Source organism: Leopardus geoffroyi, chromosome C1 (assembly GCF_018350155.1).
Source record: "Leopardus geoffroyi isolate Oge1 chromosome C1, O.geoffroyi_Oge1_pat1.0, whole genome shotgun sequence".
Classification (NCBI taxonomy): Eukaryota; Metazoa; Chordata; class Mammalia; order Carnivora; family Felidae; genus Leopardus; species Leopardus geoffroyi.
The window spans coordinates 194,333,776-194,405,864 of record NC_059328.1 but is presented as its reverse complement, the minus strand read 5'-3'; the positions used below and the strand labels follow the sequence as shown (position 1 = coordinate 194,405,864).

Sequence of the window (72,089 nt, the reverse complement as noted above, 5' to 3'; positions counted from 1 at the left end):
ACATGGGTGGAGCTAGAGTGCCTTATGCTAAGTGAAACCAGTCAGAGAAAGACAAATACCATATGCTTTCACTTATATGTGGAATTTAAGAAGCAAAACATAAATATATGGGAAGGAAAAAAAGAGAGAGGGAAGCAAACCATAAGAAACACTTAACTATAGAGAACAAACTGAGGGTTGCTGGAGGGGCGGTGGGTGGGGGATGGGCTAAATGGGTGATGGGTATTAGGGAAGGCACATGTGATGAGCACTGCATGTTGTATGTAGATGATGAATCACTAAATTCTACTCCTAAAACCAATATTACACTACATGTTAACTAACCAGAATTTAAATAAAAACTTGAAACAAAAAAAGATCACAATAAAAAATAAAATTATTTTAGACATTCATAAAAATGCTCCTTCATAGTCTAAGTATAAATGTACATTCATATAACAAATTTTTCTGCTTAAGACCAGGACCACAAAATCTCGGGGAAGAAGTTTGTAAATTAATAAATTTTTGTTTCCATTTGATGTCATTACTTTAAATCCTGCAACTAATTGTCTTCCAACTGAACTACATGTTGTGTCTATTTCTAAAGTTTGTTTTCGATTCCATTTTTCAGACATAAAAATTCTTCCTTTAAATTAAAAAAAAATGTAAAACATAAATTTTTAAAAAGTATTATATGATCGTATATGCCATATAATCTATTTTTCTCTCTCCTATTTGTTCAGTTTTTCTTAAGTTTTTTGGTCTATTTCTCTTGCTGCCTTTTCCCCTCATTTTTACTTCAAAGATATTTTTATGATTTTTTTTGAAGCTACAATGTCAGAAATGCTTTTTGTGACATTTACCTGTCAAGGATTTTGTATGTAGCAATTTCTTCAAGAAAGTTCTAATACCATTTCTAAAAAAAAAAAAAAAAGAGCATAAGAACACTTAAGGGGTTTAATTCACATTTCAAGTGCAGAATTATCAGTTTAAAATATAAAAATATAACTGAAAAATGGAAGAAATCACATGTTCTATTAACAATCATGAAGAGAGTTGTCAGTTTATTTATAATAATTAATAGAGAGGGTTCTGTCTAGGAGCAATAAAATGCTAATACCCCTGAGTTGGGTTAATAATTAAATTCAACTAATCTAAAACAGTGACGTAGGATATCTTATGTTAGACCTCTAGTCAAACTTTAACACCACAAATGGGTATCACCTGTACGAAATCAAATGTCTCTGAGTAATTGAGTGACTTTTTTCCATTTTACTTTGAATTCCTGATCTTACTGTGCAAATAACGATTGTCTCAATCACTGGGACACCATTAGGTGTCAAAAGCAAAAAATCAGAAACCAATGTGAGCTTTACCAAATTGAAAAATGCATTTTTTTCATTAAAGGATATTAACAGGCTGATGGTGGGCATAGGAGCACATCATATGGGGAAGTAAAAACCAATCCAAAATAATTCAAAGAATAGAGCCCATAAGTCTACATTCTTAAGACATTAATATGATTGAGATGCTGTGCTAGATAACATGAGATACCAAAATTGTATGCTCTGCTACCAAGTGAAACATCAATTTAAAGAGATGCTTCAGGGACGCCTGGGTGGCTCAGTCGGTTACACATCTGACTTCAGTTCAGCCTACTATTTAGGCTTACATTATAAGGGCTCTGTGCTGACAGCTCAGAGCCTGGAGTCTGCTTTGGATTCTGTTTCTGTCTCTCCCATACTCACGTTCTGTCTCTCTCTCTCAAATATAAAAAAACATTAAAAAAACATTTTTAAAGAAATGATTCAGATAAAGGTTTCCCCTTTATAATCATACTATTTAAATTTTTTTAACGTTTATTCATTTTTGAGAGACGAGAAAGAGCATGAGCGGGGGAAGGGCAGAGAGAGAGGGAGCCACAGAATACAAAGCAGGCTCCAGGCTCTGAGCTGTCAGCACAGAGTCGGGGCTCAAACTCACAGATCACAAGTTCATGACCTGAGCCAGAGTAAGATGCCTAACCAACTGAGCCACCCAGGCGCCCCTACAGTCATACTATTTAATTACCTCTGTGGGTTGGGGAACAAGTGCAAAAACAACAGCTAAAACCTCAAAAATTCCCCCCAAATAAATTTGCATAATGTAAATTTGCTTCTGGTGATTCATGTGATAACATAAAATTTCAAATGCACACAACCAAGTTTTACAAAAATATCCAATCTCCAATAATTTAGACCTCATCTAGCAAAAATCATGTTTGTTTCTATAATTTTATTGGAATTTATAAAAAATACAATAAAAGAAGATGTTTTCATTTAAACTCTAACTTTTCTAAGAGCATCTGTATTATAAAAGGCCTTCTAATTGGTTAGGCTTCTTTGTAATGCATTTTTACATTATCAGCTTACATAAAGAAGCACAGAATTTCAACCAATAGCACATAATGCTTTGCATATTATTTGGCAAAAGTATAATCATTGCTGATGGGAAAGTACTAGAAGAAGCATAAAGCTATATGTTAATAATATGGTGTAAGGTTGGCCTGTTGTTCCAATGCGTGAGACAACAGTTGAGTGTCCATTCAATTCTAAATAGTGCATAAATATTGCATTAGGCATTTTCAAGTTGTAAGGAACAGGACGTGGCCAGGTAAACTGTTTGGCACTTATTATCCGAACACAACGAACTAAGAAAATCCAAACATCTTTTGATGCCTTGGAGAACTGAAACAACAATTGAAACCATTCCAGTTACTATGACTACCCTTGTGACCCAAAAGAAACCCTGGACACCTGCCTGCCATCTTTTTAGAAACCAGTTTTTGATTCCTCCCACTCTATTGATTTCCCAGTAATTATGACCAAGTTTCTTTCCTGTTTTTGACTCTACCATTATCCTTGATTCTGTAATACCGTTCCTTATTCTACTCCTCTCTCCTGAAATCAAAAGGGAGGTATGAATGAGTATCCTTATAGTCTCCATTCCATACGAGCAGAGTTCTCAAACTCAGTCACCTCACCGTCTATGGGCTCTGGATATCTAGCCTATATAGACAATGTCTGTTGGCTAAAGAGTTTGGTCAATCAGCTGTGCCCATGGAAGCCAAAACACATGACAAACTTTTGGTGAATTGTAAAGAAACTGCTTGGGGCCACATTATTCAGATGGGAGCACAACCCCAGCAGGCACTTAGTGTTTTGTGAGTTTGTTTCCCGCACAGTTATGCAAGGTTCTGTATTACACAGATTATAAAAATGATCAAGGAAAATTCCTGTTTTTCAAGGAGATTTTGGTCTTGACCCATTATTCAGAGTCTTCAGTGTAGGATCTTACTTACACTGTCTTCATAAGAGCTGTAGGTTATCCTTCCTCTGTAGGTTTATAAAATTTCCCTTCCTGAAATAATCGGAGTTTGATTTATCATAGGGCATACAATTTTTTTAAAATGGGTAACCACCTGACTTCTTAAAATGACATGTATCACTTTACCTAGGAAACTGTGTGTTATCTATTTATTTATCTGTATCTCTATACAAATACAAACACACTAAATATTACAGAATTCTCGACCATGTGTCATATGGATTTAAGCAGTTGAAAGATAATAATCAGGTTTTAACAAACTATGAGAGAATTCTAGAAGGTATAACACGTGCATTTCCATGGCATAGAAAAACAGTTATTTGGAGAATTAAACAACTTGCCTTAATTTTTTAAAAGTGTGATGCTGTTATTTGCTTATGTTAAACAGTTACTGAATTGAAAATACATGGTTTATATCTAAGAAATCAAAGTTTTTGTAAATAATATCATTTTCCAGGTTTAACATATCTCTTAAGTTCCAATAAATTATGGAATTCTTTACATTAGAAAATATTCATGTTCCTATATAAGTAAACATTCTTGATTAGCATATAACGAGTATCATGCCTCTGTCAAGAAAATAAACTTTTATGAGTTGTTACCTTACATTTCATGCTTGTTTCATGTCCATTGTCCTCACTGAACTCTAAGTTCCTTGAGTCAATGAGCAGTATCTTTATAACACCAGTGCTCAGAGTACTTAAGACATGCTACTTTCTAAATTTAGTTGCTTTTGGGCATCAGGGTGGCTCAGTTAAGCATCTGACTTCGGCTCAGGTCATGATCTCACAGTTTGTGCGTTCGAGTCCCGCATCAGGCTCCATGCTGACAGCTCAGAGCCTGGAGCCTGCTTCAGATTCTGTGTCTCCCTCTCTCTCTCTGCCCCTCCCCAGCTTGCACCCTGTCCCTCTCTTTCTCAAAAATAAATAAACATTAAAATTTTTTTTAATTTAGTTGCTTTGAAAAATAAATGACTTCAGTAATAAGCAGAGTTAATATGCATTTGAGATTGTTGGATTTCACAGTTGTGTTAAGTCAAAGGTTATAGGTAATCTTTGAAAAGTCAGTGGAGTCTGATGGGGCCAGGAAGCAGTGGGTGAAAAAACACTTAGTCAAAGTAGTAAAGACCTTCTCAAAGTTCTATAATGAAAAGAAGAGAGAGCGAGCTGATTTAGTGTAAGATTGAAGAAGACTTTAATTGTTTGAGGAAAAGGTAACTGAAATCTGTGTATATAGAGAGGAATGAGCAGATAAAGCAGGAGAATTGGAAGGTATGAAAAAAATAAGACCTATTACTTTGGGGAAAAAATAAAATCCAGCAGGAGATGAGACAGAAAAGGATCAAGAGCAAAAGAAAACACAGGAGAGACTCTTCCTCCTTTAGAACGTGACTAAAGATAATAAGAATATATTATGAATGAGTGTATCCACTTCATATGTTGAATAAAATATTATATAAATATAATTTCTGAATTATATTTTGTCTTGTTTCAGTGGCTAATCTGAAAAGTAGAAATGAAAATACAATTCTGAAATCTTTTCTCCCTGACAACCAACAAATTCTTAATTCTTACATATAAATTATATATATATATATATATATATATATATAATAAACATGTTATATATATTCGTGTATATATAAACCTTTTTTCTGGAAAAATATTATGTAAATGTGTTAGTATGCAACTTTAAAAATCTGTGAACATGACAGCTAATACGATTAAAATTAAAATGTGTAAACCTTTCTATAAGATCATTTAAGCATGAAATCTTCTGAGTCAGCAGCTTACTCACACTGTTACATAAATGAATAAGCTCAGAAACAGAAATAGCTTCTTTACACACAATTTTAGCTTTCCTTTTTGATCTTGGTTAAGAAAAGACAAACAAATTAAAAACCATTTCAGCGTGAATCACCCAGAAATATATCGATGAATATATACGTGTGTACTCACATACACACACACGGCCATCACAGATAATTTTGAGGACTCATTTAAAAAAATGAGAAAAGCCTTTGACATTAAGCAAATAAACCGTGGTTGATTCGTTCCAGAGTAACTCTATATTCGCTCAGTGGTTTTCAGTGGCAAGCTAGTGCAGAAAGCTGTTGTGGAAATACTGTAGTGAAAGGCACACACCGTGCTGAAGAGAAGCAGCCGACAAAACCCTGCTCCCGTGGGGGAATGAGGCATGCCACCAGAAGCAACACTCAGCCCTAGACTAACCCGGAAGGCTCTGAGCATGTCCACCATGGCTGGAGAGCTCATATTTCTCAAGGATATTTCACCCGCTTTCTTTGTGCCACTTACGCTTGCATTCAACTTCAAATGCACAAAGAGATTTTTTCTCTCTCTTTTTGCTCTTTTTCTTGTGTCTTTCTGAGATGATGGATGCTAACTGAATCTACTGCAGTGACTGCTTCACAATACATGTAAGTCAAACCATTATGCTGTATACCTTAAATTTATGCAAAGATGTGTGTCAATTGTATCATACTAAAACTAGGGGGAAAAGAATAAAACTAATTATCCCTCAACAGCAGTAATAATAAATGCACAAAGAGACACAGTGACCATGAGATCCTGCCACGTAGTCAGTCCATTAGCATTAGAACGAGGCTTGATATGCCTGCTGCCTACGGAGCTTAGGCAGAAGCACAGGAAATGTCCAGCAAAGCCCCGACACAACAGTGGCAGGGCCAGCCAAAGTGGGATGTGAATAAACAGGGTTACCAAGACACTAACAAGGCGTCCCCTTCTTTCAACTGCATGTCCTGGAGACTCCTGAGGAGACCTTTGTGCAGCACCCTGCTGTTGTCCTTTGGCACTTGGAGTGATACTGCTGGAGTTGATCATGACTGTCAGATTGTGTGGGACAGAGGCCAATGTCAGCAAAAAAAGGAGCTAAGAATGGCCTCCCTCTAAGCAAGCTCTGTGCTGACAGCTCAGACCCTAGAGCCTGTTTCAAATCTTGTGTCTCCTTCTCTTTCTGCCCCTCCCCTGCTCACAGGGGAAAGCTCTCACTTTCAAAAACAAACATTAAAAAGAATTAAAATTGGAGTGTTTTCTTGTATGAAAACCATACTTCTATAAATTTCACTTAAAAACACTCTAATCCTTTTATTTTCTTTTTTTTTAATTTTTTTTTCATGTTTATTTATTTTTGAGAGAAAGAGGGAGACACACAGAGAGCACAAGCAGCAGAAGGACAGAGAGAGAGGGAGACACAGAATCCAAAGCAGGCTCCAGGCTCCGAGCTGTCAGCACAGAGCCAGATGTGAGGCTGGAACCCACGAACCGCGAGATCATGACCTGAGCTGAAGTCTGACACTTAACCAATTGAGCCACTCAGGTGCCTCCCCCCAAAATGCCCTTACCCTTTTAAACATTACTGTGTGATTTCAAGGGGAGCTGGAAAGAAGTAGCTTAATAGGAAAAATAGAATTATTCAATTAGAAAATGTTCAGTTTAATGAACAATGCCACTCAAATAACTTTGGTTCTAAGTTTTTCCTATCATAATTTTCCAAAATATGGAAAGTTCTGCCTCCTGGAGAGGTAAAACAGATGGCTAGTGCAAATATGAAAAATGTGTAACTCTGTACTAGGTTGAATCGTATCTTTCATGGAACAAAACATGCTTTTAAGACGTGCATTTCTTAAATGGTTTTATATGAAAAATCATTACCTATGGGAAGATTTTTGTTACAAAGCACTTTATTATCATGAAGTTCTGCATTTTACTTAAACCAATAGTATTTATTTCTTCTGAACAAATCATGACTTTAACTGAAGGATGAAGAAAGTCACAGTATTCCAAAGCCTGGGAAGAACTGGCTTCTTTAAAAATCAACTTATTTCCAGAACAGTAGCTGAAGAAGTAACTGTAAATGATCCACTGAATTCCTTTCACTCAGCATGTCTGTACCTTCAAAAAGTTATTTATAATTTCTATGATGTTCATAATCCAGACACATAAAAGACATTATCATCTTTAAATATCATCAGCTTTAAAGATGACTAAATCAGAGGAAATATATATTTAAGGACAAATATAAATAAAAATCATTAGTGTAGATTGCCATATGATCCCATAATTCCACTACTGGGTATTTACCCAAAGAAAATGAAAACACTAATTTAAAAAGATATATGTATCCCTATGTTTATCACAGCATTATCTACAACAGCCAAATTATGGAAACAACTGCGGTGTCCATCAACAGATGAATGGATAAGGAAGATGTGGTAGATAGATAGATAGATGATAGATAGATAGATAGATAGATAGATAGATAGATAGGTAGATAGATAGATAGATAGATAGATAGATATGGTATACATACGGTGTAGATAGGTAGATGTAGTATATATATGATGTGGAATATTACTCCCCCATAAAAAAGAATGAGATCTTGCCATTTGTGGCAATATGGACAGACCTAGAGGATATTATGCAAAGTGAAATAAGTCATACAAAGACAGACAAATACCATGATTTCACTGATATGTGGAATTTAAAAAAGAAAACAAACAAGCAAACAGAATGCAGAACCAACCCTATAACACAGAGAATAAACCGAAGGTTGCTGGAGGGGTAGGGGGGGTGGGAGGATAGGCAAAATGGGTGAAAGAGAGGGAGATACAGACTTCCAGTTAAGGACTGAATCCATCATGGGAATACAAGGTAGAGCACTGGGAATATAGTCAATGGTATTGTAATAGTGTCGGATGGCGGCAGATGGTAGTTACAGTTGTGGTGAGCAGGGAATAATGTATAGACTTGCAGAATCACTGTTATATGCCTGAAGCGATTGTAACATTGTGTCATTATACTCAAATCAAGAAAAAATAGCATATAAATACAGAAGCTACAACTTACAACACCTAAAATGATATTTCCTACCCCTCTGGATTTCAGCCCATCCCAAACTGTTTCCAGGGTGTATTATGATCAAGAAGAGGAATTATAAACTGTTACTCTGATTACTATTTAGATTCATACATAAAAATTCTTTTTATAAGATGTACCTTAGGATGGAGAATGAAAGGAGCACATATTTGAAAAGCACAGAACAGTGTTTTAGCGTGTATTGCCAACTGAAAAATGATAGATAACTAGTAAATAATAAATAGTAAGTAATAACTACTAGTAATAACAAATAACGAATAAATATTGGCATATCTCAAATTAAAAAACAATCTTTATTCAAAGGAATAAGTAGAAAAGATTGTGTGGTTCTTTACTATCTGGTAACTGTAGATGACAACAGAATTCAGCTGAAATTGTCTCCCATTTATAAAAATAGGCATTGATATAGATGACATAGATTAGCTCTAGATGATGATAGATACAGCTAAGATATAAGTGTAAGCTTCAAATGAAAAGTTTTTTCCTGAAAAAAAGTCAAACTGATTTTAAACATTTTAAATCTGGAACCCATATGTAAGTGAAATTTGTAGAAACTCTCCCAAAAGAAATACAATGTTAGAATAAAGGAATCTCAAAATAAGTTTAGAGGAAATTGTATTATTTGGAAAGAGAAAATACAGCAGAAGTAATGCCCATAAATACCTACAAGGGCCAAGTGATTTAAAGGAGTAAAGTGAACAAGGTACAAAAAAACGACCATAAAAAAATTTTTGGAAGCAGAGCCAACAGAAGCAAGAATGTATCCCAAGAGGGCGGTCATCATTGAATTTTGCAACACTAGCCAGTGTTTTCTTTGGTAATACAGTCCTTTGCTCCCAGAGTTGCTGAGTTTTCATTAGAAATCCAAAATCTGGGTTTGTTGTGTGAAATTGCCTCACTTTTTAAAATGGTAGCAGTTGTTGCCTACTCAGAATCCACTTCACTCTGTCCTTCTATGCAAAACTGAGACATAAGCCCAGATAGTACATAGGATCCTTCAGCTTACAATTGTTGGTCTATGCATAGTCACATAACTTAAGGACATTAAATACCTAAAGAAATCAGTGACAGGAAGGATAAAAATAGACGACTAAGAAAAGGGTAAAAAAATAAAAATCCCTACAGAAAGATAAGCAATAAGGAGAATATTTAAACAGATATTTTGGAAAGAAAAAGAAAGAGAATGAGTAGACTGACAGATTTCAAATAATTACCAGAGTTAAAGCAAGACCTGTGCCTTCAAATTGAGTTGATTCATAGGGTTAAACATGGGAAAAAATGATGAAATAAACCCGTACCTAGACAAAAGTTTTGGCAATATATTTGCACTATAAAGATTAAAAGGATAAAAAAAACAACAAAAGTACAAATAAACAAACAAAATCGGTATTCTAAAATGAATTACAAAATGTAAATATCATGATGTTCTAAGATATTTTTTCTGCAGTATTAGACGCCAAAATACAATGGGAAAATTATTACAAAACTTTTCATTTAAAAGTTGCCACTAGGGGCGCCTGGGCAGCTCAGTCGGTTTGAGCGTCTGACTGACAGACTCAGATCATGATCTCATGGTTCATGAGTTCGAGCCCCACGTTGGGCTCTATGCTGATGGCTCGGAGTCTGAAGCCTGCTTCAGATTCTGTTCTCCCTCTCTCTCTGCCCTTCCTCCGCTCATGCTCTGTCTCTCTCTCTCTCAAAAATAAGTAAACATTAAAATAAATAAATAAAAATTTTTAAAAAGTTGCAACTAAAGAATTTTATAAACAAATTCCAACAGTAACATATTATACTATTAACAGATTAACACAAGATAATGCTTATTTAAAAAAAAATACTTGAAGATGTTCAAAGGTACAGAGTTTCTTAGCAGTATAATAACTATCATAAGATAAAAAACAAGATGGAGACAACAAGCAACCATTGGATGAGTGGAAAATATAAACAAGTATGTGGTTACATGAAGGTAGAAGAGATAAAATGTGATTGAGGAGAAATGATGTATATCAGGGAACCCTACTAGTTCAAATATTTGGAACTGATAACACAGGTCAAGCAAAGACTAGGGAATAATGTCTCAGTAAAACAAAATGTGGAATGACCCTTGCTAAGTTATGTAACTCTTTAATAGGCATTTATAGTAAAATGAATGAATTATATCTACAAGATCCATGAAGCTCTTCTTAACTAAATACCATATATATATGACATAGTATAGAAGTGGCTCAAAAGCACAGACTGAGTATGCATGCATATCTCCCTTCTATCTCTACTTCCCAGCTGACTTAAATTTGCTGTTGATTGTTTCTATGGTGAATAGTATTTTAAATGTTCTAACTGACCACTGCTGAAACACAGAAAGGTTATTGACTTTTGCTATTGATTTTTAATCTAGCCAAGTTACTGAATTCTTTTATTAGTTATATACACGTATAGTAGATTCTACTGGCTGTCCTATGTCACAATCATATTACCTGTAAATAGTATTTTCCTTTAAGTTATTAAATTTACATTACCTATGAATTATTATTGTCAAATAACATTTTTTTCAGGAACATATTTACAGTTTTCAAGGCCTAAATTTATACACTCAATTGATTTCACTGTTGAACCCATCATTCTTGAGAATTAGATTTTTTTTTAAACTTTGGTTTTGATTCAAAAGTCAGTCAGCTGAGGTGAATATTTCTGTTTGCTTTGTTTTAAAGAGAGATAAATTTGGAGGTCTACATGTCTGAGGCTGCCTTCTTATTGTTATTTGCTCTCATACATGAACGGCAATTAGGCTAATTATAGAATTTTTATAGTGAATAATTCTACATCTGAAATGAAGGGTTATCAAATAAATACAAAGTGAGTAAAAATGATGGTATTTTGCATAGGTATTTTCTCTGTACTGTGTAAGGGAGTTAAAACTTAGATCATAGTTTTCCAGAAATAAGTCTCAAGGAAATCATTTTGAATCTTTGAAGATAGTTTTGAAAACTATGAGCCCAAAATGGTGACTCTCATTTTCATAAATGACCTCTAGAGAATTGAAAGAAAGTTCATTTATATTAGCAAACTCTGCCCAATCTTTGTCAAATCTAACATTTTCAGAACATATATATAAATATACATATTTGTAGTTATATAAACGAGAACAATAGTTTGGTTCAATAAAGGACCAGTATTCTTGGTGAATACCAAATGGCATTATTTCATGGGAAATGCCCTTTTTAATACACTTATGTGGGTCATCATACTATATTGGAAGTCAGATTTTGAATGTGTGTAATACACGTTGGCCCATATTTTATCTAATGGTCATAGTTTATTTGTAGTATTTGTAGTATTTTCAGAAAGGGAAGGTTTACCGTCACTGAAAATGCATGCAGTTTCCTCTTTGAAGGAATTTAATTATTATTTCTAAGTTTCTTACTTGTTTCTATGAATTTCCTAGGAAAATGCTTATATAGAATTTAAATTATGGCATTTTTCTTTTTATTTTTAATTGTTTTTTTAATGTTTATTTATTTTTGAGAGCAAGAGAGAGAGACAAAGTGTGAGTGGGGGAGGGGCAGAAAGAAAGGGAGACATAGAATCCAAAGTAGGTTCTAGGCTCCAAACTGTCAGCACAGAGTTTGAGGCGGGGCTCCAGCTCATGAACTGTGAGATAATGACCTGAGCCACAGTCGGATGCTTACCCGACTGAGACACTCAGGAGCCCCAATCTTTTTCTTTTTAATATTGACGCCTCTTATTCACTATCCTTGGCTTATTACGTTGGCTAGAGCGTCAAGCTAAATAGAAGTGGAGATTACAGGAATTGCTAATTTATTCCTGAATTTGATGACTTACTTCACATGGTTCACATTTATCTGGTTTGTCAGATTTCTGTTACATACAATTTACAAGGTGATAGAAGTGTTCTTCTATTTTTGGTCTGCTTAGAGTTTTAATAATTTCTTTGGCATTATATTTAGTCATCCAATAATAGATTTTCTCACATTGAATTTCTCTTTTTTCATTTTTGGAATGAATCTAATTTGTTCAAAATGAATTAATATTTTAATACAGTATTTAATTTTTTAATATTTTATATTTAGTTTTTACATCGATATTCATAATTGGTATAGTTGTTTAATTTTTGCATATGAGTGTTCTAGTTTCCTGTAATGAATTGAGAGGTTTTCATCTTCCTATTTCTCTTTTTGTTGTTTTTCTTGTTTTTCTCCTAGTCACACTATTGATCAAAGTTCTTTTCAGGGGATCTAATTTTTCTGTCTCTGGATGGGAAGTTTGTCATTTCTTTCTTGTTTGTTTTTTATTTTTTCACTTAAAATTTGTAAGATAACATACACACAAGTGTGTACATATTTAAAAATCATTTTAAAGCAAATAGTCATGGAAACAACCAGATCAAGGAAAAGAACATTTACATATTCCTAAGACCCTACTAATCAATATTCATTTTTTCCTTCTCTTGTCTTTCTTCTCAAGGTAACCACCATCCTGACTTTGTGACTATTAATTTTATTGATTTTCCTTTAGAGTTCTGTCAATTATAGATGCTTATCTAAAAAATACATTATGCCTGTCTTTGAAATTAATATAAATGAAATATCCTGTAGAAATACACTTTGTGTCATGCCCTTTAAGTCAGCATTTTGAGGAGCACCATTCATATATATAACTGTACTTCATTCATTTTCATCACTATATAAAATTGATTGTATGAATGTACAACAGTTCATAGGTCCATTCTCCTCTTGATAGATATTTAGGATAATTTCAGTTTGGGGCTACAATAGTTGTGAGCTATTTTTAGTTATGTGCTCTTGAAAACAATACTTTCAGGGCTTTTTTTTTTTTTTTTTTGCATGTATCTTGGTATAATTATGAAAGTGTTCCTTTAATATACACACACATGTCCTACAAGTGAAATAGCTGGTTTATAAAAAATGCAAATCTTCAAACTTACTAAATAATGCCAAACTGTTTTCTAAAACCTGTTATATCAATTTATTGAATTGAAGAGCCCAACCCAGGACTCGATGCCATGACCCTGGAATCATGATCTGAGCCATAATCAAGAGCTGGATGTTCAACTGACTGAGACACCCAGGCACCCCATTAGTCATATCTGATTTTAATTCTCTGTACGTGATCATCAATGTTATTGAAGGCCTTTTTCATATGTTTTGTTTTTCATATCTCCTAAAGAAATCAAAGATATATCACACATTAGCTTTCTGTCCCTGTAGTAAAAAAAATAAAAAAACAGCATGGACTTTGAAATTTGACAAGTTTTGTTTCACATGCTGGCATTGATTTTTATTAAATGGAACTACATTTTTGTTTTCAATGAGGTTTTAGGGCTAAAATTATGCTGAGGGAAAAAAAGGACACAAAAGAGTGCATTCTGTATGGTTCTATTTTTATGATGCTCTGGAAAAACTGAATGCATCAAATATATGACCTTGAACTAGTCATGTTAATTCACTGAGCCTAATTACTTTCATTTAAAATGGGACTAATAACCACTTCAAGGGTTATTTTGGGAATTAAGATGTATAATGTATATAATAGCATCAAACACAAAACCTAATCCATATTAGAAGATGAATCAATGCCCCTCTATGTCTTTTGCTTTCTTTTATTTTTCTGTTGCTTTACATGACAAATATCAGACATCAGTGCAGTTAATGTCTCTTATTACTTGTTATCTGGATGACTCAGATATGAAAGAAGACTTCATTTAAATGTGTTATTATTTTATATGGATTTTTTAAACTGTAGGTTGGTTTTGTACAAGAAAACATCTTTGAAAACAGCATGTCTCTTGGTACTATTTACATACCTGAAGAAATATGATTTTATGGTGAAAATATAAATTTTTACATTTTTTAATAATATGTTTACATTGTAGTTTCTCAGGATTATGCAAAACTGGGCCAAACCAGCCATTCAACTGTCTTCTAGTTCTAATTATACATGAATTCCCATCAAATTTCCAATTTTCCTGGATTTTAGGGACAGCTGCTGTGATGTATAGAATATCCCTAGGTTACTGCTTATGCCAATCAAACACACATGCACTCATATGATCAAGAGAGCTTAGAGAAAAAAAAAAAACAGTAACTCTGAAAGCTGGAGATACCCTCTTGCCTTTCTCCATTTCATATGCATGAGTTACAAACAGAACCTGGCTAGATGCTTTAGAACTTTGTACTACTACAAATACTGGAAATATTGTTTCCAGTGGAAATATTGTTGGAAATATTGTTAGGGAATAAGAAACATCAAATCATGTAAAGGTGCTTCTGAAAACCTGCACTCATTCTGCGATTTAGATAACAATTTTTAAAGCTAAATAACACATAGTTGTTAAGCATTGTTTGGTTGAATATATAAATCTTATCATTTTTTTTAAATTATAAATTATATAATGGAAATACAGAGCACTTATTTTGAATTTCTACCTTCAGAAAATCATTTTCACTATGTTGTAAATAAGAACTCAGAAATACATCTGGTGGCTGTGTCCACACAAATGGAAAACTGAAACTACATTCCCTACCTGTGAAGAAAAAATGTTCTGATAAATAAAAATAGTCCATGTCACTAAAACTATTTCAAAATAACTCAAGTTCTTTATTATTATTGTCTTCCAGGAAACATAGACATGGCTACAGTAATACTAATTCATTCACCCTTTCCTTTCTCTCCTGCCAATATCCATCTTTATCTTCTCTACTCTAGCTCCCATCTCCAACTCCAGAAAGTCCTCAGTCCTCATGCCTTTGACTCCTTTTTTAATGTGTTTCCCCCACATGTTTCCCCCACTGTGGAAGACCTACGGACATGTTCTGTGTCATGTCATCCTCATGACAACCTTATGTCATGACATCTCAGGACATCTCTACTTTACAGATAAGGAAATTGAGGCTTTCTGAATTGCCCAAGTGGAGAGTAAAAACTAAAATTCAATTTATTGACTCCCAAGCCTATATTCAGTACCATTCTGCTCTTTTCCTTTTCTAATGAAATGTACCTATGGGCCCTTACACTTTCAAGGCATTCACATTAGTATAAATAATTATAATAGAGACAGATGTGAAGGCGAATCTGGTTCTGGAAAAGAGTCAAATCTTGTTGGAGCCATGGTTATAAAATTAAGTAAATCAGAACACTGAATGCTATGCTATTGGGTAAGAACTCCCTTTTATGTACCCAAAATAATGAGGCAGAATTTCCATGTGATTCATAAAATGGTTCTAAAGATATCTCAAGGTCATGATGTATTTATATTCATGTTTGGAGGCATTAAAACACTAGTTCAAATCTAGATTCTACAGTATACATATCAGGGTGCTGGGTGGCTCAGTCAGTTGAGCATTCAACTCTTGGTCTTGGCTCAGGTCATGATATCAACATTCATGAGTTCAAGCTCCACATTGGGCTCTGCACTGATGGTGCAGAGACTGCTTGGGATTCTCTCTCTCTCTCTCTCTCTCTCTCTCTCTCTCTGTCTTGCTGCCCCTCCTGTATCTCTCTCTTTCTCTCAAAATAAATAAGTAAACTTAAAAAATTCATTCACTCTTTGCATATAAAATATACAAATCAATAGTGTGTGCATTTGGTTTTTGTAGGTTAATAATTGTGACATTAAAAGTGATCATCGAGGGGAGGGGACCAAGATGGTGCAGCAGCATGGAAATTGTCTGCTCCTCTCATCCCTTAAATGCAGCTAGATCAGCACCAAACCATTTCTCACACCTTGAAGATTGATCTGAGGACTAACACAACAATCTGCATCATTTGAGGCACAGAACTCAGCAGGTACATGGTGCCAAGAGGTGAACTGGGGAAGAGAGAAGCCACGGAGGGTAGGGAGCTGGAAGGAGGTGTTGCTTGGCAGACTGACAGCATGGTCACAGACAGTGTAGAAGCCGGGAGTGGATGGAAGCTGGAGACAAAGGAGGGGTGCTTGATTACAGGTTGGCAAGAGCACAGAGTTCTGATTGAGAAGCTGGATGATGCCATTTTCACCTCTCCCAGACATGCACATACAGGCCTACACACACCACAACAATCTACCCCAGTAAGCTAAGCAGTGCCGCCTAGTGGAGAACAGAGCCGTTATACCAAGACCAATCCAACTACGCCAACCAAGCCCTAGAGGACCACCATAAGTCTCTCCACCTGCTTAGTTTACAGACTATAAAGTGCTTCATAATTTGACCTCTAGGGGAAACTACATGTAATTTCATTTAGATTTCATTCTATTTGCTGGTCCATCTATTATTTTTTTTTCTTTTCTTATTCTTTGATACAGAAAGAGAAAAAAAATATTTTTATTTTCCATATTTATGAAAAAGATTTTTCTTTAATTTCTTTTCTACTGTTTTTAAATTATTTTTATAATTTTTTAGTCTATTTTACTTTCTTCATTTCATTTTATTCTATTTTATTGTATATATTTTTAAAAATTTTTAACTTTTTCTTACATTTTTCCCCTTTTTTTCTTCTTTCCTTTCCCTTTTTTCTCCATTCTATTAAGCTTCTTTCAACAAACACACAAAAACACATCTAGGATCTAGCTTCCTTTATTTGATTTTTTGGGGGTATTGTTTTTAATATTTTTTATTTTATTTTTTATTTTGTTAATTCTATTTCTTCCTCCAAAATGACAAAGGAATTCACCCCAAAAGAAAGAACAGGAAGAAATGATAGGAACTCAATCAACACTGATACAAGCAAGATGTCTGACCAGAATTTAGAATCACGATAATAAGAATACCAGAAGGGGTTGAAAAAAAGCATAGAATCCCTTTCTGTGGAGATAAAAGAAGTAAAATCTAGTCAGGACAAAATTAAAAATTCATAACAGAGATGCAATCTTGAAAGGATGCCACGGTGGCAAGGATGGATGAAGCACAGCAACAATCAGCTATATAAAAGACAAACTTACATAGGATAATGAAGCAGGGAAAAAAAGGAAAACAAAGGCAAAAAATCATGATACAAGAATTAGAGAACTCAGTGACTCATTAAAAAGGAATAACATCCAAATCATAGGGGTCCCAGAAGATGAAGAGAGAGAAATAGGGGTAGAGGTTTATGTGAGCAAATCATAGCAGAAAACTTTCTTAACCTGTGGAAAGACACAGACATCAAAATCCAGGAATCACAGAAAACTCCAATTAGATTCAACAAAAACCGACCATCAACAAGGTGTATTATCATCAAATTCACAAAATACACAAACAAGGAAAGAATTATGAAAGCAGCAAGGGAAAAAAGGCCTTTACCCATAAGGGAAGACAGATCAGGTTTGCAGCAGACCTATCCACAGAAACTTGGCCGGCCAGAAAGGAGTGGCAGGATACAGTCAATGTGATGAATCAGAAAAATATGCAGCCAAGAATTCTTTATCCAGCAAGGCTGTCATTCAAAAATAGAAGGAGGGATAGTTTCCCAGAAAAACAAAAACTAAAGGACTTCATGACCACTAAACCTACCCTGCAAGAAATTTTAAGGGGGACTCTCTGAGGGGAGAAAAGATGTAACAAAACAAATAGACCAAAAGAAACAAAGACTATAAGGGGCCAGAAACACCACTAGAAATTCCAACTCTACAAGAAACATAATGGCAATAAACTCATATCTTTCAGTACTCACTCTAAATGTCAATGGATTAAATGCTCCAATCAAAAGACATAGGGTACCAGAATGGATAAGAAAACAAGATCCATCTAAATTCTGTTTGCAACAGACCCATTTTAGACCTAAATTCACTTTCATATTGAAATTAAGGGGATGAAGAACCATCTATCATGCTAATGGTCACAAAAAGAAAGCTGTAATAGCCATATTTATATCAGACACACTAGATTTTATTTTTTTTATTTTTTTAATGTTTATTTATTTTTGAGAGAGAGAGACAGAACACAAGCAGGGGAGGGGCAGAAAGAGAGGGAGACACAGAATCTGAAGCAGTCGCCAGGCTCTGAGCTGTCAGCACAAAGCGTGATGCAGGTGTTGAATCCATAAGCCATGAGATCATGACCTGAGCAGAAACCCAAGAGTCAGACACTTAATTGACTGAGCCACCCAAGCACCCCGAGACAAACTAGATTTTAAAACAAAGACTGCAACAAGAGATGAAGAAGGGCAATTATTTCATCATTAGGGGTCTATCCACCAGGAAGATCTAACAATTGTAAACATTTATGTCCCCAAAATAAAAAAAAAACAGATATATAAATCAATTAGTTACAAACATAAAAAACTCATTGACAATAATATCATAATAGTAGAGGACTTCAATACCCCACTTACAACAATGGATGGATCATCTAAGCAGAAAATCCATAAGGAAACAATGACTTTGAATGACACACTGGACCAGATGGACTTAACAGATATTATCAGAACATTTCATCCTAAAGCAGCAGAATACACATTCTTCTCTAGTGCACATGGAACATACTTTAAAATAGATCACATGCTAGGACACAAATCATACCTCAAAAAGTAAAAAACGATAAAGATCATACTGTGCATATTTTCATACCACAATACTATGAAACTCAAAGTCAACCACAAGAAAAAATTTGGAAAGACAAAAATACTTAGAGACTAAAGAACATCCTACTAAAGAATGAATGGATTAACCAAGAAGTTAAGGAGGAAATTTAAAAGTACATGAAAGCCAATGAAAATGATAACACCACATCCAAAACCTCTCAGATGCAGCAAAGGTCAACTTAAGAGGGAAGTATATAGTAATCTAGGCCTTCCTAATGAAAGAAGAAAGGTCTCAGATACACAACCTAACCTTACAGCCTAAAGAGCTGGAAAAATAACAGCAAACAAAACCCCCAAACAGCAGAAGATAGGAAATAAAAAAGATTAGAGCAGAAATCAATACTATCGAAATCAAAAAAACAGTAGAACAGATCAATGAAACCAGGAGCTGGTTCTTTGAAAGAATTAACAAAATTGATAAACTCCTAGCCAGTTTGATCAAAAAAAAAAAAAAAAAAAAAAAGGAAAGGACCCAAAGAAATAAAATCAAGAATGAAAGAGGAGAGATTACAACCAACACAACAGAAATAAAAACAATAAGAGAATATTATGAGCAATTATATGCCAATAAACTGGGCAATCTGGAAGAAATGGACAAATTCCTAGAAACATATACACTACCAAAACTGAAACAGGAAGAAATAGAAAATTTGAGCAGACCCAAAACCAGTAAGGAAATTGAATTAGTAATAAAAAATCTCCCAAAAATCAAGAGTCCAGGGCCAGATGGCTTTCCAGGGGAATTCTACCAAACATTTAAGGAAGAGTTAATACCTATTCTCTTGAAACTGTTCCAAAAAGTAGAAATGGAAGGAAAACTCCCAAACTCTTTCTATGAAGCCAGCATTACCTTGATTCCAAAACCAGACAGAGACCACACTAAAAAGGAGAACTATAGCCCAATTTCCCTGATGAACATGGATGCAAAAATCCTCAACAAGATATTAGCCAACTGGTTCCAACAATACATTAAAAAAATTATTCACCACGACAAGCGGGATTTATACCTGGGATGCAGGGCTGGTTCAATATACGCAAATCAATCAATGTGATACATCATATTAATAAAAGAAAGGACAAGAACCACATGATTTTCTCAACTGGTGCAGAGAAAGCATTTGACAAAATACAGCATTTCTTAATAATAATAATAATAATAATAATAATAACCTCAAGAAAGCAGGGATAGAAGCATCATACCTTGAGATCATAAATGCCATATATTAGAGACTCACCACTAATATTATTCTCTATGGGGAAAAACTGAGAGCTTTCCCCCTAAGATCAGGAATACGACAAGGATGTCCGCTCTCACCACTGTTATTCAACATAATATTGGAAGTCCTAGCCTTAGCAATTAGATAACACAAAGGAATAAAAGGCATCCAAATCAGCAAGGAGGAAGTCAAACTGTCACTCTTCACAGATGACACGATATTCTATATGGAAAACCCAACAGATTTCCACCAAAAAACTGCTACAACTAGTTCATGAATTCAGCAAAGTCACAGGATATAAAATCAATGCACAGAAAACAGTTGCATTTCGACACACCAATACTGAAGCAACAGAAAGAGAAATCAAGGAATCAATCCCACTGACAATTGCACCAAAACCCATAAAATACTAGGAATAAACCTAACCAAAGAGGTGAAAAAATTATACACTGAAAACTATAGAAAGCTTATGAAAGAAATTGAAGACACAAAAAAATGGAAAAATATTCCATGTTCCTGGATAGGAAGAACAAATATTGTTAAAGTGTCGGTATTACCCAAAGCAATCTGCCTGTTTAATGCAATCCCTATCCAATTAACACCAGCATTCTTCATAGAGCTAAAACAAACAATCTTAAAATTTGTATGGAACCAGAAAAGACCCCAAATAGCAAAAGGAATCCTGAAAAAGAAAACCAAAGCAGGAGGAATCACAATCCCAGATTTCAAGCTGTATTACAAAGCTGTAATCATCAAGACAATATGGTATTGGCACAAAAACAGCCACTCAGGTCAATGAAACAGAATAGAGAACTCAGAAATGGACCCACAAATGTATGGCCAACTAATCTTTGACAAAGCAGGAAAGAATATCCAATGGAATAAAGACTGTCTTTTCAGCAAATGATTTTGGGAAAACTGGACAGCAACATGCAGAAGAATGAACCTGGACCACTTTCTTACACCATACACAAAAATATACTCAAAGTGGATGAAAGACCTAAATGTAAGACAGGAAGCCTTCAAAGTCCTTGAGGGGAGAACAGGAAAAAACCTCTGACGGCCGCCGCAACTTCCTACTCAGCACGTCTCCAGAGGCAATGGAAACAAAAGCAAAAATGAACTACTAGGACCTCATCAAGATAAAAAGCTTCTGTACAGTGAAGGAAACAGTCAGCAAAACTAAAAGACAACTGAAGGAATGGGAGAAGATATTTGCAAATGACATATCAGATAAAGGATTAGTATCCAAAATCTATAAAGAATTTATTGAACTCAATACCCAAAAAACAAATAATCCAGTGAAGAAATGGGCAAAAGATGTGATTAGACACTTTTCCAAAGAAGACATCCAGATGGCTAAGAGACTCATGAAAAAATGCTCAACATCACTCATCATCTGGGAAATACAAATCAAAATCATAATGAGATACCACCTCACACCAGTCAGAATGGCTAAAATTAACAACTCAGGCAACAACGACAAATGATGTAGAAAAAGGGATACTCTTTTGCACTGCAAAAGGGAATGCAAACTGGTGCAGCCACTCTGGAAAACAGTACAGAAGTTCCTCAAAAAATTAAAAATAAAAATACCCTATGGCCTAGCAGTTGCACTACTAGATATTTATCCAAATAATACAGGTGTGCTCTTTCAAAGGGGCACATTCGCCTCAATGTTTATAGCAGTTATATTGACAATAGCCAAAGTATGGAAAGAGCCCAAATGTCCATCAACAGATGAACGGATAAAGATGATGTGGTATATATATACAGTGGAGTATTACTCAGTAATCCAAAGAAATGAAATCTTGCCATTTCCAACTATGTGGATGGAACTAGAGGGTATTATGCTAAGAGAAATTAGTCAAAGACAAATATCATATGACTTCACTCACATGTGGAATTTAGGATACAAAACAGATGAACATAGGGGAAGGAAAGCAAAAATAATATAAAAACAGAGAGGCTCTTAAGTATAGAGAACAAACTGAGGGTTGCTGGAGGGGTTGTGGGTGAGGGCATGGTTAAATGGGTAGATGGCATTAAGGAAGACACTTGTTGGGATGGGCATTATATATAGGGAATGAATCACTGAACTCTACTCCTGAAATCATTATTGCACTGTATGCTAACTTGGATGTAAATTAAAAAAAAAGGAAAGTATTATTTTTAAAACAGCGTCAACTTTACATCGATATAGTGGCACTAATATGTACTCAATTGTGATACTTATTAGAAAATCTAAGACCCTCTTTAAAAAATGTGATCATCCTTTGGGGCGCCTGGGTGGCACAGTCGGTTAAGCGTCTGACTTCAGCCAGGTCACGATCTCGCGGTCCGTGAGTTCGAGCCCCGCATCAGGCTCTGGGCTGATGGCTCAGAGCCTGGAGCCTGTTTCCGATTCTGTGTCTCTCTCTCTCTCTGCCCCTCCCCCGTTCATGCTCTGTCTCTCTCTGTCCCAAAAGTAAATAAACGTTGAAAAAAAAATTAATTAAAAAAAAATAATAAAAAAAATAAAAAATGTGATCATCCATACAATGTGCTTAGCAGAATATTAAAGTACTATGAATATAGTAAATACTCCATACATGCTTCCATTGGCATTAATAATAATTACAACCAATTAATTACTTTGAAATCATGAATTATATATCTGTATCTGTAGCTAAATAAGAATTAAGAAAGTAAAATCCAACTACCTTAACAAGAAATAAATAAAATAACATAAATAACATAGATGGATAATATTAAACCAGAAACCAATGGTTTTCTTAGAGAATAATTATAGAAGAAAGCAACATAGGAACTACAAATACTCAGCCACATATGAACTTAAACTATCAATAGATCTGAAGCAACTTCTTGTATCTGAACATGGAAGGATGTTTATCTTCCAGACAGAATTAAGCAATCAGTGGTTTAATAAAAAATCTTGATAATTAATAGGTGATTAGGAGAGATAAAAAAGATTAACATGTTTTAAAAAAGAGAGAAAATAAATGTGTTCATTAGTGATGGATAGGTTAAATATGGATGAGCTAATGGGGTCTTAATGAATCCATATGCCATGGATTTCCCACTAATTAAGAAATCAACAAAGATGACCAAACAAAATGTGTGACATTTACAAACCATCTTTCAAAATTACTTCAGAAGTGTTAAGTTACTAGAGAAAATTTTTTCTGAATTATACCAAAACATACATGTACCTCACTAGGGTAGTCTTCTCCCATTGGCTTATGGCTCTTTTGTGATGGTGTCCAGAGCAGTGGTTCTCAAACTTTAGTATGTGTAAGAATCCCACAGAAGGCTGGATAAAACATAGTTCCTGAGCCTCACTCCCATGTTCCTGGTTCAGTGGGGCTGGGATAGGGCCAAGATTTGCCTTTCTAACAAGTTCCAGGTGATGTTGATAACTGCTAGTCTTGGGACTAGGTTTGAGGACCACAGTTTTGGAGTCTTTGTATAAACAAAGTACATGCCCTTCAGAACAAGAACACAAAGAACATAAACATACAGCAGGGTTGAGGTCACAATAATCTAAAGAAATTTGATACGAGAATGGCAGAAACACTCCTTCAAGGAAATTTTTTTCCACTCCAATGTCACCTTGCAGTTACAAATACATCTTGTGCAAAACACTTATGCATAACTTGGTTTATGATCTTGCTCTGACAAGCTATAATGTTTATTTTTTGAACAATTAAAAATATGATTTTGCTGTCAAGCAGTCTTCCTAAGGTATATGAAACACAACAGGTTTTATAGGTTTTTTGTGTCCTACATTTTGTCTCTCATTGTGGGCAGAGGGAAATAAGCTGATGTAAGCCAAAAACACTTCTAACCTGTCAAATTATTTTTTAAGAACTTACATGTTTATAAGAGAAAAATAACAATCTTGGAAGGATGATTTTCTGCTCTATAAATGAATATGATTACTGGCTTTTTCACTCTCTTTTTATAGTTTTATTAGTTATATTTTTATTGTTCTTTGGAGATATTTTAATGACAACTTGGGAGTAAAGGCAGTATGAAAACCTCTTCCTGATGAAGTATTCATTATTATTAACAGAAGACAAGTGTTAATGTATTGAAACAGAATGAGACAAAAAGACTCAAGTTCCTGGTCAGATGCATTGGTTCTAACTAATGAAATAAACTCATGTTACACCGAATGGCTTCTGGCTACCTTATCAGATTTTCCCTCTTGTTTCAGCCTATTTCAACTGAATTGAGCCCATGTTAGCACTCTGCACTTAAAAAGGTGGGGAAGACTCTTTTAGGTGAGTTGCATCAAGATAGGAACAGAAGTGGCACCAACTGCCCTTTTCCCTATGCTCTGTCCTCAGGATAGGGCACTTGTCTGGCCCAGCCATTCTCACTGGGAATGAATATGACTGGGTACAGATCACATGTTAGTAAGCATTCTTGGATTACAAATGGTTGTTTCAGGGAGTCTCACTGGGTTCTAATTAGACTTCAAAAAATCGTCATTCTGTCCTCTGAATTAGTCCTTAGTGTTACAGAAGATTGGGCTCACTTATTTCCTATATCTGGTCTCTCAAAGGCCCAAAAGACCTTTGTTTATGAGAAGCAGATTTTCTCATAAATGTTAAATCTGAAGTGGGAGTTTTTCTTTCATCAACTCACTTTCTATTAAGAACGAGTTAGTGGGGTATTAATGGCTCAACTACTTTATCTGTTTACATGATCCTTGTAGCCTGGCTTTCGTATTCATTTTAAAGGAAAAAGTACTCAATATCTAACATATTCAACATCGAGTTTAATTCTCATTATCTAAAGTTTGATAACCATAAGAGATATTCTGTGGAAAAGTCCTCATAATAAACATGATCAGAGCCTCATAGGCTTCATTTCTGTTTTCTATTTTCTTTATTTCACCAAGATTAAATAATCACAGTCAGAACTTTTTTGTAGTTTTTATTTACATTCCAGTTAGTTAACATACAGTGTAAAATTAGCTTCAAGCGTACAATTTAGTGATTCAACACTTCCATACATCAGCTGGTGCCCATCACAAGTACACTTCTTAATCCCAGTTACTAATTTCACTCATCCCATCACCCACCTCCCCTCTGGTAACCATTGGTTCATTCTCTATAGTTAAGAGTCTGTTTCTTGGTTTGCCTCTCTTTTTTTTTCCACTATGATCAATTGTTTTGTTTTGTAAATTCAACATATGAGTGAAATCACATGAAATTTGTCTTTCTCTGACTGACATATTTCACTTAACCTAATACTCTCTAGCTCCATCCATGTCATTGCAAAAGGCAAGATCTCATTCTTTTTTATGGCTGAGTAGTATTCTACTGAGTAGTATACTCAGTATACTACTGAGTAGTATTCTAGTGTGTCCACATCTTTATCCATCAGTCAATGGACATTTGGGCTCTCTCCATAGTTTGCCTATTGTTGACAGTATTGCTATAAATATCCGGGTGCATGTATCCCTTTAAATTAGTATTTTTGTATCCTTAGGGTAAATATCCAGTAGTGTAATTGCTAGATCATTGGGTATTTCTATTTTTAACTTTTTGAGAACCCTCCACACTGTTTTCTAGAGTGTCTGCTCAGGTTTGCATTCCCACCAACAATGCACAAGTGTTCCCCTTTCTCCACATCCTCACCAACACCTGTTGTCTCTTGTGTTATTAATTTTAGCCATTCTAACTTATGTGAGGTGATATCTCATTATAGTTTTGATTTGCATTTCCTTGATGATGAGTGACATTGAGCATCTTTTCATATGTCTGTTGGTCATCTGTATGTTTTCTTTGGAAAAATATCTATTCGTGTCTTCTGTCCCCTTTTTAACTGGATTATTTGTTTTTCTGGGTGTTGAGTTTTATAAGTTCTTTATATATTTTGGATACTAACCCTTTATCAGACATGTCATTTGCAAATATCTTCTCCCATTCCATAGGTTGCCTGTCAGTTTTGTTGATTGTTTCCTTTGCTGTGCAGAAGCTTTTTATTTTGATGATGTCCCAACAGTTTATTTTGCTTTTGCTTCCCTTGCCTCAGGAGACATATCTACTAAGAAGTTGCTGTGGCTATTGTCAAAGAGGTTACTGCCTGTGTTCTCCTCTAGGATTTTAATGATTCCATGTCTCACATTTAGGTCTTTAATCCATTTTGAGTTTATTTTTGTGTATGGAGTAAGAAAGTGGTCCAGGTTCATTATTTTGCATGTTGCTGTCCAATTTTCCCAACACCATTTGTTGAAGAGACTGTCTGATATTCTTTCCTGCTTTATTGAAGATTAACTGACCATATAGTTGTGGATTCATTTCTGGGTTTTCTAACCTGTTCTTTTGATCTATGTGTCTATTTTTGTGCCAATACCATACTGTATTGATTACTATAGCTTTGTAACATAAAGTTCAGAATTGTGATACCTCCAGCTTTGATTTTTCTTTTTCAGGATTTCTTTCACTATCCAGGGTCTTTTGTGGTTCCATACAGATTTTAGAATAGTTTGTTCTAGCTCTGAAAAATGCTGGTGTATTTTAATAGGGGTTACATTAAATGTGTAGATTGCTTTGGGTAATATAGATATTTTACCAATATTTGTTCTTCCCATTCATGAGCATGGAATGTTTTTTTTCCATTTCTTTGTGTCCTCTTCAATTTCTTTCATAAGTGTTCTATAGTTTTTAGAGTACAGATCTTTTACCACTTTTGTTAGGTTTATTCCTGGGTATCTTATGGTTTTTGGTACAATTGTAAATGGGATCAATTCCTTGATTTCCCTTTCTACTGCTTCACTATTGGTATATAGAAATGCAACAGATTTCTGTATGTTGATTTTGTATCCTGCGACTTTATCAGTAAAGCATCACATATCAGTTCATGCCATAGTTTGGTGGAGTCTTTTGGGTTTTCTACATAGAGTATTATGTCATTTGCAAAAAGTGAAAGTTTGACTTCTCCTTTGCTGATTTAGATGATTTTATTTATTTGTATTGTCTGATTGCTGTGGGTAGAACCTCCAGTACTATGTTAAATAACAGTAGTGATAGTGGGCATCCCTGTCTTGTTTCTGACCATAAAGGAAAACCTCCCAGTTTTTTCCCATTGAGGATGATATCACCTGCAAGTTTTTCATATATGGCCTTTATTATGTTGAAGTATGTTTTCTCTAATCCCACTTTGTTGAGTATTTTATCATGAATGGATGTTGTACTTTGTCAAATGCTTTTTCTGCATCTGTTAAAAGGATCATATAGTTTCTATCTTTTTATTAATGTGGAGTATCATGCTGATCGATTGGTGGATATTGAACCATCATTGCAGTCCAGGAATAAATCCCACTTGATAGTCGTGAATGATTCTCTTCATGTACTGAAAATTTTTGCATCCACATTCATCAGGGATATTTCCCTGTAGATCTTTTTTTTCTTAGTGGAGTCTTTATGTGGTTTTGGTATCAGTAATGCTGGCCTCATAGAATGAATTTGGAATTTTTCCTTCATTTCTATTTTTTGGAATAGTTTGAGAAGAATAGGTATTAACTCTTCTTTAGATGTTTGGTAAAATTCACCTGTGAAGGCATCCAGTCCTAAAGTTTTGTTTGTTGGGAGTTTTTTGATTACTGATTCCATTTCTTTGCTGGTTATTGGTCTGTTCAAGTTTTCTATTTCTTCTTGTTTCAGTGTTGGTAGTTTATATGTTTCTACGAATTTATACGTTTCTTCCAGATTGTCTAGTTTGTTGCCATATAGTTTTTCATAATGCTCTCTTATAATTGTTTGTATTTCTGTGGTATTCTGTTCTCCTTTCTCATTCGTGATTTTATTTATTTGGGCTCTGTCTCTTTTCTTTTTGATAAGTCTGCCTCAGGGGTTATCAATTTTTTTTTATTTTTTCAAAAAACCAGCCCCTGCTTTCATTTATCTGTTCTACTGGTATTTTTTGGTTTCTACATCATTTCTTTCTGCTCTAATCCTCATTATTTCTCATCTCCTGGCTTTAGGCTTTGTTTTTTTTCTCTTTTCCTAGCTCCTTTAGGTGTAATGTTAGGTTGTTTATTTGAGATTTTTCCTGCTTCTTAAGGTAGACCTGTACTGCTACATACTTTCCTCTTAGGACCGCTTTTGCTGCATCCCAACGGTTTTGGAACACCATGTTTTCATGATCATTTGTTTCCATGTATTTTTTATTTCTTCTTTGATTTCCTGGTTGACCCATTCATTATTTAGTAGCATGTTGTTTAACTTCCATATATTTGTGGTCTTTCCAATTTTTTTCTTGTGGTTGACTTCAAGTTTTATAGTTTTGTGGTCAGAAAATATGCATGGTATGATCTCAATCTTTTTGTACTTGCTGGGGCCTGACTTGTGACCTAGTGATCTACTCTGGAGAACGTTCTGTGAATAACAGTCAGAATTTTGAAAGACATTCTTTGCAGCACATCTTCAGAACTAATGCATTTCAAACATGTTATGAGCAGAATTCAGTATATCTTACTCTCTTCCAAATTCCTTTTTCTGGAATTTCTTTCCATATATTTTTACTTCTATTCTTGTATTTTTCATTATTTAATAAAATTGTGAACAGCTAGCAGACTACTTTGAGTGTATATATTTCTTATTTTCCGGTACATTTTGTTCTTGAATTAATTGAAATAAATTCCCTTTTAATTCTTTAGCATGAAGCTGAGCCAGAATCCTGGTTATTGATACAGCAATTCCACAGAAATCCTAGCTAATAGATATCTTTTATTAATTACTTAGAGTATTCAGAAACCATGTCAAGTACTTTACATGCATTACCTCATGTAACTCTCATAGCAACTCCATGAACTAGGTATTATTATATACTCATATTTTAAAGATAATACTACAGTAAGTAACTTGCTCAAAGTCTCAAAACTCTTAATGACTGACCCATGACTCAAACCCAAATTATTTTTATTCTGAAATACATGTTTCAATGAATACCATGTACTAGGGCTATTTTCAGGAATTTGAGGCTGTACATATATTTTTGAAGTGAACAGTTATCTCTGGAGTATGATAGAAGACCTCTCACTGTCAAATATCTCTTCCATGAGTCTATGGTAATTCAAAAATTTATCTTTCAAAATGCATTATTTTAATTAAAGCTTTTCCCTTCTGTTTATGCCTATTACTGGCAATAAATTACATCTTATGTATTAATCTGTTCTCTATTATCACCTCTTTCTCTTTCCTCTTACAGATTTTTTTCCCCTTGTTTAAGGAAGCCTTCTAGCTGGACTTTTGTTTCCACATTTCCCTGTTTTCCTCTCCTTATCTCAGGATATCAGGATATCTTATATCTTCATGGGAGGCCTCTGAGCAGAGAAATCAGCCCAGAGAAGGTAGGTTTCTGAACTTGCAGCCAACTCTCACCCAGAGAAGTCCTGCCTTTACCTGCTTCAGGTATTGAGTAACAGTACTTGGCATACTAAACCTCTCCCCTTCTACACCTCCTTCTTCTCTGTTTAAACAGCTAAAGATAACTTGATGTTACTTTGTTCAAAACTTGGAATCTTCTAAAATGACCAGAATCCATTGGCTGAGCAGTCCTATGCACTAATAAACCATATAACTGAGCCTCTGGGCTTTTTCTCTGAGACATTTTCTCCAATGGTTTTGCTAATCATAATGCTCATCACCTTGTCTCTTGAACCAAGAAAGATATGCTCATACTCCACAAGGGGACCAAAATTTATCTTACAATGAACCTGTGTAATTTATAACAAAATCTAAGGTTTTATTAACATTCTTTTCCAGAAGTGGCTTTCTTCAATATTACCATTTCCATAGTTACTGCTTTTCCCTAACAATTAAACTTTAGACAACTAATAATTCTTTAATATCTGCTCTGTCTTATAATTTAACTTTTAAAACAACTTTGAAAGGTAGACCTTACCATACTCATTTCTCAAATAAAGTACTTGAAGTTAAGAGAGTTTAAATAATTTCCCCAAGAGAACACACACATACAGAGCTTTGATAACAACCATAAAAGCTGGACTAGACCATAGTGACTTTAGATCCTATATACTTTCTCCTACATCATGCTTAAAGTTGTTTTGCAAATAACAGCTTCATTAAGATTTTGATCCCAAAACTTGCAGATTATTACTTAAGGATGTCTACATGCAAAATAGGTTGTGTTTTAAATGAAAATTATGATTTAAAATATTTAAACTGGAGAAATATTATTAACTGAATAAGAGCCCCAAGAAAAATCATATGAATTTCTAAATAAATAGTTAGCAAAACAAAAGATGGATTAAACACAAGGAAATGAAAACTTATAAGCCAGAGCAAGAAACACTTTATTTATGATTCATCTCCTGACTCACTCTCAAGTAGGGTAAAAAACATCTTCTAACCTGATATGTATAAAAGGCACAGTGTATTCACTTGGGAAAAGTAATTTTGAAATCTCAAAAAAACTTAAAATACTTCAAAATATATAGCACAAAATAAATTGGAAAATAAGTTTGCTAAGTTTCCAGTCTTTGAAAAAACTTTAGAAAAATTGATCCACGTATGTCCAAGAATAGAAAAAAATTATTGCCATTTAATTTAAAAATTTGAAAAACAGAGATATCTGGGTGGCTCAGTGGGTTAAGCATCCAGCTTTGGCTCAGGTCATGATCTCACAGTTCGTGAGTTTGAGCCACACATTGGACTCTGTGCTGACAACTTGGAGCTTGGAGCTGGCTTCAGATTCTGTGTCTCCCTCTTTCTTTCTGCCCCTCCCCCATTCATGCTCTGTCTCTCTCTTTCAAAAATAAACGTTTAAAAAATGAAAAACATTTGATAACTGAATGACAAATCTAAGCAAAACATTTATTGAAAATTATTAGGAGATTAGAATAAGAAATGTTTCTACATGGACATTATATCATCATTGTCCTCCACTTGGTAATACATATCTTGGACAAACTTATTTTGCAATAAACCAATTGTTAGAGTTCTTAGTGTCATCAGACATTAGGTTTACCAATAATGCTTCGCAATAGTCCCATATGCTAAAATGTGGTCTACATGGACTAAATTTTATTGTTTCAAATTTCAAGATATTAACTGACATAAATATGTCTTTAGAGTTTTGGAAACAGTTTCTAACTCTTATATAAAGACAAGGAAGATAAAACAACCTCATTCAAGTGATGTAATTATAAGAAGGCAGGATGTGTTATAGATTTAGCAAATCAGCATCCTGTATATCCACAATACTTCTCACTGAAGGCTGGTGTCTGGGCTTCCATTATTACAGATGGTTTATATGGTATGAGTTGTCCCTGGGTGATGTTATATTAGTTACGATTCTTGGGCTTTGACTAAAATTTTTAAAATTGTATTTAGAAAGATATACAGGGTTTAGACAACTGATAGAACAGGCATGAAAAGTTAGTCAAACACTTCACAGTTCAGAAGGATCAACTAGCAAAGCAAATCTCTTTTGTCAGGAATAAGGCTCATCTGGACATATCCGCTATCACCGGACTTTGATGTTTCTGCCACTGGCCACGTCTCTGCTGCTGTCACCAGTGAATTATCCACTTAAGCTTTACCTCCCAGCAATGAGCCAAGTGTGGGACTTAAGCCTTAGCTCCCACAGGAAAAGCAGTGGGAGGACTCTGCTTTTCTGGATCCCATAGTGAAGGGTAGGCCATTTCCTGTGTATCAGTCAGGACTGAGGCAGAAAAAGAGAACCCTCTCTGAGTGTTTCAATTGGAAGAGGTTTAATTTTTAAAAAAGAAGAAGAAGAAGAACTAGATGCTTATGAATAATGAGAAGAGTTTCTAGTCCTCAGATTTTTGCTAGCCTTTCGACATGCTGGAGGTAGATAATGTGGCTTTGGCCATAATCTTATGAGATTTTTTATTATCAGTCGCTTGCGTTTCCGCACCCACATGTAGGATTTGAGGGGGAATGCCTAGAGACTGCTGTAAAATCTCGTATTTGACAAAGGCTGTGAATTTGCCAGCTGCTGCTAGAGGAAGGGATAATGACTTTTGCTTCACGTCTACCTTTCAGATGTGGTGTGAATGCCTAATTAGCAGGGTTTAAACACAACTCTGCTGACAAAAAAAAGTCTCCAAAATGTAGCTCCCAAGTGTTCTCTGATTTGGGGATAGGCACAGAAGGGAGTGAGTGTATTGCCAACCCATAGTTCTATATTCCTTCACAGAGACTAGATATATATACATAGAATCATCTCCAAATAGAAAGACAGATCTCACACTGGAGGAAAAGACTACAGAAATACACATCACAATGTAATGCTCACATGTTCTTCATCTCATGTGTATTTTCTGAACAGATGATAATATCCAATAAAAATTTATTTTTTAAATTACCAGTTAATCTCTCTATTCTAGCCATTTTCAGATATAATCTTATGGCACAGATACCACAGCTCTATGTAAGCCCTATTTTTTACTAATATGATTGCTATGTGCTAGTATAGCTAGGGAAAGCAATACTGAAAAATACACACGTACACACCCACTCTCTCTTGTCCTCTTCCATCCATTATATACAAAGATTGCTCTTGGATCTTTGGCTGCGCCTTCAGATAGTATTCTTATATTTGTTACATTTTGGACATGTGGTCTGCCAGAGATAAGCTATTTATTTCATGGTTTTCCTTAGGCAATCTTAGTTTAATTATTTAAACTCACTCTAGGCTATACATGAATTCATTATTCTTTGTCTGCCAGATTAACCATTCTAGACAACCACGGTTTTTCAGAAATTCATTTATAATACACAGCCAATCCAAGGGACCCTAGTTGCCTTAAACCTCATTGTGAGCTCCTTGTGAAATGTAAAACTATTTTAATTCAACCTTTCACCAACATAGAAACTGGCACATAGTGGGCACTTAATAAATATTTGATGAATGAATGAATCAGTAACAGTAAACTAGCCATAGCCAGGACTTAATCATTGGTTGATCTATATTTATTGTTTTATGTAACATAACTCCAGATATAAAAACATGTGACACATGACATAAATCCAAAAAAAAATTTTCTTTTTAAGTTTTTTTTAAATGTTTATTTTTGAGGGGTGCCTGGGTGGAACAGTCGGTTAAGCTTCCGACTTCAGCCAGGTCACGATCTCGCGGTCCGTGAGTTTGAGCCCCGCATCAGGCTCTGGGCTAATGGCTCAGAGCCTGGAGCCTGTTTCCGATTCTGTGTCTCCCTCTCTCTCTGCCCCTCCCCCATTCATGCTCTGTCTCTCTCTGTCCCAAAAATAAATAAACGTTGAAAAAAAAATTTTTTTAAATGTTTATTTTTGAGAGAAAGAGACACATACACACAGAGTGCGGGGGGGGGGGGGGCGGGGGAGGGTCAGAGAGAGCAGAAGACACAGAATCTGAAGCGGGCTCCAGGCTCTGAGCTGTCAGCACAGAGCCCAATGCGGGGCTGGAACTCATAAACGGTGAGATCAGATGCGAGCTGAAGTTGGACACTTAACCAACTGAGTCACTCAGACACCTCCCCCAAAAATTTCTTTTTAAGATAAGTATCCTTTCAAATTTTTGCTTTCAGTAACTTTCTATTGTAGGTTAAATTATTTTGACTTATATATTTTCCTACCAGTATGAATTATTCTTTTTAGTTCTTCAGTTCCTCACAAATGTTATTGCTACTTTGGCAACCACCTTCTATGATAAATTGTAAACACTAAAACTCAAATTACTTCTCAAATTATCTAATCTTTAATCTGAAGGCCCAGGGAGACATTTATTATTTTAGAGTGAATCATTTCCAAGACGAAACTCCCTTGTTGCCTCCCAGATTCTAAGATCTAAACAAATCAATAATTCAATAAAATGCAAAATAAAATTACAAATTAAAGGATAAGAGCACTTTTTTTCTTGAATCTAAGTCAGTTTTCTAATACAAACAATAAGACCCTTTCACTTAGCTAATGATGATCATTTTTTAAGTGATAATAAATAAGTAACTTTCCTTAAGAAGTAGTTTTATTTCCAAGTTGGCTAGCACTTAATAAATCTGACCAATCACCAGATAGCCTTAACATGAAAAAAAATGAAACTATAGGGCACAGATGAGGCTCAGTCAGTTAAGCATCCAATTCTTGATTTCAGCTCAGGCCATGATCTCAGGGTTGTGAGATGGAGCTCCGTGTGATGAGCGCTAAGCTTGCTGAAGATTCTCCCTCCCTCTCTGTCTGCCCCTCCCCTGCTCTCATGCTCTCTTTCTCAAAAAAAAAAAAGAAAATTACATATAAGAAAGAAATGAAACTATATATTCCATAAATTCTTCAGCTGAATTGTCTAACAAACATCTTCTCTTATAAATTTATCAACAATAGAAATTGAATGATGATAAAAACAAATAGTTATTAACAAATGGAGTATACAGTCCCAATAAAAACTCCAACAGGAAAGAAATTGACAAACCAATTCAAAAATCTATATGGAAATGCCAAGGAAATACGTTTGTCACGTTAATAATAATGCTCCCTTCCGGGGCGCCTGGGTGGCTCAGTCAGTTGAGCGTCCGACTTCGGCTTGGGTCATGATCTCAAGGCTCCTGGGTTTGAGCCCCGCGTCAGGTTCTGTCCAGCTCTGTCGGGCTCTGTGCTGACAGCTCAGAGCCTGGAGCCTGCTTTGGATTCTGTGTCTCCCTCTGCCTCTAACCCACTCACAGTCTGTCTCTGTCTCTCTCAAAAATAAATAAACATTAAAAAAAATTAAATAATAATAATAATAATGCTACCTTCCTATCCATGGAAATGGTATAATTCTCCAGTTACATCTTCTTTAACATTTCTCAGCAATATTTAGTAGTTTTCAATGTATAAGTATTAAATATTTTTGTCAAATTATCACTATTTCATATTTACTGATGCTACTGTGTTTTTGTTATTTTTATTTCTATTTCTAAATGCTTTTATCTAATTTATAGTAATAGAATTAACTTTTGTTTATTGATTTTACACCCTCCAATCTTGCTAAACTCCTTTATTAGTTCTAGGAACTTTTTTGTAGTTTCCATAGAATTTCAGCATAGATGATTAAGTCTCTCTGAGTCCAGTTTTATTCACATTCTTTCTTTTACTTGCCTTATTGCTCTGGCTAAAACCATTTCTAGAACATTAACTACACGTGGTGACAGCACATATTTTTACCTTGCTTCTAATCTTCAGGAAAGTATTTAATCTTGCACCATTAAATAGGATACTAGCTATGTGGGTTTTTATAGATGTCCTTTATCATATTGAGGAAGTTCCTTCCTGTTCTTATTTACTGAGTTTTTGCATTTTTGTTTTTGTTTTTCCTCATAAATGATATGGGGTTTTGACAATTACTATCTCTGTGTTTCATGAGATGACCATATTCTACTTTTAAACTTTTTTTTTTTGGTCTGTTAATATGATGGATTAAATTGATTGATTTTTAAATGCTAACACAACCTTATGTTCTTGGGTTAAATGTCATTTATTTAGTCATGACTTATTATATAAAATATCAGAAGAAAGTGTTTTCCTCTGAAAATGTTGACACCAAACGATTTTTTTTAAATTAGTAACTTCAAAGAAATGTTATTGCAATATGACTATATTAGACATTTTGGCCTGCTGTAACATAATAACAGAGATAGTTTGCTTATACACAACACAAAAATTTTTTGCTTACAGTTTTGGAGGCTGGGAGGTCTAAGATCAAGTCACCAACAGATTCAGTGTCTGGGGAGAGCTCCCTTTTTTGGTTCATAGATAGCACCTTCTCATTGTGTCCTCACATGGCCAAAAGGGCAAGGGAACTCTTTGGGATTTGGGATTTCCTTTATAAAGGCACTAATCCACTAATACCTTTCATGAGGGCTCTGCCTTTATAACCTAATCACCTTCCAAAGATCCCACCCCCAAATGCCATTGCACTGGGGATTTGATTTCAACATATGAATTTAGGAGGGGGCACAAACTTTAAGGCTATAGCAACGACAATGGCCATCCTACAGCTTTATCCATGATGTATAATACCTTGTATAATATGGCTGGAAGAGAATTCTCAACTCTCTTAATTAACTATGTCCAGAATCTTCCCTTTTCTATTATATCTGCTTTAGGCTTACCAAAGAAGGTAAATGAAAATTAAAAGCAAAACGGAAAACTTTTGAAGTTAAAATTAACTTTTAAGTTTGCTTCCATGAAATATATTTCTATGGTGTTGATAATGGCCTAGTCAGTTAACTCAAAATATAAATGCATAAAATGTTTTCTTTAAATGGGAATTCTTGGCTAAAGAATCTGAATGCCTAGACTAACCCTTCAATCACCACTAAAAAAAAGAAAAAGCAAAACATATTTTCCTGCACATCAATGAGTAACATCACCACATAACCTTTAGAGATAAAAACTAATATACACCATATACAGAAGCATGTATGGGAGGTTAAGAGTAACATAAGTTAGGGATCATGCAATGTTACTACTTTTAACCCCAAATTATGATTTAGCAGATACTGATGCAGCTTTATACAGGGAATATCTACAGAGAACTAGCTGTTTTAAAAATGAAAGTGATTCCCTTCTGAATGGTAGAAACGAAGGCAGACAACTTCTTTTGATGGAAGGAATACAATGGTAAAAAATAGATGACACCCACGCAAATTGCCTTTCAAGACTGTGAAAAAAACTTCTTTAATTTTTTAATTAAGTTTATTTATTTATTTTGAGACAGAGAAAGAGCAAGTGGGGTAGGGGCACGGCAGGGGGTGGGGGTGGGGGGGTGGTAGAGAGAGAATCCCAAGCAGGCTCTACAATGTCAGCGCAGAGACCAATGCAGGGCTCAAACTCAAACCATGGGATCATGACCTGAGCCAAAATCAAGAGTGGGATGCTTAACCAACTGAGCCACCCAGGCACCCCAAAGAAACTTTAATAATAGTGAAACTTATCTTCTTTACTTTTCCATTGTTTCTTTCCCTGACTAAATTTCCTTAACATGGAAGGATGCCCTTAGCCAGCTATGTAAGCCAGCATCTGGTCCTACACTCTACCCTTGTCAAGCACCTTAACCCAGTTTACATGGCACTAAATGGCAATGTTAAGTGGATAAGAACCCTGTTCCTACTTCTCCATTGCTTCAGCAGCCTCTGGGGAGCCAGTCAGGGAAAACCACTTTCAAGGAGGCTATGACTAAATATGCTTAGTAGAAAGAGAAAGGGAGAGATGCACAAGCAAAGGAGAAAATTGTTGTGAGTAATTGCAATATGGTGATAAGATCTCTATTCTGTTCATACTTCCTGTGTGGGGTTGTTCACTATGAATTGGTAGCCTCAATGCATAAAGCTACCCCGTACCTAAGACAGAATACTGGGAAGGGAACAGAGGAAAACCAGTTCATTTGAGAGGGTGGGTATGATGCTGCTGATCATCCCTCTCTTTTCTGGACTTGGAGATAAAGTTTTCAGTTTGCCTTTTCTTTGATTCTGGTACTGTCTTAAGAAAACAACAGCTGGGGCGCCTGGGTGGCGCAGTCGGTTGAGCGTCCGACTTCAGCCAGGTCACGATCTCGCGGTCGGTGAGTTCGAGCCCCGCGTCAGGCTCTGGGTTGATGGCTCAGAGCCTGGAGCCTGTTTCCGATTCTGTGTCTCCCTCTCTCTCTGACCCTCCCCTGTTCATGCTCTGTCTCTCTCTGTCCCAAAAATAAATAAACATTGAAAAAAAAAAAATTAAAAAAAAAAAAAAAAAAAAAAGAAAACAACAGCTGAGTGTCAACATGGTCCCATGTCTTTGGGAGAAAAGGGAGGGTGGTTGTATGGACAGTACCTTCACTTATAGGCACCATAGCAACAGTTTTGTTTGAAAGTAGAAGTTACTCAGGAGTGCATTCAGGGGTGCCTAGGGGGCGTCCAACTCTTGATTTTTGCCTCAGGTCATGATCTCAGGGTTGTGGGATCGAGCTCCAACTTGGGTTCTGAGCTGGGTGTGGAGTCTGCTTAAGATTCTCCCTCTCTCCCTCTCTCTGCCCCTCTCCCCTACTCAAACTCAATCTCTCTCTCTCTCTCTCTCTCTCTCTCTCTCTCTAAAATAATAATAATAAAAAAAGAAAGTAGAAGTTACTCATAAAAGAATTTCCTTTATTTTCTCTGCAATGGGTAGAAGGGTAAAATAAAATTTGGAAACCATGGGTTTGATTCATATATATCTGAGTTTGCTGAATCAGTTGGTAAAGGAGGCTTATCAATACTGTATTTGTAGGGAAGTCTGAGGAGCTCCCTTGGAAAGAACGCATCCATGAGCAAAGAAGTAACTGGCCTAGGAAGAAAACTGAGTTTATTTGCCAGAGGTGAGAAACTATTACAAAGTCATTCCTAGCTATGGTACTGGGAATTGCCTTATGTGACCTAAAGGGACTTCTGTCTGAATCCAGTAGAGAGCAAAGATGCTGTGAGTGAAAAGGAAACAGACTTCCATTAAAAACTCTCTCGGGCACCATATTGCCGGCAGCCATGCCAGAGTATCCTACTAACAGAATGTGGTGGACCCAGGAAAGAGCATAATGACTGACTGAGGAACTCAGAAAGCCTGGGTGCCCACAAGGAATCTCAGAAATGATTGGTAGAGGTGGGAGACTTTAAGAACATCCGTTCTGAGCAAGATGAATTGAATTATTATTTAAATTAATCTATTATAAAAATAGAGAAGGCAGGACCTCTGACTATAGATGCAAGTAGGTGGGAGGCATGACTGTGGGCATCTATGGAAATCCTTTCCTGCTTGCCTTCATTTCCCAGGGAAGATTAGAAATTAGGTCATCATCTGAGAGGGGGTTGTGGTGCTGGAGGAATAAGGAGAGAATAATGAAATCATCACTTAGGAGAAAAGGAGAATGAATCTATCAGGAAAATGTATGTCAGGAAAATGTAGTCTGATTTCTGGGTAGCACTAAGGGCCCACATGAGGCTAGTGAGCATGAATGAAAAGTTAACCTACCAGCAGGTTGTGAGTGTTTCCACCAGCTCTGGGTTCCTCTGTACCCCTGCTGAGAAAAGGGTTGAAGTGAAGGGAAGAGGCGGTTCCAAAAGTACATGGAGCTCAGGGACCTCTCTTCACACCTAGTAGGATTCCACAGTAGGTCACCTTGTTTGCAAGCATCAGTTCAACACTTCCAGAGTAATAGCATGGCCAGTCTCTACAATTCTGTCGGTTGGTCTTAGTATGACTGTTATCTCTCCAGCTCTTGTATCTGAGTTCAAAGTAAGAGGAAGGAAAAATGCACATGGCAAAAAAAATGCCTGTCTCCCAGGGCGCCTGGGTGGCTCAGTCGGTTAAGCGTCCGACTTCAGCTCGGGTCACGATCTCGCGGTCCGTGAGTTCGAGCCGCGCGTCAGGCTCTGGGCTGATGGCTCGGAGCCTGGAGCCTGCTTCCAATTCTGTGTCTCCCTCTCTCTCTGCCCCTCCCCCATTCATGCTCTGTCTCTCTCTGTCTCAAAAATAAATAAACGTTAAAAAAAAATAGCTAAATGTGTACTCAGAAAACATGAACAAATTTAGAAATAAAATGTTTCATGTCTCTTAATTACAAAAGTAATGCATAAGAATCAATAGACCTCTTCAAGACAAGCAAGTACTTTTCAAGTTATTGCAGGAAAAAATCCATTAAATTCCTGTAGCAACGTAGCATAAAACTCTCGGCAAAGTAGATGGCCGGGTCCACCGCCTGAGGTTCTGCTGATTGGAACACCACATCTCTATGGTTTTTTTAGGGCCATTCTTTTAAAAACCTCTTTTTAAAACCCACGTATAAATCGGGAATCAAGCAAACATTTTCATTTTAATGACTCCTATTCGACAACATACTGGAAGTTGTAGTTAGTGCCAAGGGCAAAAAAGGCATCAAGGTCGACAAAGTTATGCGGAAAACATTCATGGTTGGGTTTGTTTTCAACATCTGAAACAGGGCTGAGACGGACTCTGGAAGTCGGCCTCACATGCGAGCAGGCAGAAGGAGCGCCTTCCTTTTGAAATGTGGTTCCTGTCGTCACAAATACTGAGCTAGTGTTGAGAAACAGTCAGTAACTAGATAAGAGAGTGTTGGGACATCTGCAGTGGGCACGTGTGCCTTACCCATCAGGGACTACAATCAGGCAGGGGAGGCACTGTCCTCAGGGGAAAAATGTAAAAGGACACCAAAAACCTCAGAAAGCAACATAAAAAATATGAATGTGAAAATCCACAGTAAACAAAACAGCAAGTTTCAAATGAAGGCTATGTCCAACAAAGGACTCCTGTGACACCTCACTCACCTCACCCCATCCCAGCTCTGTTGGATGAGAAGGTTCTGGGAATGTAGGAACACAAGGAGGAGAGTTCCTGCAGCCAGAGTCTGAAAGTATGGAATGTGATGCCCAAACATGGCTTGAAGTTGTTGCCCAACTGCTGCTGGTTCTCTTGATTAGAGGAGGGGCCCATTTTGGGGGGTTCAGGCCTCTGAAGAGAAACGATGCCCGGCTAGTGACGGTATCGTGAGGGAGCATCAATGAGACTTTTTCTGGTGATATGTGGCAAAAGTTTTTTAAACTAAACACTGGAGCCAACTGCCGTTGTCAGGGTGAAGAAACTTTCCTGGGGAGGAGTGTCAGGAACAACAAAACAGGGGAATGACTATCGCTTCTCCAGTCTTCAAATCCCCTCTGGTAATTCCAGTTAATGAGCCCAGGCTGGGAGCCATCTGACAAAGTAGAAAAATGGCCCCAGACCCAGCAACATAAATCAGAGTATAGAAAGGTAGGTTTGGAGCGCAGAATCGGTAATTTAATGACAAACACTATGAGCTTGGCAGTGATCAGTGGAAGGTGGGGATAGGAACAGGGCACTGTTCCAAACTGAGGCCTTCCAGATAATGCATTTTTCTGCTTACTCTCATGTACTTCTGCCAACGGCTGTGAGAAGATGTTTCAGGAAAACAGACCTGAGCCTGACAAGACTCGCCCAGCTGAAGCAGCCAAACTCCGTTGAACCCACAGACCTATGAGTAAGGAACATAAATTTCTTTTGGTCATAAACCATTTTGTGACAGTCTGTTACACTTCAAAAGCCAACTAAAATGCTCAGTCTCATCTATAAAATGGGCTTAACGATTACACTTACTTTTCAGGCTTAGTGGGACATCTGCTAAAATAATCTAATACAAAAGAGGGCATGAGGGGCGTCTGGGTGGCTCAGTCGGTTAAGTGGCCAGCTTCATCTCAGGTCATGAATTCACAGCTTGTGAGTTTGAGCCCCCCATCCCCACATCAGGATCTCTGGTGTCAGCGTGCAGCCCACCTTGGATCCTCTCTCTCTCTCTCTCTCTCTGCCCCTCCCCTGCTTGCACTCTCTTTCTCTCTCTCAAAAATAAATGAACATTTTTTTTAAAAAAGGGGGACATGGGGCGCCTGGGTGGCGCAGTCGGTTAAGCGTCCGACTTCAGCCAGGTCACGATCTCTCGGTCCGTGAGTTCGAGCCCCGCGTCGGGCTCTGGGCTGATGGCTCAGAGCCTGGAGCCTGTTTCCGATTCTGTGTCTCCCTCTCTCTCTGCCCCTCCCCCGTTCATGCTCTGTCTCTCTCTGTCCCAAAAATAAATAAACGTTGAAAAAAAAATTTTTTTAAAAAGGGGGACATGAATTACAGAAATAGACTAAGTAGCTCACAAAATGCAAGGGAGCCTCATTTTCAGGCTTTGGGCCATCTCCTTGCTTGTTCTTTTTTCTTTCCTTTTTTAACTGTGGCAAAATACACATATCATAAAATTTACCATCTTAACAGTTTGTAAGCATACAGTTCAGTGGTAGTAAATACATTCACGATGTTGGATAAATTACTCAATCTCCCTCAACATCACCATCTCTTTTCTCAGAAGCTTAGTTTTCTGATCTGCAATTAGTGTGCAGATACACAAAGCTTTATGAAATCTAAAACAACACACATGGAAGGCGTTATTGAGCACGGCTTCAAAATTTAGACTTATTAAGAAGAAGAAAATATTTAAAGAAAGATCCATGTCTCAGTTTTAGCAAATGTAGTTGTTGTCTCACTCTATTTAACTGAACATTGTTTTCCAAGCAGTTTTCTGCTTAAATAAGCCTTTCTTCTTCAGGGCAGAGGCATTTAATAACTTCATTTAGCAGCTGCCTTCTCATTTCCAACTTTGACCCCTGCCCTTGTATTATTTTACCCCATTCAGTATGGATAGTAATTTTCTGAAGTGTCTTCTTTTCCTGAGATTAATTTGAATCTGAGTAAACCTGTCACATCTATGTTCAGTTGTTAATATTACAAAACAAAGCTCTGAAGTAACAACAGAATACTTTATATGTGGGATTAAAAGCACTTTTTATATTTCACCTTTTGCTCAAAACTGACACAAAATAATATTATCCACAAATGAAATGAAGGCTTTCAGCAGCTTAAAGGATGTTTCATGAATATGAATTGTGTTCTTCCATTGTTTTCATAGATACTGGTGATTTGGGGCAAAAACACAACTTGTTCTTGCATAATCATCCCATATACTTTACATAAATGAGTTGATTAGGTTTTATAGAATTATGTAGTTTTGTTTTGTATCAACTTTAGTAGCACTTAAAGAAGCAAACGCTGCAACAGCATTATAAAAGGTCTAAACACTAAAATTTCCATAATATCACCAAAAAAGACACAAAAATAGACACATAGGTCAATGGAACAAGATAGAGAGCTCAGAAATAAACCTATACTTATGTGGCCAATTAATCTACAACAAAGAAAGCAAGAGTATACAATGGGGAAACAGCAGTCTCTCCAACAAACGGTGCTGGAAAAACTGGACTACTTTCTCTTTTTTGTCTTTCTCTTTTTCTTTCTGTCTTTCTGTCTTTCTTCTCGGTATAGTTAACATGCAGTATTCTGTTAGTTTCAGGTTTACAATATAGTGTTTCAACAATGCTGTACTGAAACTCGGCCACTTTCTTGCACCATACACAAAAATAAACTCAAAATGGATTAAAGACCTAAATTTGAGACCTGAAACCATAAATCCCCTAGAAGAAAACATAGGCAGTAATCTCTTATTCATTGGCTTTAACAACATTATTTATGGATATGTCTCCTTCGGCAAGGGAAACAAAAGCAAAAGTAAACTATTTGGACTACACTAAAATAAAAAACTCTTGCACAGTAAAGGAAATCCTCAACAAAACAAAAAGGCAACCTACTGAATGAGAGAAGATATTTGCAAATGATACATCTGATAATGGGTTAATGTCCAAAATATATAAAAAACCTATACAACTCAACACCAAAAAAATAAAATAAAATAAAATCCAATTGAAAACTGGAGGGAGGCCCTGAATAAATATTTTTCCAAAGAATACATACAGATAGCTGATTGACACATGAAAAGATGCTCAGTATCACTAAATACCAAGAAAATGCACATCAAAACCACAAGATATCATCACTTCACACCAGTTAGAATGGCTAATATGAAAAAGACAGGAAATAACAAATGTTGGCAAGGATGCAGAGAAAGGGTAACCCTCATAGTGGGAATATAAATTGATGAAAATACTGTGGAGAACAATATGGAGGTTCTTCAAAAAATTAAAAATAAAAATATCATATGATTTAATAATTCCACTATTGGGTATTTATCCAAAGAAAATAAAAACACGAATTCAAAAAGATATATGCACCCCTGCATTTACTGCATTATTTACAATAGCCAAAACATGGAAGCAACCCAAATATCCATCAATAGATAACTAAAGAAGATGTGTTATATATGTGATATATAATGGAATATTACTCAGCTATAAAAAGGAATGAGGTCTTGCCATATGTAACAAATGGATAGATCTGGGGGTGGGGGGCAGAGACCTAAGTGAAATACATCAGAGAAAGGCAAATACCATATGATTTCACTTATATGTGGAATCTAAACTACAAAACAAAGAAACAAACAAAAACAGGAACAGACTCATAAATACAGAGAACAAACTGGTGGTTGTCAGAGCAGGGGAGTGGAGAGATGGGCCAGACAGGTGAATGGTGCATATTAAGTATGTAATATGAATTGGATTACAGATGCAAAAGTACTCATCCCTATAAAAATGTAAGCAGAACTCTGGATAATACAGTTTGATTATCCTATGCTAAAGTCAAGGTGGCGACTGTTCTCAACTCAGAAGGCAAATGAGCAGCAAAGACTTTCTGAGCCCATCCCCTTCCTCAGAGTCTTTGGCACACCCTGCAGAATAATTGAAGCAAGTTGTAGCATAGATGCATCAGTAGAATGTTTGCCACAGGAAAGAAGTTTAGAGCATCAAATATATCAGTGTAAAAGTATATTTTGTACCTGCTTTCCAGCCAGCTGGAAAAATTTATAGAAATCAGTATGGGAAAAAACCATACCATGTCCTTTAACATACCTTTGGAGATAAGCTTATCTTGGTTTCCAAAAGTGTAGACTGACCCTTTAGGGAAATTTCTGGAGATGGCGGTTCATAGAGAGAGGAATGATTGCTAGCTCTCTCCCCATTTCTGTGGCCTCTTTTGGAGGTAGTGAAAGACAAAGTACAGCTAGGATTCTGTTTGAATTGAAACTGTAGTTGGAAGGGAAAAAAGATTAATTTAGAAGGAAACAACATTCACACACACACACACACACACACACACACACACAAAATCCAGGTCTGGGTAATTGGTAATTGGGGTATGTGATTAGAATCCGCTTTACCTGTGGGTTGCTTCAGATGCTGTATCTAAACTCAAACAGGCATTCAGACTCTTTCAGCCTCTCCTTTTAAGGTTGAATGCCTTTGTGTATATAAAGATGTTGCACCTTGAAAATGGAAAGGAAGCATTCATGCTTGTTTCTTTAGCAAAGTCAAATTTTAAAGAGCATCGTCTCTTGAGAAGAGAATGATTCTATTTCCTAATTCTGTTTGCTTGATTAAAACGTTTGGTTTATTTTCTCTCATTCTTGAGAAACATATTTCTGTTCTTTTCTCTGCTCCAGAGGTTATGGAGGTAGAAGCAAAGAAAGGCGAGTCCACTCTTGCACTCTCTCCCTATGCTGTAGCAAATTACCTGAGAGCTGCTTTAGAGCTAAGCTACAAAGAGAGATGCCCCTGGAGCAAGCTGAACAGGCAAGGAATAGGCTTTCTCCTGTGGGAAGTCTCCAGGGATGGAACTTCCTTAGGGTCCTTAATAACCATCCTCCTACACTACAATCAGCTAAAATCTCTGACCTGTGTTTGAACTGTCCTTTAATTCAATCAAGCACTTTTATTTCAAAACTACATGCAAGCTTAATGAAATCTGCAGCATAGTGATTAGGGGTTAAATAATTTCATCGATTTGGCACTAAGCCTATGAAAAAGCCCTTAAATCTTTATATTTTTGTATTTAAATTCACAAAATGGAAGTCTTGTAATTTTGCCAATAATGATGGTCTTGATTTAATTCTAGCCACTTTATAATCTTATTGCCTTTTACACTTAAACTGTGTTCCAAATGAACACACACCACTCTTCCTTTCACTGGGACATATAGAGAATAAATTTACATCCATGATTGGGGAATAAAGAAATATTGAGTGTAACCTCCCTTTCAGGAAGGTTAACGGACTTTTTTTTTAACCTGGATGTATGTACAGATGCCTGGGTGGCTCAGTCAGTTAAGCATCTGACTTGGGCTCAGGTCAAGATCTCACAACTCATGGATTGGAGCCCGCATTGGGCTCTGTGCTGACAGCTCAGAGCCTGGAGCCTGCTTCAGATTCTGTGTCTCCGGCTCTCTCTGTTCCTCCCCCATTCTCTCTCTCTCTCTCTCAAAAATAAATAAACATTAAAATAATTTTTTAACCTGAATGTTCTTGGAGCCACAGTATAGGGAAAATGTGTGCTTCGGGAGAAAATTATGCATTACTTATAGCTCACCCGTTTGCTCTTTATGACCGTGACTCTATGGGAGCCATTTTGCACCTTTGTAAATTATCAATAACTGATAACGGTGGAAAATAATTCTTGTCTACAGACAAGCAAATTCTTTTCTGTTCAATAGACTTTCCTAGCTAGTTTTGTCCTCATTTGCGTACTCACTTCAGTATTCCTTTACTCTAAATAAGTCTGTACTTTCTGAACTTTTACTTGGAACTGGTTATAATACCTTACAGATCTCCTCATTAATGAGTTAAAGAAAATCTTTAACTTGAGTTCATTAATCTGTACAAGATGTGTACAAGAGTCCTGATTTTACCCTACTTTGAAAATGGTCTTTTAGCAATAGGAAGATACTAAACAAATAACATAAAAGTCAAAGGAGCTTACTTTGACAAAATTTAAGCAAAACAGTCTCATGTAAATGTGGACCCCTCCCATGCATATTCGTTTGAGTTTAGAACATTTGCTACACTGTGTCCACCGGGGGTTGGGGTTATCTGCACACTTGACTACTGCCCTCAACCGGGATAGGGTAGTGGACATGTTTTAGTTGCCAGTCTAGCCCCATCATCAATCCTCCCTTCCCCTTTGCCTACAGCGCCCAGAGTTTCCTTTAAGAACCTGCCCTCCTCCACTGTGTAACAGCCAGGACACATGGCTGCATGGTCCCCATTCAGAACTTCAGGTGTGACCCCTGACTGGTCTAAGACACGTCGCACATTCCCATCCTCTTTGCCATAAGCAGTTGGTTCATGGATGGACAAATGAACCAAAGTTAGCTTATGAAGGCAAAACTCAGGTCTTCCTTCAACGTCTGGAGACAAAACAAGTTGTTTGGAGAGCTATTGGCACAAAAGCAGCTGGTCCAGGAGGAAAGACATTTTTACAATGAAGGTGACATCACGAAAGTTGAAGTGAAGAAAATAAAAACAAATAAACCAAATAGTCCCCAGATTCTTATTGATTATGCTGAGCCACTGTGTCAAACCACCCTGGCATTTGCTTTTCTTCTTGGCTTTGCAGACACATGAGTGAATAAACTTCCTTATTCTTTTAGGAAGTCTGAGTTGGTTTCTATTTACTTATACCATTGACATTTCTTATGTTAATCAAATTGTGAGGTTTCTGAGATTAGAACCTCTGATTTTCTTAATGCCTCCTATAGCATAATGTTTCATAAGGAGACACTCAAAATCGTATCATCCTTTTTTTTTTTCAAATGTTTAAAACACTGCTTTTTCCAATTTTTACATTCTGTTCCATTCCAGGTGTCTTTTAATATTTTAAAGCCCATTTATTATCTCTTGCCTGTATCTCATTTCTCATTTCCTCTCATACTTGTTCCATTAATTGTGTATAAAGTATCTTTATTCCTTTGGCTCTTACTCCAGGCATTTTGGGTTTTGCTATTTAAAAAAGTATTTATGCTATTTCCAACTGGATTGTGAAATCTCATCCTAACTGCCAATGCTCTTCTTTAGTACAACACAGAAGTAGTAAATGGAAAATAGCCAAACTGACCTAACCCATTTATCACTTTATGGATGCTTTATGTGATCCCTAATTTCTTTTTCACTTGTAAATTATCTCATTAGATTTAATGTCGATAGAATATGTCTAACTCAATCTTCATCAATCAATGTTTTAGAAGAGAAGAGCATTCTCAAACTCATCTATTTGAAACGAAGCTTCACAATTGTATAATTAGGTAAATTAGAAGGGCAGTTTTGAGGGCCAGATAAAAGTATCTGTTGAAACAAAGGAATTTGCATATCTGTTGATTGAGACACTCATTTAATTTCATCAAGTTGAAATACCCGCATTACTTATAATAGAGCATAAAAAAAAAACACGGAAATTTTCATCAAAAGGACGATGGCTCAATATATTATACCAGACATTGAATACATAAATGGACAATGGCCAGACTATATATGACAACAGACCTCTGACGCAAGCAGCAACCTCTGCAGGCATCAGCCCAAAATGATCAGGACTTAGTGACTGCTAGCTTCCTTAATTTTTTGTCCATGCTTGCAACTCAGGATCAACCAGAGAAAGCCAAATGTGCTCCCAAACAAATCCCATAACCCTTCTCATTAGTCTGCCTCCAGCTTCTCCATGTATACAACCTCCAATCAGAGTATACGTAAGATCTTCCTTTTTGTCACTATAAAACTTTCCCTTACCCCTGCCTGCCTTTGAGCCTCTACCAAACACAAGTGATGGCAGCTAACTCCCTTGCTCTAGAAAACTCTGAATAGATTGTGTTGGTTCTCATTTGGCCCTAAATAAAGTTGTTTGTCCCCATGACAGTAAACCAAGACTTAATTGTAGTTTCAATCTTGCCCAGAGATGTCACCTTTAAACAGTCAATCTTCAATTTCTTGATCAGTACTAGTGAGGTCATCTGCATAATAAAACCCCCTCCCATTCCCACCCTCCCAAAAAGATGGCATGGCCTGAAAAAAATCTTTCCTTTTGCTAACAACCTCCTTGACCCATACCCCTCCTTCTGCCTATTAAACAACATTCACTTTGTATAGCTCCTCTGAATACCTATCCATTTACTAGAAGGGACACTGCCCACTCCCCCCACTCCTGAATCATTGAATAAAGGAAATTATATCTTCAAATTCATTCCGCAAATGTTTGTTCTTTAACAGACAACAAAGGTAGTTTTCTAAAACTGAAAAAAATCAGGCGACATAACGAGCAAGTTCTTTAGAATAAGCCTTTCCAAAGCCTTGAACTTTCAATTGAGCCATTTTCTTCAAGCTTTTATCTTTTTTAAGTAATCTCTATCTTTTTAAGTGTGAGGCTCGAACTCACAACCCCAAGATTAAGAGCTGCACGCTTCACAAACTGAGCCAACTAGGTTCCCCATCAAACGAGGCATTTTTTGGTACATGGTAGGGCAAGTTCATTTTAAATTACACTGATGCCTTTGTACCTACCTTTCAGTGACAAAAACAAAAACAAACAAAAAAAACAAAAAACAAAAAAACCACACTGATTCCTAATGGATAGATTCTCTGTGAGAGGAAAGCCAATACCAGGAAGGTCCTCAGACTTCAAACAACATATAATATGCACAAAACAAAATAGTATCAAACAACTTCTATAAGAATTTGTGATTTTGTTTTTCTTAGATTTACTTATGATTGTGCCCTTTCTTTTAGAAAGTTGTCATAGACTCTAGGTCTAAATTTCTCTTTTGGCCAGCAAAAGACCACATGCAGGATTAAAACAAGAGATGGCTAATGTCTGGGAAAAAGACAAGAGCCCCAAATAAGTGTCCTTGCCTGGTATTTACTCAGATCAGAAGGCTTACAAATGTGATGGGTGTGCACAAAGAAACAAAAGAAACTGAACATTAACTTGAGGATGTGAGGGGGAAAAGGGGGCTTTGAAGATATACAATGTTTGGGGTTTGGGCCAATATAAAACAAATTCCAGACACTGGGAAGATGGGTATATGTTTGTTAACAGCAGACAGGAGGTGCCATGCCTGTTTATCTTTGCCAGCCTTGGGGATGAGACAGACAGGGGGAATAACCTCAGCGTTAACAAGACACCTTTTCTTTTGTTAACCATCTCCACTCCGGGCTGCTTTGCCAGCAGCGCAGTGGTCCATAGTCCAATTCACCAACCTGGCCCTAATTTCCTATGAAAGCAGCTTTCTGCTATAGTACTAAACTTGGGGTGCTTTCACCCTGAATATCTAATCTTGTTATTCCTATGTATTGAGCACCTTTGCACTGTTTCTATTTCAGGCCTTTGCCTCTCTCTATACATTTTTGGGGGCTCTGCACCTCCTATTTTGGGGTGCCTTTGCACCTCCCTATTCCTGGCACCTTTGTGCCTCCCTATTCTCTAGGTGTCTTTGCACCCCCCCCCCATTCTTGAGGTGCCAATCTGGTTTACCCAAACTCGGGCGTGAGCATTTTATGGCTTTGTGTTTCTTTATGCCTTGTTAACCCATTGATGTAAGCCCAGGGGATTCCTAAGCTTATCCCCCACAGAAAGTAAAATTCATATGATTTTTCTTTCATGGTGGAGAGCTGGAAAACAGATCATTGATTTAGCGCTATATTTCCTAGCATATGACCTACATTTAGACAATAAGATGACCCTGTTTTGAAGATAATATGTGACCTCTGTGGGTGGGAGTTCAGATGAGGGTGAACATAAGCAATTCTCCTTCTTGGCTTATGAAGAGGCAATGATTAGCATTGCGGGCAGAATGAAGGATCAGAATAACAGGGTTCTTTTCTTGGGTTTTAATCTCTTAGTCTTGAAACGAATAAAAGGTCTTCTGGGGTGTCTACCATATCCAGCTTCTCTCAAGTCCACAAGGACAAATTATCCCAACAACCAGGAAAAGGGATAATATTTTGTGTAAATCACAAATGCACAAAGTATTACATAGATGTTGATGAAGAATAATCAAAAAACTGAGAAGAACCTAGAAAACTTTGCTCTGAAAATCACAGAACCAGAGGCAGGGCAGCTCCTATGGACCTGTAAGTTTAGTGGGTTAGAGAGAGAGGGATGCACAGGGAGACAAAAAGCCTAGAAGCAATAAATTGAAGGTCAAAGTTTTTAAAGCTTGGCTCGTGGATTCATCCTGGTGGCAAAAATTTCCCAAGCATTTAACAAAATTCAAAATCAGAAATGGCAAATGTTTTGCTCTCTGAATAACTTTATGTTCTGATTTTTTTTTTCAGACGAGACATGATCTTGAGAAAACTTGTCATATGCCAGCCAGATTCTTGGATTTTAACCGTAGACTTGGCAGTTTGGTCAGAACATCACCACTACACTGACATTTGAGAAGATGTGTAGCTCTTCGAAGACAGAAACCTGAATCTCCTCCAGTATTACCAGTCGGTGGAGTCTGAGGCAACAAACAACTGTATGCCTTTCACCTCACTGAGAGATCAGAAAATGTATCATTTTTACCTGTAGGAATTAATAAGGAACCAAAATTTCAAAAAAAAAAAAAAGAAATTATTTGGAGAATGCTATTATACCAGTGAATCCCAAAGAGTTCCAAAGAAATGACAGGTTTGGTGGAAATTTTCTAGAGCTCACTGCACAAAACATTTAATTACAGCACCCATGACCTCTACATGATATGACTCACTACACAAAGTGCCATAAAACAATTTTAGAGGGTTTCGGCGCTTCAAAAAAAAAATTGAAAACTGGTTTATTATTTGGGTCTTTATTGAAGAAAACTGAGATACTGTTCCTTTAATATTGTTTACACTGTGGTCTTTAAGGTATGAGAGTGGGGGAAGATGAGAGAATGAATGAGGAAGAAAGGACACATTTTGGTGTGTAAAATATGAAATAGTTGGCTGACATTTTCATCTGAGAGACTTCCTTCTTCTGACTTTTCTCTCCCTTAGGACATGAACTTTCAAACAAAAACAAAAACAAAAACCTTTATCTCTTAACCTACTGAAGATAAAATTTGCTTCCTTTAGAGAGTGTCTCATAAGGAAATAGAAGCTAACATTTAAGTGGTTTGGGAACAATTGACTCACCACTTAGAAAAATAAATTTTATGCCTGTCCTACAAAAAAAAAAAAAATGCCTTTTGCTCTGAGGAGAAAGATTTGTAAAGTTAGGATCTGCCTAAATATATTGACAAGTGAGTTTCATTTTAGGCAAAAACATGTGTATGCAGTGTTAATTACCTAAGGCCACAAGTGCCTATAGAAGGAAAACAAGTACAGAAATACACTCAGAACACTTTTTTCCCCACTCAAAGTACACGGCAAATCATATTAACAACTATTTATTGAAATGCACTCTGCTTTCCCTGACAGTTAATACCAAATAAAACTAACAGTGAGAAAAAGTTAGAAAAGTTTTAATGAAGTGGAAATATGACAATATCATGGGTAACAATAATATTTGTATTCATAAATAAATGCCATGTTAGTTTCTAGAACTGCCATAACCTGATGCCACAAATTAGGTAGCTTAGGGGCACCTGCCTGGGTCAGTCAGTGGAACATGTAACTCTTGATCTTAGGGTCATGAGTTGGAGTCCCACATTGGGCGTGGTGCCTACTTAAAAAATATATATATCACTCCTCATCAGGAAAATACAAATCAAAGCCACATTGAGATACCATCTCGCACCAGTCAGAGTAGCTAAAATGAACAGCTCAGGAAACAACAGATGCTGGTGAGGATGTGGAGAAACGGGAACCCTCTTGTACTGCTGGTGGGAATGCAAACTGGTGCAGCCACTCTGGAAAACAGTGTGGAGGTTCCACAAAAAAGTAAAAATAGAACTACCCTACAACCCAGCAATAGCACTACTAGGAATTTATCCAAAGGATACAAAAGTGCTGATTCATAGGGGCACATGTACCCCCATGTTTATAGCAGCACTTTCAACAATAGCCAAAGTATGGAAAGAGCCTAAATGTCCATCAACTGAGGAATGGATAAAGAAGATGTGGTTTATATATACAATGGAATACTATGTGGCAATGAGAAAGAGTGAAATTTTGTAGCAACGTGGATGGAACTGGAGGGTATGCTAAGTGAGATAAGTCAGAGGACACAGATATCTATGTTTTCACTCATATGTGGAACTTGAGAAACTTAACAGAAGACCATGGAGGAAGGGAAGGAGAAAAAACAGTTACAGAGAGGGAGGGAGGCAAACCATAAGAGACTCTTAAATACGGAGAACAAATGTCCCTATCGTAATTTGATTGTCTAAAAAGAGCCTATTTTCAAATAAATACATTCACAAGTACTGAAAGTTAGGACTTCAACATCTTTTGGGGAAACATAATCCAACCAAGATGTATTATTGCTTATTTATAGTGACTCATTCTAAGAATCAGCCAATTTGCTAATTAGGTTGATTAATAATTAATTGATTGTTAATTATTAATGATCTCCCAGCAGACCTTCAGGTGGTCAGGGAAAGAACTTTGAGTGACAAGAAAACTTTTCAATTGAAACCCCGTCAGCATTGGATTATTTGGGGGTTGGGGGGTGGGGCGGTGTTTGTCTGGGCTTGCCAGCAAAGCTGCAGATTTTCTCTCTTAGGCAGGGCATCAGAGAGGATCATGAGCTCTTAGAAACCACAAGCTGCCACACAGAGAGCAGGCATGTTGTGTGCCTCCATGTGTTCAACAGAGCACAGGGGAGCCAATATAACTTGGGAAATGATTGAATCTATGAGTTTTCTGCACTGCATAATAAAAACTCCTGCTGTTTCCGATTCTGTGTCTCCCTCTCTCTCTGCCCCTCCCTCGTTCATGCTCTGTCTCTCTCTGTCCCAAAAATAAATAAACGTTGAAAAAAAAAATTAAAAAAAAAAAAAAAAAAAAAAAGGGCACCTGGGTGGCGCAGTCGGTTAAGCGTCCGACTTCAGCCAGGTCACGATCTCGCGGTCCGGGAGTTCGAGCCCCGCGTCAGGCTCTGGGCTGATGGCTCAGAGCCTGGAGCCTGTTTCCAATTCTGTGTCTCCCTCTCTCTCTGCCCCTCCCTCGTTCATGCTCTGTCTCTCTCTGTCCCAAAAATAAATAAACGTTGAAAAAAAAATTAAAAAAATAAATAAATAAATAAATAAAATAAAAACTCCTGAAGGAAGCACAAAAATGTTTATTTCCAGGGTCCTCCTTTTTAAGATTTTTTGGGGAAAAAAAATCTATGTTCTTTTGTTGTTTCAGTTCTTTCTCCCAAAAGGAAATACTGAACATTTTACAAAATATAGATGAATCACAAGTAAATTTCCTCCCAAGACTGTCAGTAGTCCTCTGTCTACCTGACAGCTGAGAGAGACTTTTGTCACCATTCTCCAATAGGAATCTATCCTCACGTTTTGGCTAGGGCAGTGTTCTCATAGTGTGGTCCCTTACCAGCAGCATCGGTATCACCTGGAAACTGGTTCGTAATGCAAATTCCTGGGCATTGCCCAAGACTGGGTGAATCAGGAACTCCGGCCATGAGCTGCAGCTATCTATTTTAACAAGCCTCCAGGAGATTTTTGAAGCTCCCTCAAATTTGAGAACCATTGGTCTTCACTAAAGTGAATGCCCTGCCAGTCAATATGGTTTAAATAAAAACTATTGGATTTTTTGTCATAATCAGCATTTAGGGTTTACTTTAAATATGTGTTGGGTGTTATTGGCTACTGTTGCTCTCCTGAAATATGGCTTTGTTAATAAAACTTTAGAATTGCTTTCTGATTTAAAAATCAGTAAGTGCCAAAATATTTTTAGTGTCAAGTGTTCAAACTTACTCTGAGGGGAGAGAACATTTTCAAATGCAGCCTTGAAAGTTTCAGACGGGGCATCGGTGTTTTTCATCTGATTCCAGATTAGAGAAACCTCACAGGAGCTGAGAATTGATTTGCTCGGAGTATCTTGCTTTAAATTGTTTCTGAAACACAAATGCCATCCCACACCTGCTGAATCACAATCCTTTTTTTTTTAGGGCCTTGGGTAGTCCATCTCAAAAATATCCTCGGATGACTCTATCGGACACACGTTATTAACTATATAACAGGCCTCACAAATTCTACCCTTGACATCTTTTGAGAAGCGATTACTTTTAACATGAAGACATCTGTCCTACTACAGCCACTTGAGAGAGTAAGTTACCATTTATAAATAAACAAAGCCCTTTAGTGGCTTACTCACATCATAAAGAATAAGCCACAGAGAAGGAAGCAGTCCCAGCTGAAGGCCCTGGGAAGGAGCCTGACATAGATGGAAAGGTACAGCATCTGGAGGGTTTAGCCACATGCTGAGAAGTAGTAGCTCCAACTTATTGAGCACTGACCATATGCCACAGGCTCAACTTACATTATCTTCGTATTCCCCGCCTCCAATACTTTTAACAACCCTAAGAGACCATGACGATTAGCCCCACTTCCAGACAAGGAAACTGAAAAGGAAAGCGATTTGCCCAATCGCAAAGCCAGGAAGCAGCAGACGTGAGTTTGGAGTCAGATCTCTCTTGACTTCTTCTACTTCTTCTGTACAGCTGCCGTTCAAGAACGTGGCAGGCATTGGGCATTTGATACACATGTGCCAAGTGTTCTGACAAGACACCCTGACAAAAGGGCCACAAGAAATCCAGAAGCAGCCAACCAGCTGGCATCGGTGATGCAGGTCAAAAGGCATCACAAGTTGGATGCAACTAAACCATCCAATAGGAGGAGAACAAAGGAAGAAGAAAAATTAGTTAACCTTCATTGAAATTTTTTTACTATGTGCTAGGCTCTATTTCAAACACTTCACCTGTGTTAATTTATGTAATCCTTACAACAAACCTATGTGACAAACATTATTAGTCTCTCAATTTCACAGAGAGGTAAAGAAACTTGCAGAAGGTCACCGGGATAAAACTCAGGCAGTCTGGTTGTAGAGAATGCACTCTTAATCATTATGAAAATTCAGATGTATCTTAATGATATTACCACATGGCCGGTAAACTTATAAACATGTAGACTATACAGACAAATGTGTATGGAAAATATTGTATGCCAGTTCAAAAATATTGAGTAATTAGCTTGTTCACTTGCACGCCATAATAAATATAAAACATTTGGGGCACCTGGGTGGCTCAGTCAGTTGAGCGTCCGACTTCAGCTCAGGTCATGATCTGACAGCTCATGAGTGCAAGCCCTGCGTTGGGCTCTGTGGTGACAGTTCAGAGCTGGAGGCTGCTTCAGATTCTGTGCTTCCCTCTCTCTCTGCCCCTAACCCACTCACATTGTCACCATCTCTCTCAAAGATAAATAAACATTAAAAAAATTTTTAAATAAGTATAAAACATTTAACATTTATTTTATGCATTATATATAAAGTGTAATTTTTCACCAGGCCATATGAATAATCTTGCTATGTAACAAACTGACCAAAATTTAGCAGCTTTTAAGGACAAACATTTAAAATTACATAGTTTCTGTGGATCCAGAATCTTGACATGACATCTAGGTTCTCTCACTCAGCGTCTCTCCTAGGCTGCATTCAAGGCATTGGCCAGGATTTCAACCATCTCAAGGCTCAACTCAGGGAGGATCTACTCTCAAGCTCATTCATGTGGTTGTTGAGTGACCTCAGGTCCTCAGTGAGTGTTAGTCAAAGACATCAGTTCCTTGATGTGTGGGCTTCTCTATGGAAGTGCTCACAACATAGCTGCTTGCTCCCTAGACAGAGAAAGAGAGAAAGAGAGAGAGAACATAGCCTTTCCATGACCTAATCTCATAAATGACATATATATGACTTTTGCTATATTCTATGTGTTAGAAGTGAGTCACTTCTAGTCACCAGCCCACCCTCACGGGGAGGGAATTACATGAGAAAGGCCTGAAATCTAGGAGGTGGAGGTCACTGTGGGCCATCTTAGAGGTTGCCTACAACAAACATTGGTATATCTCATCATTTCCAGCCTCTTATGAACATCTTTCTTCAAACTATTTTGGGCCATATTTCCCAAAATGCAACTCCTTAAACAAAACCTTTGAGGAGTTTCAAAACTCTTGAAAATAAAAACTAATATATACCAATATACGACTTACAGCACTCTACAGTGGAAACACTGTTCACATGTATAACTCACTTTAGTGCTTGGAAGAGTTTTTAAATTCCAGGTCTCACACTATTGTTTTTTAAATGCCAGAATACCTCTCTTGTTACTTATTATGGGAACACATAAAAAGAAGGAAAATGTATGATTTCACAGATTGGCCCGGCACTGAGCACAGGGTCTGTTATAATAGGAGAAATAAAGATGAAAGGAGGCTTAATGGAGTTGGTGGGAAGCAAAGCTAATTTGAGAGAACAGGAGAACAGGCATGTTTGTGAATTCTGATAAGCCTGGGGGAGGCATCTCATCGTCTCTTGGAAATGCAGAACTGAAGGCCAGGGAAGAGGGGAGGATGGGAGAGTTTTTCCCTACTTTAATTCCTGACTTTAGAAGTAACATGTGCTCATTGCAAAATAGATAATTTGAAGCATAAAGAACATAAAAATCTTACAGTCACACAGCCTAGAGACATAAGCTCTATTTAATATTTTCTAAATATTTCTAAGTATTTCTAAATTCAATATTTTCTAAAGCTCTTTATAGAAATATATATTTGTATATACAAAAATGATATGATATGCCAAGACTGTAACTCTGTCTTCTAAGGGATGTTGCAGATTCACATTAGTAGGAGTAGGTGGGTAAATCTCTTTAACATCAGTGAGGGTAGGAATCAGGAAAGATGAAAATCCCTGCATCATCGGTTCTGGACCACAGGAGGGCGCATGGTCTGCAGGGCCCAGGAGAGGGTCTACATGGACAGGAGTAGTTCCTGAAGCAGAAAAGAGACTGTGGAGTTAAAGAGCTTTGTCTCATAAAGGGCGAGAAATTGAATTTGACCAGGAGCCTAAGGAAGGGGTACCTGGAAATACAGAAGTAGGGAGTTTTAGAAACCAGGGAAGGCTGAAGGACTTTCAAGAACTTATATAACCAAGATTCATTTATTTCCTTATTTCTCTGATAAAGAGAAAATAATAGAAAATGTAAGTGATTGTAGATGTGTGATTGAAAGGGTCTGCTTTCCATGTTTCAGGTGACACAGTATAGAACAGGGATACCACAAAGAACCCAGAGAACTAAGGCTTTGCAAATTTTAATAAAATACCAACACTACAGGGATAGTAGGTTGAAGAATGAGGATTTAAAGGAAGACATCTCTCTACACAACCTCTCTTTTGAGCAACCATATTTTTTTCCTTATTCCATACTATTTCTCCACTGATCCAGATGAATAAACTGGATACACCAAAGGCCAACATTCAGAGGAGGTGAAACCATTGAGAGAAGTTCCCACAGTGAGGCAATTGGAAATATCCACAGTAAAGATATGATGAAGGATATAGGGCAGAGTGGGGGGGGGGGGGGGCCACGGGGGGGTGATAGGCAAAAAAAAAAAGAAAGAAAAAGTGAGCATTATATAAATGACGGATGAAAAGTTTCAGAAGTTAGAAAGTCAATAGTGTTAAGAACTGTCAGGGCATTTAAACAAATGAAGATAAAAACAAATCCCCTGAAATTGCCATGAAGGAGGTCACAGATGATCTTAGAATGAAAGCAATATACAGGGAGGGAGGCAAGGTGTCCTGGCTGGAACCCAGACACCAAAGAGACAAATGAAAAAGGAGTGGAGGTAAACAACCAAACAAACAAACAAAAACTGATATTTGATAAAGAAGAGAATATTTACATGGCAGTCTTGAAATAACTCCCTACAAATTAATTAGCAATTATAGAGGGGGAAGATAGTAATTTTACTGCAGAGAAACCTGGAGAACATCACCCAGTCATCAAAGTCCACCTCAACTAATGGAACTAACCAGCATCATGTGGCTTCTGATGTGATACAGAGAAAGACACATTTTGTGATATTCCATCTGTAAATGAATATGCTGAATCCAACTGTGAGGAAATATCAGACAAGCCAAATTTGAGAAACATGATACAAAATTACTTGACACATAAAACTGTCAAGATCAACAAAGGGAAAGAAAGGCTGAAGAACTGTTCCAGATCAAAAGACTCAGGAAAGATCATAGCTAAATGTGATTCATGATTGATGCTGGACTTGGAAAAAGCAAACTAGAATAATAGAGTTGATTATTGGATCAATTGTCAACATTTGAACATTTACTTGTATTAATAGTATTGTACCAATGTAGATTTCCTCATTTTAATAATTGAACTGTAATTTTGCAAGGGAATATCCTTAGGAAATACACTGTGAGAAATTGAGGAGCGAAAAACCATCATTTCAGCAATTCAATCTCAAATGTCTCAAAAAAAAAAAAACAAAATAATGAAGGAAAGAGAGAATGACGAAAAATTAGGGAAAATGTTAACAAAAGGTGAATTTTAGAAAAGCTATATAGAGTTCTTTGTCCTATTCTTGCAACTTTTCTGTAAGTTTAACATTACACTAAAATATAAATGTCCAAAAGAGTATGTTGCCCTATTTGCTAAAGACCTGAAAAAAAATCATAGTTTGATAAATTAACTAAATACGAAATTTTGGAATATCAGGCATAAAATAATGTTGTAAGTAAAATAGTAAAACAAAATAAAAAGACTTAGGTAGTTAAAAACTATATACTAAGATGAAAATAGGGGTATTTGTTCTGCTTAGAAGTAACTTTCTCACTTTAACCAGACCTTTTTCTTAATATCGCATAAGTTTACGAGTGAGAGCTTGGGTATCAGATTGCTTCTGTTTGAATTCTGACCCTCCCATTTTCCATGTGGTTGACTGTGAGTAAGCTAACCTCTCTCTGCCTTAATTTCCCAATCTATGAAATGGAAATAATAATAGGTTTTCATGTAAGCACGAGGATTAACTAATCTAATAAACTGTTATTTAAAACAGTGTCTGGCTCATGGTCTTAGCTCTTATCTGTATTATTGGATCTTTGATTTATACGTTTTCAGGGTTTTGAAGAATTAGAAACAATCCCCAGTGACACTAAGAGAGGTTTTCTAGAGAGAAAAATGATGGTGGCTAGAGTTTCAGTACGTGGAGCCTGGGCATTGAGTGGTGAGAAGTGGTATGAACCCAGGACTGCGGTCAACCCTGGTGTTTAGTGATCAGGTGAGCAAGGGACTATACCTGTACTTTTTACCATTACAAATTTAAGTAGAAAGTGGAATTTATGAGTGGTCAGTGTCTTATCCTCCATTGACTTTCCACTTTGTGCCCTTTTGGTGCTAGGTTTCAATTACTTTTCTGCAACTATAAAAAACAAAAAAGAACATAAATTTGAGCATCTCAGGTGATGCAGAGGGACACAATATATTTTACATTTTCATAATGAGATAGAAAGGTGGAATTTAAGAAAAAATCTATTATTTCCATATATGCTAACAGGCTTAGTATTTTTTTAATTTTTTAATGTTTATTTAATTATTTGAGAGAGAGATAGAGAGCTAGCAGGGGAGGGACAGAGAGGGGGGAGGGTAACAGAATCCCAAGCAGGCTCCACAGCATGGACCCAATACAGGGCTCAAATTTACAATCCCAGGGATCGTGACCTGAGCCAAAATCAAGAGTCGGACCCTTAAACAACTGAGTCATCCAGGTGCCCCAGGCTTAGTATTATTATACATAGCCTCCAATCTCACATGATAGCTGATTCATATTATATGGCTTCTACTTACATTCTCTGGGGTTAGGTAGATCTAATTAAATGAAAAATAAATATTAAGAGTCTTAATTCTCAGACAACACAAAACACATAAATAAAACCTTAACTATGTTGAATGCATTTGGATCCTAACTATTTTTGATGTTAATAATTAAATTTGACATTAGGAAGATCGGTGTAACTCAGGATGACCAAATATATAACTCATGATAACCAAAATAACCAATGCCGGATGTTTCAAAACCTTACATGGTTGAAAGATCTATTTGAAGTACAAGATAAAACAACATATTTTAATGTAACATAGTTCAGTGAGTGATATGCTTTTTGATTTTGGATTTTGAAACTCATCTTTAGGGAACCACTACTTATTGAGATTTGGTGTATATTTCTGAAATTATCTGAAAAACTTGTTGAAATACAACTACCTTTGCCAACTATACATATCTGATAAAGCAGGATTTTCTTCATAAATAAATAGTTTTTAAGCTTCATAGTTTTAAGCTTCTCAGTTTCAATTTGTAATATAATAAATATTATAAATATAATCCACATGAACAAAAGTCTTCAATAATCTTTAAGAGTACAAAGTCATCCAGCAACTAAGAAGACATGTTGACTTTTTTGATGTGGTCATCTGATTCAATTTTGAGGATACTTTCTGAGTAATTTTTTAACTAAACTAGCATAGTTGGTTCTGAAGCTGTATGTCTTTTTCCATTCATCAGAAGTGAAGTGACTGGCAACAGAAGGTTTGCTGTTTCATGGAGCTTCTTTGGAGGATAAAAGATAAAAATGTATAATTGCAGTCTGAATTTATGTTTGAAAATCTACAGCTTTTCAAATGCATCCCATTTGATCAGAACCTTGTATGCCAACACTAATTGATCAAAACATATTTACAATTTTATGTTTTAGATTTTTTCTAAAAGAAGCTATGCCACATTAGGTTAAAATGTCATTTCTAAATGTCTGGTCATTAGAAATAATCATACTGTAGTTATCTCAGTGAATTCATTTCTGCAGAGAAGAATTGATAGGTGATAAACAACAGTATAACTGAATGATGCGAGACTCTTGTTCTTTAGAAAAAAGAAACTATCCCAAAATAGCTGTAAAGTTTATGGGCACAAATTTCATAATGCCACACACCAGTGTAGCAAAATTTGGGATGAGTATTCGTCATTGCAAGGTAAAAATAATAAATAAAATAAAATAAAATAAAATAATAAAATAAAATAACATTTGTCACAAGTTAGGAGTTAAGATTAAAGGGTCCCTAAGCAATATAAATAAATAAATAAATAAATAAATAAATAAATAAATAAACAAACAAACAAACAAACAAGCAAACTCCTTATTTTTATTATCATGAAATTGCATAAATTAGAATGAAAATGTAAAAGACATTACTTAGTCAAATAAGAAAAATTCACCTTTTATTTAGGACACGAAGAAGTGTGGAATAAAGTTGAGAGAAATTTAACACCTCTGAGAATCTGACCATCAAATATACTGAATGTTTGATAGTCGAGCTAAGAAGATGTTGTCCAAGGTCACCTAAATATGTCTGACAATAAACATGTTTTTCTTTCATAGTGTAGTACCTAGGTGAGTGTTTCTTGATAGTGGGTTACCACTATGTAGGGCAGTCTTTTAAGGACCTCGATCCTTTCCACTTTGTCATTATTTGGTGCACAAAATTTTCTTACATTAGTTGAATAACAGCCCATCAGACAGCGTCAGAGCTTTTTATTCTGCAGTCACCATTGATCTAAGCATGTGGTCTGTCTGGTAGAATCTGTTGACACCATTCAGTGTCATTCTGTCCATTCTTTTATAAATGGCTTCTTTGTCCAAATCCTAAATTATTCTCTTCTTGTATTTTCTCCAACCTCCTGAAACTATTCAAACTCCAATAGAGTTTTCTCTGTAGTAGGGTCTATCAAATAGTTAAGAGGCATAAATCTATTATACATGAAAATCATCTGACTTTGTTGGATTTCAGTTTCCAAGATCATCCCAATGAACTTAATAAAAGAATCTTAGGACTACCTATTTTTTGAAAATAGGTGAAAAAGCAGACTGAGGAACAGTTGGCCTTTAAAACAAATTTAAACATTTAAAATGAAATCGTACACATTTCTTTTCTTCCCCTGATTTTCCAGAATCTCTTATACCTGCCTCCAGCATCATTGTCCCAATGCTCTATGAATAATCTTCATAAGTCCTTTCGCCAAAGTTCACAGCACCTCCTGTGTTGTGGAGTTAGGAAATAAGGAACAGAAAGAGTAGCATCTCACCAGCAGCTGAAAGTCAATGTAAGATCAGCAAAGAGAAGAGAAGAGACAACTGGTGATCTCAGATTATAAAATTAATTGAGATGCCAGGAGACTAAATCAAGATGGGGGACAGAGCAGAATGGTACAGGCAGAAGCTAGCTGGCAGACATACCAGGAAGTGGTAGAGATCAGTAGCACTCACTATATCCATGCCTTCTCCTCTTCCTGGGCACACAGCTAGTCCTATGCTCCTCAGTGTGTGGTGCTTGGCACTGTTCTATGAACTCTATAACTCATAATGCTGTGAAGAGATAAGACCAGGGGCACCTGGGTGGTTCAGTCAATTAACCTACTGACTCTAGACTTCAGTTCAGGTCATGATCTCGTGGTTCATGAGATCAAGTCCCAAGATGGCCTCTGCACAGACAGCATACAGCCTGCTTGGGATACTCTTTCTCTCTGCCCCTACCCGACTCAGGTGCAAGCACAAGCACATTCACATGCACTCTCTCTCTCTCTCTCAAAATAAACAAATAAACAAAAATAAAGAACTAAGAGCAGACTATGAATCAACTACATCACTAAGCACACAGTTAAGTTCAGCTAACATTTTTTTCCCCAGAAAAACTTTCCCAATGAAGGAAGTAATATGTTGATTTATATTTTCATTTAAGTCTCAAGGATTTAGTAGAACAGTTTACTTTGAGCAGCACTGTTGTAGACAGCACTCCCCCAACTCCTCAGAGCTTGTTGGGGACAAGTGACTAGATCTCACTACTGCAATGTGAGCAGAAGTGATACAAGTCAACTCCAGCCAAGATATTTGTAGTGAACAGTGTGTTGTGCCACTCGGATCTCCCCTTTCAGGACTGAAGCCCTCACTCTGCTACCTGCTGTCAATGTTGACAGTTCAATGCTCACAGCTAAATAGCCTCTTCCAGTGACGGCTCTCACCTGAAGAGAGCTGCACTTCCTCCAAGGACTACATTTGCTTCTTGGGGACAACCACATTCAGTGATATCGCTGTATGGGTATAAAGTCCTGGCCTTTTACCCTAAATTCTGGACAAATCTGAGTTCCAGGGTTCCCTGTGGGTCAACAGAAGCCTTTGTTTTGACGGCATCACAACTTAAGTCTTCTTTCTGCCCAGTTATACTTCCTTCATTCTTTTCCATGTTTTGATTCCAAAAGCACTCCCCAGGAAACTTCTTGAACACAGATCTTCATCTCCAAGGGTTCTTCCTAAGGACCCCATCCTGCCACCATAATGGAAAGCAGATCTGATTTCCTCTCTTTCTCTTCTCTGGGCTGACAGACTTATGTAGAGGATTTGCTGGAGATCTTAGTAGGTGGAGTAGTCACATAATGAATCCTTGGTACCTAAGGGCCTCCCTGGAGCCTGAGCCTACCCATCAACTAATCAACTAATATCAGACGAGAATACAGTAAGGTTTGCCCTGTTTGTTAAGTAACTGAGATTTATGGTTATGTATTGCAATAGTTAATAAACAAACACTAATATAGAGCATAGATTATGGACTTATAGTAGCTAAATATTAAGTAGATATTTCCACCCACCTCAAAACTGGAGTGTTTCCCTTTTTTTTTTTTTTTTTGCCAGCCAATTGGGACTACTGGTAAAGGAAGACTTTCCTTGGATTTTTAAGTGTTCTTGCTTCTCCATCTTTACTTTTAGCTTTTCAGCTGTGTAATGGTAACTCTTGAAGATATTTTCTAAATTTATTTAAAGAAATACAAGCAAGCAAAAAGACAATTCTTTCCTTTGGAAATTTTTAAATGATTAGATAAATTCTTAATGGAATAGCTGACATAGGAATCATACACAAAAATGGTACACCCAGACTCAGTCTTAGATTTTAAAGTAATTATAAACCTATTCCAGTCTAGGTAGGTAAAACAAGTTGAAATACAACTAAACTGTGCTAATACCCTAACCTATTGTTTTTCTGATAAAATGGCAACTTGAATAAATGATTTTCTATCACTGAAAAGGAACCAAAGATACAGTTCATTGAATATCAGACAAGTAAGAGTAAACTAAGATAAGGAAGAAAGAAAGAAAGAAAGAAAGAAAGAAAGAAAGAAAGAAAGAAAGAAAAAGGAAGCCCTATGCTTTAGCCAAAGAGTACATAGCCATGTACTATATGTGCTTTTTGTCAACTCATTGAAAGAAGGTGCTAAGATATATCCTAAGGAGTAATTAAACTTTCTCAAGAGCTGTGAATAGTTTAAATATATGATTTTATGGACATTGATAGAAGACACAAGTCTTCTGAAATAGAGACAAGAAACAGTTTATTACTCAGCAATAATGGAGGTCAACTTATCAGCATTTTTTGCAGTGATTCCTTGAGACAAATTCCCACAGAGGGAAATGAAGACGGCCAGATGGTAACTGAACACATGATAGATTGTGTTACAGGAGAGGAACCCAGAGCTTAGGGAACTCAAAATGGGCAGTAAGCATGCCTGCCCTTTGCTCAGAGAGAAACTATCTCCATTATCCAAGGCTATAATCAAACCCTCTCCTGGTTCCAGGAAAGAAACTATCTATGTCACCCAAGCTATGGACTATACAAGCATTCTTGAAAGATAGTCTAGAACAAAGGGCAGTCAGTACAACTGCTCAGAAACTATATAGAAATTTGGGAGACCTGTGGAGAATTGTCTCCCAAAAACCACATGAGAAAGCCTTTTCTATGTTTGCTCATTACACAACAACATAAAAACATAAAACTAATGATTTACATAATCAGTGTTTTTACATGCTTATGTAAAAAAAATACAGAAAAGCATAAAAAATAAAATATCAGTGTTTTACTTTTCATATTATATTTAACCTCAGCTAGAACCATTCTTTGATTTTAAACTATCTTGATCCTTTTTGGAGAATAGAATATGTTCCTAAAGAGGTATGAAGATCTGCACGGTTTTCCAAATCTTCCTTTAATTTCTCCCATGCCAATCCGGCCTCCTTTGTGTATAGCTTACCTATGTGTTGAACACTTACCCTTCTGTTTTCTCTCCCTTTGTTACTGACTGATTCAACCACATTTTTGTGTTTTGTGCCTGGAGGAAGATCTCAACTGTCATCATGAATACCCAATTAGGCAATTTTATTGTCTTCCTGCTATTACTTTTCTCCCTGATGCACCCCTGAGGTCACAGTGATTGTTTAATGGACCAGAAAACATCTGATGATAACACAGGACCTCTGGACTCCTGGATTCCTGTGAATGTCTCTGAAGGTCCTTTCATTTGGCTTCAGCTGTGGAACTGCCACTCTGTGAGATTAATAGGCTGACCTAATTGAGGCCACTAATGAGCTATTCTTCTCTCTTCAAAGAACATTTTATCTAATTCCTACACATACATAGTACAGCATCAGGGATGTTCATTTTTCTAGCTCCTTTGTTTTATGATAGCATTGAGTATCCTGGGAATTATTAAAAGCTTCATCATAAATACACACACAGGTCATCTGCTTGGCCTCTGTAGGCATTTGAATTTGAGCCTCACTATTTAAAAGATACTAGTAAGGGGAGCCTGGGTGGCTCAGTAGGTTAAACATCCAACTTCAGCTCAGGTCATAATTTCATGGTTGGTGAGTTCAAGCCCCACATCAAGCTCTGTGCTGTCAGCTCAGAACCTGGAGCCTGCTTCAGATTCTATGTCTCCCTCTCTCTCTGCCCCTCCCCCACTCACACTCTGTCTCTCAAAAATGAATAAACGTTAACAAAAAAATTTTTTAAAGATAGCAGTGAGAAAGAAACGTGAAATTGCTAACCTGTAGGCTTTGACCTATGGCTTATAGTAGATATGGAACCAAATCCTAAAATTCTAACCAAATTCTCGCTAATTCTTTTCTTAAGGAGAATTGAAGAAGAAGTGATCAGTTTAATGGATGCAAAGATTATAGGGCATGAGAACATTGATACATTTTACTTGATAAATAAAATGCCTGGTATCCATTATATTAAGAACTAGGAAACATACAATGTAGGAAGAGTTATGATTCTTTCATTTTAATAGTGTGTAACTTATGAGGAGAAAAAAAGATATGCATGTGTGAACATGTTATGCAGCAAATAAGACAAAATAAAAAAGATGATAATGAAAGAAAACATATGTCATGGGGAACAGCAGAAAGCGATCAGTTGTCAACTGGCAAAGATTTAAGAGTGTCAGTGTTCCCAAGGAGATAGGGCTTCAGGCTGGGGGGTGATCAAAGAAAGCCCTTATCTCAGTTACACATGGCAGCTGGTTGTCAATGTTGAGAATGCATGTGTCCCAAGTGAAAAGACATTAAAAAGGAGAAAAACTACACTCATTGTCTCCATTTAGTCTTTCTCCTGGATATCTGGAATTTAAATAGCAACCTGAGTACCTTTGGGAGTAATGGCAAAAAAGAGAGAAAGTAATTATATGAAAACTGGACATTATTCAAATAGTCCAGGAAATATTAGAATGCATGTCAGACTACATAAATGCAAACTCATTCATATAGAAAAAATAGTTTTAGAATGTAATGTAATATTTAATGTTGAAATTAATATATGTAATATTAGGCATGGCTTTGGGGAAATGGGAGATAGAAATGATTAATAGTAATGTTACAGGTGAAGCATGTGAGATTTAGAGTAATTACATTGCAAGAGGTGTTATGAGGACAGTCGGTGAAAATCCACAACAGTGGTTCTTAAACTTTTTGCCAAAAATGTCTTCGATATTATAAAGAAAGCTCTATTTCCTCTCTTTCAATATCTCCAAGTTCATGCAAACAACATTTTTGTCCAGTTTGAGGTATCCATTTATCCCCTGGATCTTATACACATACTCAGGATTAAAGAATCCTGCTCACCAAGATCTATTAAGCCACCATCCATCACCACAGAGATCCCTATTGACTACTGTTTGTCAGTAGCCCTGAGTCCTACTTCACAAAGTGAGAGATGGGGCTAGGACAGATCCTGGACACCCTGGTCAGATTCTATTTATGAAAGGCTTTATTGCCAAGCTATTTACATACTCATTCTATCTTTTAAATAGAGAAGAGGAATGCTCATCAGGCAGCACCATTAAAAATGCTCAGCTTTGCCACCTTTGAGCTATGCTTCCATTTCTCATGCCCAAATTTGCCCATTGTAGTTTGCACTCATTTCTGTGATTATTTCAATCTCCAGTGACCAGCAAAGATCATACCTTGAGATGAGCAGTACTTGACCTTTATATTTTTACTATTAATATGAGTGAAGTGCTCATATCAAGATATTCTGTTTGAGGGGCGCCTGGGTGGCGCAGTCGGTTAAGCATCCGACTTCAGCCAGGTCACGATCTCGCGGTCCGTGAGTTTGAGCCCCGCGTCGGGCTCTGGGCTGATGGCTCAGAGCCTGGAGCCTGTTTCCGATTCTGTGTCTCCCTCTCTCTCTGCCCCTCCCCCGTTCATGCTCTGTCTCTCTCTGTCCCAAAAATAAATAAACGTTGAAAAAAAAAAAAAAAGATATTCTGTTTGAATAATCTTGATATTGGTGTTGTTCAAGCCCAAACTGAGCCTTTAAGTTGTAAATAACAACTCTACGTGTCATGTATTCTGGAATGGTTAGGGTCTCTGCATCCTAGTCATCTTTCTTTTTGTATTCTTTTTTTTTACATTATGGTCACTTGATTTCTGGACCATAACAATGTGAAAAGCTCTCAATATACTTTCCCAAGGAAAATCTTGATCTATGTTTCTATGAATGACTGATTAAACTTTTGTCTTCAGTCTAGGAAATGTATGTGTGTATGTGTGTGTGTGTGTGTGTGTGTGTGTGTGTGTGTGTGTTTTCTTAATATAGAGCATGAATCAATGGCATTGTAACTTTGCTGACTTCACTCATCCGCTTTTTCACATTTTCCTACTTCTCAGGGCTTTTATTTATTTTCAGATGTCCTGGGATCTCATGCTGCAATATACTACCCATAATGGAGAAGAACCACGGGACAAACCCAATCCATTATAGAACAAGAATATTTAGCTTTTCTACTGGCTTAAATACTTATTAGCTGTGCACCCACAGTAATCTGTCTTAAATTCACTGTACCTCATCTGCAATATAAAAATTATAACAACTGCTCTGAGAAACTTATTGGACTTCTGGTTTTTGGTTCCACACGTAAGGAGCTTAGAAATTACCATTCTGTCCTAATAACAAGCAAAAGCTGAACAGACTGAAAATTCAATAACTCTTCTTGGATCTATAAGAGAAGGGGGTGGGGAGAGGGATGCAAGGCAAACCACTGCCTCCAAAACTGGAAAGACAGGTGAATACCACAAGTCACAGCTCACTGGAGCAGAGACTTACAAGTAAAAACTGTCACAGAAACCAGAGCTAGAGGAAGAAAGAAAACCTGACTCATAATTGGCAAAATACTGGAGGCTCAGTGCAGACAATTCTGAGAGTTATAAAGTCCAGGGAGACCCAGTTGTAGGGGGTGCCCTACAATACTGTGAGATTTACCTCCAGGAGTTCAGCCAGGTTCCCACAGTTTTTAACTGGAGAAAAATGCCTTAGGTCTTCTGGCAATAAGAGGGAATAAGGAAAAATTTTGAAATATGCCAGAGCAAGCACTCTGTTCTTAACAGGGCCTGCCCTCAGGGGAAACTAGCTCACCAAAGCCTAATCTGCAGGAGGTATGATCAGAGCCTAGCTGACTTGGGGAAAGAGAAGTACCAAACTTCAACCCACTCTACCCATCCTGTCCCACCTAACCAGGGATGAAAAAAACTGAGAAACACTTGTGAAGTTCACAGTTCAGAAGCTTAGGCTCACTAAACAACTGAAACCTACTGTAGAACACTTCCCCTCCCTGCACACCTTACCACCATATCACTAAGGGCCTATTTGCAACAGTGTTTGTTTGTTTGTTTGTTTGTTTGTTTGTTTGTTTGTTTAAAGTAAGCCTCACACCCAATGCAGAACCCAATGTGGGGTTTCAACTCAAGACCCTGAGATCCAGACCTGAGCTGTGATCAACAGTCTGATGCTTAACCTACTAAGGGCCCCAGCAGTTCTTTTTACCCAGTACATCATGCCTGGCTATAAAGAAAAATAACAAGGCATACTAAAAGGAAAAACAAAATATTAAAGAGAACACGCATCAAAACCAGACCAGGCAGAGATGTTGGAATTATCAGATTAGGAATTTAAAACAACTTTAATTAATATGCCAAGGGCTTTAATGGATAAAAGAAACAGCATATGAGAACAGATAAATAATGTAAGCAGAGAGATGGAAATCCTAAGAAAGAACCAAAAAGAAATGCTAAGGATAAAAATATACTGTAACAGAAATGAAAAATGCCTTTGATGGGCTTATTAGTAGACTGGACACAGCTAAGGAAAGAATCTCTGAACTACAGGATACACTAATTGAATTCTTGAAAATCCAAAAGCAGAGATCAAAGACTGAGAAAAAAGAAAAAAAAACAGAACAGAATATCCAAGGACTGTGGGGCAACTACAAAAGGCATAATATATACATAATGAGAACACCAGAAGGAGAAGAAAGAGAGAAAGGAACGGAAGAAATATTTGAAACGATAATGACTGAGAATTTCCCCAATGTCAGACACCAAACCACAGATCCAGGAAGCTCAGAGAATACCAAGCAGGAAAAATACAAAACAAACAAACAAACAAACAAACAAACACCACTGTGCCTAGGTATATCATTTTCAAACTACAGAAAATCAAAGATAAAGAAACTAATTGTTTCAGACCAAAAAAGCTAATGGTAGTAAAGGTTCCTTGAAAAAAACGTGAAGTACCATACAAATTTAAGGGCTTTCTATTCTCATTTACAACAATAAGAATGAAATCTTTGATACTAAAATATTGGATTCATAAATTCTGAAACAAGACTGACAGGCCTCTTTCTCCCATTTTAGTCATGACACTGATGGTAATTAAGATAAACTTTGCATTGGTGTGTGTTAGTCGGAATTTCCTAGAATGTTGTATAAATAGAATCCTCTTTTATATACAAAAAAATAAAAATAAAACAAAACTTTGCCTTTTTAAAAATTATTTATTTTGGCATTTATATATTTATTCAACAAGCGTATCAGAACCTACTGTCAGAGGCTGGGCTAAACACCCATGATACGTAGATGAATAGCCAGATTCCCTACTTTGGAAACATTCTTGGCATAGTGAAGAAAACATATGGGTCAGCAGAAATCTGAATACAATGGGGTAGAAGTATATACAGAGATTGTTATAGATGCACAGAGAGAACAAAGAAGCTCCAGCCTCTCTGCTCTCCACCTAGGGCAACAACTCTTTTTCTACCTTTCCTTAAGGCTGGAACTGGCTGCTGTAGCACCAGTTATGCAAAATGTGCTCTCCCAATTTACAGATCATAACGTAACGGTTCACCCACCGGGAAAGGAGGGATAGTTCAAGGGTAGGAGAAGTGGGCGTTTGTAGAGACCTCCAGCTTTGCCAGTCTAACATTCCTTTTCCATTTTTTTGGTAACATACTCTTTATTTCATGAGGGTATTTTGAGCAGGCAGGGTAGTCTGACCTCTGTTCTTCTGCCCACATGACCCAATCCAGATCAAATAGAATCTTGTTTTGCATTTTCCGTCAGAGCTAGCAGAGTAGAAGCTCTTTCCCTCCCCATGTTACTAAACAGTAAATGTAAGAGCCTGGAGCTATGAGAGACTCCTTTTCCACCATGGGAGTGCCTGTCTGAAAATGACATCAATACAGACGAAGGACAGCTGAAAGATGAAGACATAAAGACTTGATGACATTGTTTGAACACTAAGATCCAGCCACATCTGAATCGCTGCCTCCTTTGGGGTTTCCACTTATATGAGTTAATAAATCTCTTTCTTTGCTTAAGCTGATTTAAATTAGGTTTTGATCACTTGCAGATGAGGATTATTAATACAATCTGAAATATAACTGTGAATCATCCATTATTTTCTCTTTCCAGAAATTCAGACAGAAGAGAAAGCTGGAATAGTCCTGCTCAGCCACGTGTCTGTGATAAATCAGAAATTACCAATTCAATGGAAAAGTCATTACTAGTTTTACATATGGCTTTCCTTCTTAATATGGTCATTTCCTTCCCCTTCGTCTTATCTATCTACTATATGTACCCTATAGTAAATTGAGTTTGTTATTGATTCTGTAGAAGTGTTCTGCTGAGTGTTGACAAGAATGACTGCCTTCAGCTGACAGGCCACTTGTTCAATTTCATGTTACTTCACATCGTTCAACTTGGTGATTGGTGGCGCTGGATAGGAGGGTTGGGACAGAACCTATTTTATATGTTGGATACACAGATTTGGAAGGTTGAAGATAAAAATAGAAGAGAATTTACTTTCCACAGAGTTAAGTAGAATTATTCTGCTTTAAATGACATGGATTCCTTTTTTTTTTTTTTTAATTTTTTTTTTTCAACATTTATTTATTTTTGGGACAGAGAGAGACAGAGCATGAACGGGGGAAGGGCAGAGAGAGAGGGAGACACAGAATCGGAAACAGGCTCCAGGCTCTGAGCC

General features: G+C 36.7%; 1 long non-coding RNA gene across 1 annotated transcript; it reads left to right on the top strand.

The window, feature by feature from the left end:
* The first annotated feature begins 29,284 nt into the window (after window positions 1-29,284).
* LOC123596909 lies at window positions 29,285-51,960 on the top strand. Its single transcript, XR_006711880.1, has 4 exons — window positions 29,285-29,420; window positions 38,311-38,398; window positions 41,005-41,086; window positions 50,747-51,960. It is a non-coding gene; the product is annotated as an uncharacterized LOC123596909 (long non-coding RNA).
* Window positions 51,961-72,089: the final 20,129 nt, after the last annotated feature.